We start from the raw sequence: 72089 nt of genomic DNA on the forward strand, positions 1-72089 counted from the left end.
CTTTTAAAGTATTTCCAGATTTTATTCATCATCCCTTTAATCACTCAGTAAGTTAAAGGGATTTAACTTGCTGGAATCTAAGTTAATTCGATTGCCACCTGCCAACCATGGCAGGTTGCAGTCACCTGTAATGGTAGACACATATTAGAAAGGGCGAGAAAAAGAAGTGCCCAGCCTGCACCGCCGGTTGGCACAACGGGATTGGTTGACACTAGTTTGGCCAGAAAAAATAAAGTGCCTTGCCTGTACTGCCAGAAGGCACAACAGGTGGATAAGTGGAAAGAAAGAAGTCCCCCTTCATATTTACAGGAGAGAGCAGGTGCAAGAGAGAAGAGAGGGGTGAGGGGTGGCTGGGCCAGATTTCACCGATTTGCAAGAGCATGCCTAGGCGCCATCCTAAGGGTGCCGACGTAGATTCCATGGCCGAATGCAGGCCTAAATGATGGCTAAACCAAAAGCTAGAACAGCTTTCTCTGATTAATGCACCAAGCCTGTAAGCTTACCTCAACACACTTTTATATTTCTTACCGTCCTGCTTGGATTTAATACCTGCAGTAAGAAAACTAGAATCAGTCGTGAAGCAACACCAGACCTGCTTCTAATTCAGTCCCAATCGGGATCAGGATCATATATACCCATTTGATCGCACTGTTGTAAGCAAAAGTTACTATGAATACTTAAGAAGTCTTCACAGCGAAGTCATTAAAGAACATTTTATTTATATTGCGCCCATGTTCAGGCAGAACAAACGAGAATAATATACATGAAAGAACTGTGGCAATGGCTGAAAAAAATAATGGTAACAAATGATAAATGCAGCCCTTGTGGCTGAAAAAAAAATGCAGCCCCTGCTAGCATATTCTGCGGGCGAAAACTTGCAGAATGAAGCACTGAAGTTGTGCCTCTGCTCAAGGGCCCTACCCCCAGGATATGTGTGGCACGGCTCTATCCCCACAGTCTTCATTAACTGCCATGTTCTCGTTAGAGCCCTCTCACTGGGATGTGCCTGGTGTTGTTTCGTCACCAGTGCCTTCATCAACAGCCATGTTACCGTCAGAACCCTCGCCTTGGGATGTGCTTGGCATGGCTTCATCATCTTCACCATCATTATCTTCAGCAACGGCCTCTTCGCCACTGGCGTCCCCCTGCCCTCCTTGAGACTCTGCGGCAGCTGCTGCTTGTGCGGCTTGTCGCCTGCGCTGTGCCCATGCCTCCTTTACCCACGGCTTCTTCTGTTTATGCCGGACACGGCGAACCTTGCGACCTTTTGAACGAGTCTCAGGTGGCAGCATCACAGTTTCAGCTACATTCTGCTCGTCCAAGAGCAGCGGCCAAAAAAAGTATGAGAGGAAGCGACTGCGCAGTACATCATAGTTGCGTCGGGTTTCTCGCAGCAGTACACACCGACGGCATGCCAGCTGATCCAAGTACAGTGCTAACTCCCTGCTGGCCACAGAAGGAAGCTCATCCTCTAAAAGAGCCCTGGAAGTGCAATCAGTGCACCGAATGCTTTCAACGTTCACAGCATCAAGAGCCGCAGAAAGTTCTGGAAACGACTCGAAGTCTAGCAGGAACGACCAGCATTTTTCAACGTCTCCGTCCGCAAAACGGTCTACAAGTCGTCCAAAAGTTGCCATGGTTGTCTGCAATAAACCAGGATACTCATCTGAGGTCAGTAATAAACAAGTGAAAATAAAACAAGAAAGCATCAGCGTAAAGAAACGGTTAGCATGTAAGCACACAAGATTCCAGCACCATCTGCTCACTTCTGCACCAGTAAAAACAGAGCTTGTAAAAATGGAAAGGATTTTTTTTTTCATTTTTTTTCCAGAAGGCCAGCATTATCTATATCCTCCCAAGACCTGGAGTGCAAATTGTGTCACCACTTCTTTCAAAATGTTTAGAATATGTTTAGAAACGCTTTCCAAACATGAAAAAAGATGATGCGACTGTCACAATGTACTATATTACTCCGTTTCATACATAGCAGGTAACGCTGCCAAAGCTAGCGTGCCTGTTCGCACAGGCCAGGTCCGCGCCAAAGAAGTAGTTCGGCCTAGAACCAAGGTAGATACAAACATACTCATTGCGACAGATGTCAGTATGTGCGTAAACAGCAATATCGTTGACTTCACTTTACCTCTTGCCACATTTGCATCCTCTAACTCATTAAGACTTTGAGAAGTAAGAATGTCCTTGGTGGTCTGATACACAGCTGGTAGGGTGATTCGCCCTTACTCCATCAGCGCCTAAAAATTCAGTCACACTCAATGAAAATTATAGCCAGAGGTTCGGGGTACTGAGCTTCTCACAGCTCTGAACATAATTTTCAGTGATGCCACTTCGTTTATACCGCTCTTTGTTGTCGTCAAAAAACTCACCTAGGTTTCAAGAAGGACAAATGATACAGGGCAGAGCAATATGGCTTCACAGACGCATTACTTCCACAGCCTCCGCAGCGCTGCCTGCTATGTATGAAACAGAGTATAGGGCTATGACACCAAATCTCAGATGAAACAAACATCCGCTGATATGAACTTCAGCTACAGTGAAGACGAACACCAGCAATTTGCAAGCCTCGGCATGCTGCAGCAGGGTCTTCAATGCAGTCCTGCACGAGTAGATACCGCTATCATTTTTCGCACAAAGATTGTGAAAAGGGCATGGGTTATACAAAGAAGGCACAAAAAAAAAAGAACGTCCATTACTGGTATGCAATGCCACTTTGAACGCCTGCGGCGGGAAATGACATCATGTTCGGAGGAAGGACACACTCACGGGATATCGACTAATACCGCCCTTCTCCTCTAATCATGGGACCGTGTGAGTCTTCTCATGGCAGGTCATAAAAAGAGAAACCTTAACGTGCTTGAACAGAACTATGGAAAGAGATTCAATGTAATACTATACACTGGAGTGTGCTTGTCAGCCGGGCGAGCCATTGCCTGAACCACATCCACTGATCACGGATTTCTTGGAAGCCAGATTAAATGTTACAAGCTGAAAAAACTGAAGCGCCTACTTCATGAAATCTGTGTGAATCCATGGCTCCTGGACAAAAGCAGACAGGCGGCTTTGCCTCAAGGAGAAAGGTAAAGGTAAAGGACATGCCAAGGACATGCAAGGAAATACCAAGGACATGCACTGCTTACGAGGTTTCCAGAAAGGCCCTTTCACTTGCACTGCGGCCATCCGTGTTAACCTCACCATGGGCCCCTGCACCTTATCTGGCCCAAAGATTTACTCTAGCTAAAATTAAAGAAGGGTGGATGGCTGGGCAAGTTGGCTCACTGTGGGTGGTGCAGCACAAAACACACAAAAGACGAAAGTAGAAGATGACAGGGGCAAGCACTGACTCAGAAATACCGTATTTTTTATTTTATTGAGTTATTGAAAAGAACACTAATTTTATACATCAGAGTCATGTGCCACTGAAGAACCTAGAGCACTTGCACAAAGCACTTTCAAGAAGTATATCTTTAACAATTCATCTGCCACGCAATGAGTCCCTGTCAAAAACGAGCTCTTTCTCCCTCATTTTACCCCCCCACCCCAAAGTCATAATCATGAATCATCAAGAAATGAAACCTCTTTATCATCAAGCAATAAAGAAAGCTACACACTGTAGTTGTCTCTTCCAGATGAAAAATTCTTCCATAAGTGTTCTTGTTTAATCCTGGTGGCAAAACGAAATATTTTTGTTGGTAACAAAAAGCGGCACTTTTTCTTGTCCCCTTGCCAGAAACCATGGCAGTGACCTTTTGAACGTGAATAGCTTGAATCCGAGTGGGAAATCAGGTACGCACAGAAAAATGTTAATGTATCCCTATACATACTTTCTTGCATGACAGTGAGAGCTCATAAACTGCTGTGTACGCACAATCCACAAGCCTTGACCTATGCGAAATTGGACCTTTGAACGGGCTCAAGTTAATCACCCTCTCATTACGTTTCCTAACTGCACAGCAGAGCCCACTCAACTTATAAAGCGCAGAGAAAACATCACCAACCTCAAATCATCTCACCATATTTTTAAAATCTGTGCTATTCTTTCAGCTACTTTCTTATCTCTTATCTATTAACAGCTACTTTCTTATCTACCTTACCTATTTTTGGATTCACAAAACCTGTCTTTAAAAACCATGAAAGGTTCTTGCCAGTTGTCAAGATAACACAATCTGGAAATCCTGTGGTTTTGAGCCTGCAACCTGTAACTGCACACTATCAGGAAAATGATAGTTACAGGAACTCTGTAGGCTGGAGCGAAAGCTCTTGAAGAGACTGCAATTTCGTTTTTCATCATTTTGGGTTGTCCAGACGAGTGCAGTTGAAGCCCTCTATAGTAAAGTAGCTCAGACTAGCAAAAATCTTTTACTATACCAGGATCTTTACTAAAGTCGACGACCGAAAATTCAGGCGCCTGATTTTTCGGACATGCTTGATTATTTCGACTTTTTCGCGGCACCGCGACATAGCCCACAGAGCCAATGTATAAGAGCACCTGAAATTTCAGACACACCGGAACTGACTGCTCGATATTTTGGACCTTGTTCGCACTCGCCGCCAATACCCAAACCGCCATATAATGCATACAGTGGAACTTCATTAATTCAAACTGCAGGAGAGATCAAAAACTTGATCAAGCAAAACTAAGTTCAAGCTTAAAGGGAGCCTCTTAACTTGAGATGCTGAAATTCTGTGCGAGTCAGTACATTGCGCCCGCGTGGTTTTGAATTCTTACTGTTCTTAAATGTCTTCTGGTGCAGGAACTTGAACAGTAGACAGAGTTTGCGGAACTCATCTGTGCCGAGTCTTTCCTCCCGAATACGGAAAGAGGTAGCAGCGAAGCTCATGGGAGGCGTACGGCTTCACGGAGACGGCGAGCGCTGGAGGAAATGATGGTGCATTTCAAAGTGAGGTCAGCGTACCCGCGGCAAAACGCACCGCAATCCTGACTTTTCTACCGTAAAACCGTAAACAACAGGCAAGATGACAGGCAAGACGCCTCCCATTAAACGCAAGCCACCTCAGAGCGCATATGGCTGGATACGATGCCGATTTTGGCTCTAGTCGCTAGACCTAATATCAAAGGCCAACGCTGGTGGAGCCCTAGCTTTGGCCGTTTTTCAGTTCTTACTGTTTCGCCATCTTCGCATTCTCGTTCTGGGCCAACTGTACTGCGGGCGCAGCTCAATTTCCGTAGCGGCATGTTCGCTTTCCCGTTTAGAATTTGTCCCAACCTGTGCGTTCATCAACAACATGCCACGGGCAGCACAGCCAGGCCGTGTTCATGAAAGCGGTCGCTGCCCGTGGTTCGTGCAAACTTTGTGCAGCGAAAGTTAGTCATGAGGAACTTTAGAATGTGTGCAATACAAACGACCCCTTCCTCCGGCATATTGGTAATAAGTTTGAGATTTTTTTTGGAGACATTTGATTTTCCGGACTGCCTGATTTTTCGGTCGTTTTCGCGCTCCCTAGAGAGTCTGAAAAATTGGTCGTGGACTGTATGTCAGTTGCTGGTCAGGGCATCGCTCTGACTATGCTCTATGGCTGCTTACTAAGCATGAAGTGCTGCTTTATAAAACAAAAACTCAAAAATACCTTACATCCTACTCTTATCATCCCTTTATGTGATAATTATTTATTATCAGTTATCACGTGTTATCACATTTTTGACATCATCTACATCTTGTGAAAGTACTGCATATACACGAATACGAAGTGGATACGAAAATAAAGACAGTTCGATTCCACGTGAAAACCAAAACTTTCCATGATAACAGCATCATCTTCAGTGGATTCAGTGTCACTAAAGAGACAATAGTGGAGAAACGCGTGCGACAAAACTGCTTATGCGGCCCCGTGCTTCATGCTATCGTGCTGCAAATGCACGCAATTTTCTTCCCTTTGGTACCCCTCACTGTGCTTTTACTGGCTTTCCTTTCTCAGCGACCCTCGCAGCCTTCTTTCTACATTCATAGCCAGCTTTAGTAATTCCGTGCGCGCTGCATGCTGTGCTGACGGCCTCAATGTCTTCGAAAATTCCTCCGGCACAGTGGTGAAGCCACCTCAAAGAGTGTATTCGGTATCTATTTACTTCTCGATTCTAGCCTTAGCGCGTGCCGTGAATTCATCATTCTGCGGGAAGTACATCGCCATGGCCAGATGCTCTTTTTTACTATAGCCATTTTCGAGCCATTTACTATAGCCATTTTACTATAGCCATTCGAAAAAAATCTTTTAAAAAATGTGCAGTCATCTATGGAAGGCGAAACGGGACCGCAGCTTCCCTTGACTATCTATAACAGAGTCTACTTAGTGGGGTTCTACTGTAGTAACACCGGTTTCTGGGACATTGCTCAATACATCCAACATAAGCGGTCATTTCTGAGAGACAGCTTAAGACCTAAAAACTGGAGCACTTCTAGAACATGCACTTTAACATGAAGGACAATCCCTTTCAACATTCCCAAAAGAGATTCAAGCTGTCAGCTATTCACTCGCTGAAGTTGTCTTTTTCAACCAACACGAAAAAAACTATCTACAAGATATGCATCGCCAGTCCATTGATATGCTTACTAATAGCTTTGTCCGATTGACCTGGGAAAATAATGCTTAGTACTGGCAATACAATACATACATTTCATAGTATACCCCTTTTTCGAAAATAAACTTTGCCACACCAGCCTACATATGTGGACTGTAAATAAAAGGACAGAAGTTCAAGGAGAGCACCAACAAATACTCCCCACTGACCCATAAACTTTACTTTTAGGGGTGTGCGAATATTAAAATTTTCGAATACGAATTAAATACAAATATTCGTTCAGTTAGAAAAAAACATTATGGGGGCACCTAAGCAATTCTTGTGATGTGCAAATGCAAGAGCATTTATATTTGTCGCGGAGTTGTTGTCGGGGGCTTGAGGGGTGAACGTTGTTTCGCTGCAGCAGCTCGCTTCGAGAGTTTCGCTGCGTTGCGATGGCCACATACTTCGTGGGCAATGAACCGCCGCCTCTGGCCACGCTTTGCTGTCACACCTGACAATGTAGATGTGAGTGATTCAACTTGGACCATAAAGACTCCATTGCACCGCAACCTCACTCCCCGAAAGCTGAAGGCCAATTGACGGCAGTGGCAGGGACTTTCCCTTTTGAGTTATCTCTAGCCATGCTAACATGAATACGACAGTGGCGCATCGCATCGTATTTTCTAGCGTATCTTGCGGAGGCGACACACCACTGTTTACATGTACCACATCAAGTCAGATGGGACAGTGGCATCTCGCCCAGTGCATGCAGCGCAGGGGGCCAGCCACTCCCATCTTGAGCATCCAAGTGAGGGGGTATTGTACAGTGACCCCAGGAAGAAGAAGAGGTGCCCCCAAACCTGTTTCCATTAATCACGGAAGTGGACTAGCCATTCTCGCTACAGCGGGGTTTGAATGTCCTATGTGCAAGTGCGCTCAGCTCTTTAGTGTCACATGACTGATGTACAAAATGTGCGCTGTTCTCAATAAAAACATCTCTTGCGAATCAGTGCTCACCTGTGCCATCTTCTACTTTTGTCCATCTGTTCCACGCTGCACCACTCACAATGAACCATAAGTCCAGCTTGGACCGTGTGGAGCATTTTCCGAGCACGAAAGTTGGTCACCACCATTGCCACTGCACCCGCATGCAGTGTCTGTGTGATCTCCCGGCTGTCACTCGTTAGCACTCAGCAAAGACAGCACCCTGACAAAACCTAAGCATCGCAGATGCAGTTATTGCATCTGGCTCATATATGTATGCCCCGCAGTTAAAAGTGGCCTTCCATTGTGTGACAATGCAAGCACTGCAATGTTTGCAAAGCATTGCAGTGCTTGCATTGCAGTGCAGTGTGAAGCATGCCAACCGGCATCGAAACTTGGCCAGGAATACTGCACAGACAGCGAACCACGCAGTTTGCCATCTATACTGTAACCAGCCCACTTACTGCAAACATCGAGCTACAATAAACGAAGTGCACAACACAGCGGTGTTCATCATAAGCACGCTCGAGTGTACAGATGCAAGCACTGCCTGTACTGCATTACTTCCTTTGTCTCCTCAGTGTTGCCACAACAAGGAACTTTTTGAATGAATCACCAAATGGCCCACAGCGCAACTTTGCTATGCTTTTGAAATTCAGCTTTCACTATAAAACCTCCTAGCTGATACTTACTAGACTGTTTAATTGCGTCAAAGTCAAACGTTCATTACAACTGAAGTCAATACAATAAGTTTGTTACATTCGAGGTCCAGAAACATAGTTCGTAGTATCCGAGGTGGTACACACGATTCTTTACATCTGAGGTTCAGATACGAAAACTTGTTATATCCGAAGTAACATATGATAGCTCATTATATTAACGCACAAAAGATCATTATGTCCAATGAGGCATACTAAGGTTCGTTATATCCGAGGTATTTTACTGAGCTTATTCGTAGCCGGTGGGCAGGTAGCCACCTGCTATGGCTACTGACAGACGGTGGTCGCCCTTTCTGCTTGCACTGACCCCTCAAAGAACCGTTTCACATGCATGCGATTTTCGCCCGCGACACTGCAAATTTTGTCGGCCTTCGATTGAGGAGGGCCGTTGGTCTAGCCACAGACGGCTTGCGATCGAGTTCTCTCCAGCTGGTATTCAGTCGCTGCGTTGGTGTGTTCGCTCTGAACTGACCAATGGGGAGTGCCGAGACTGCGTGCGACGTGGGGTCACGTGGGAGCTGTTGCCGCGGTAGAAGCAAAACTGTTACTTCTAATCAAAACGTGCGAAATATTGAACTGCATCTGAAAGCACGTTGTTCATAACATCATCAACACATTTCGTGTAGCGTTTCTGTCACTTGGGCGAGTTGGTAAGTCGCGTTCAAATCATGGGTGACCTATGCGAACATAAAGCAACCTTGCGTATCCCTATTTTCGTTCTGGTTGTAGCATGTGAAATGCAGTAAAATGCCGTAAAATAAAAAAAGGCTGCAAAATGCAGATGACACACATGCGAGGTCTGCCAGACCAGCACGCACCTCACATGGTGCCAGCAGGGGGAGCTGGTGGCTTGTGCCGGGCTGAAAGTTCGCGGGCACTCCCAGCACACTCGTGCACAAGAACTCCTCGAAGAACGGCACGGTGTCCATTTGCTCGATCTTGGGGTCCCCTGGAGACCTCTCCAGGTTGTGCACGTCATGCAGAACTGCAAAGGAAAGAGGGTATTCAACTTAATGAAATGGCACCCAGTCAATCGTTCTCAACACATCCCTTGAATCGTGTAGTTGTCCATCAGTAGGCCATCAGGTGCCAAACAGTAGAATTAAAAATGTCTGTTGTAGTAACTGTAAGTTTTTAAGTTACAGTAAAAGCTCGTTAATTCGAACTTCACAGGACCAGGAAAAAAGTTTGAATTATCCGATGTTCGAATTATCGAATGGTCTCAAAAAAACTTACAAGAACTATGTAGCGTACTTACTCGCTTGACCAACCCACTCGCATAATGAACCCAACCCCAATTTTTGCCTAAGAATTTCAAAGAAAAAAGTTTAGCACCCCCATGGTCCACAACGCATTTCTTGGCAGTGTGCCAAGATGCTATGTGTGCCAAGATGTTAGCTCTATCATAGTGGGGGGGGAGCGAACTTGGCAGAGTGCCAGCGCTTGTCCGGTTGTGCCAGCTTCGTTTTCACTATGTTCTCCTCATCGTGCCATGGGCGATTGGGGCAGACGCAGTCTACTGCCACTCAGTCACTGGAATGTGCAATAGCAGCAACAGCCTTTTGCAGGGAACAATGCTAAAAGCCGGCATCATGATGGTAGCTGACCGCGTGGTTCCGTTGGTGACTGATGGGTGGAAGAATGAACCACACTCGCAAAGGAAAAAAAAGCTTTTCGCACGTAATTTGTAGGGCCGTCTGAAGTCATAGCCTTTCATGGGCGTTGGCTGGGGCCGCGCCGACAGTACTTATCCATATTTCTGAATTAACAGGGCTCAAATTAACTAGTATTTACCGTATTTACTCCTGTAATGGACCAACTTTTTTCCCAGAAAAGTTGACATCAGTTTGGGGGGAGGGCTCATTACGCGGGAAAAAAAAAAAAAGTTTCCAACAGATTTTTTTTGGAAGGGTCGCGATTTCATATATCTCTGTCAGTCCTTCCGTCATCAACAAACGCATGCAGTCAGACGCGTTCGTGCCGCTAGTGTTAAGCATCTTTCAGTTAGACAGTTTGACGAGATCCGTCAATTTTGTGCTAGCCAGCGGCGAGATAACGCGAACCTGCTGGACACCTGCCCTGAAGGTCAGGCGCGCGTTTATTACAGCTAGGTTAAAAACAGGACAGTGACGAGTGTCTAATGCGAATGTTTAAGCTTTAGCTTAGAGTGCGCAATGTCTTGGCACTCTGCCAAGTTCGCTGAGCGCCCCCCCTCCCTCTCCCTCCACCCCTCTGCAGGAGCTCTCCTCAAAATATATATATAAAAAAAAAACAAATGTTATAGGCGGTGGCAGCAGCTTGGCGCGCTGCCAAGGTCCGCGCAAATTATCGTTGAGAGCTCAACCGAGCGCACGGCTAACAGAAAACAAACTTTGTCATGGTTTATGCTACTTGGTGCATAAAAACGTAATGTCGCTTAATTTATCAAAGTTTGAATAAATATCAGAAGAGAAGCCAGATTTCACGAATTCTGCTCCGACACTACAAAGACATTTGCAGTGCATAGCACGACCATGCCAGCGACATGTCTTTCTGGTCGGACTTAATCTAAATCCGCTGTCATCTCGTGGGAGCTGTGCCTGTACTAGGAATTCATATCATAAAAGAAAAATGAGAAACGAAAACACGATGTTCGCCTGCAACGCGAATGCGCCAGTGGTGCACCTTCTGCAGCAAGAAGCGGTCCGCCTGGTGACAGCGTGACGCTCGCTCCTGACTTGCTCGGTGTTGTTGCACTCAATGTGCTCCTCACTGAAGCCGCAGTGGAAAGTGCTGTCAAACTAGCAGCCGAGGATTACAAAAATTTCTAATCTTGTAACCGCCTGCACATTAACTTCATGCTGGTATGTATGTACAACTGATTTTCCTAACGCCTTTGTCAGTGAAGCGGCAGAAAAATGGGCCAGGCGAACTAGCTGGCACCAACAGCTGCAGATAGCACGCACGGAGTCGGAGCCTAAACCACTGGCAGAACTGTCATTACAGGCTGTCATGCGCATGTCTCCATCTTGATTCCAGTCTGGAACCAACTGGGTTGGCGGGGCATCTGCCAATAAAGTGCTCCGCCATTGTCGCTCATTCTGGACTGTTCCCACCGGTTGTCATCCGAAGCAGGTCGGGCATGACTGTCATATAATCGAGGCTTTTAATACATTATTCCCGTGGGGAATTCTCCGAGCCTGCACCAATTTGTCGTAAAATGCAGGTTGTCACATAAACGGAGGATGCATAATCGGGGTTCCACTGTATAGAACTCAAAAGCAAACCCTGTGGCTCAAAGAGTTTTGACAAAGACTGTACAAAACATCGGGCACCATACATGCACCCGGCATTTGAACTACCAGACATTTTCCGTTATTGAAACTAATTTTGAAGGGATAAAAGAGCCACGTCAAGCAGATCGGGTGCTTGATAAAGCAAATCACAATCACCAAGAATCTAAAGTAGAAGGCAACAGACAGGTGCTGGGCAATTATGTGCCACAAGGTACAAGGACACACGAAGGGATGCACACATGAATATATAGTATAACGAGGCAAGTGGGCAAGCTGCCGGCACATAGACACACGCACCGTTAGTCACAGCCTGCCACTCCTCATGCTCGTAGGCAGCCATGTTGCGCCACACGGGACGATACAGAGGCTGGGCGTACTGGGCAATGGCCCTGTTTAGGGACCTGGCCAGGGTGGGCATATGGTGCGACCAGCGGCCGCTCTGGAACTTGTGCAGCAACCGCCGGTACAGCCGCAGGCACGTTTCCCGGTCCACAGTCTCGTTGTCACCCTGCACAGCACGTTTCCAGGGTTTGATACCTGGCAAGACTTCTGGCCACATGTTCCTCGCCTGTCAGGCACTCAGTGCAGTACCCACAGATGCATTGTTGCACTGCACACATGATGCGCCATCATTTTTCTTTCTTCTATCCCTGAATAAAGGTGCCTGCAAACAGCTCATGGATGCCCTCCACAAGATGGTATGGACATCACCGAACAGAGAGGCTCTATCCTTTGTTACAAATGCCCTCACCTCCAATCAACTGCTGTAGAGAGAATGGAATGCTACCCTGTGCATCAACTGCTCCCGGCCTTAGAAAAACATCCAGATATTTTCTTTGTTCCAGCGACCATAAAGTTATGAGATTAATCGCACTAACACACGTTTAACCACAAGGTCCTCGTTACAAAGAACTATGGGGACACTTTAGTTACGTTAAGAGTGGAATGCGATAGCATTATGTTGCACATTTGTCGCAGCAGCTTCTGTTGCAACTTCCAAGTGTATTTGCATCAGTTTCTCTGCAGCTGTTGTCTGTCAACCGCCATATTCACAAAAAAATTGCAAAATAATTCATACAGACGAAATGCAATGTAATAATTTGTCAGAAATGCACACAAGAGCAGCGCATTTAGTCAGTGAAGAGAAGGCAACTCAGGCCTGCACCACTTTCTGTTAAATCAAGCGACTGCTCGCTGCACATGGGACACAACAGCGCACCGATCATCGACAAAACGGTAGCCAGTCTGCACTTGGGGTTGACGTTGGGCGTCGCACGTTCAGTTGAGCCGTCGCGGTCGTCGCATTCTTGAAGGAGCTCGGCCTTCCTTTCAAATGCAGTCAGCATATCCTCGTCATCGGGGCTTGAGTAAGATGCTTCGGTCCCCGGCGATGGAATGGAGATAGGCGATATCGGTCATTCCAGCGCTCTCGGTCAGCCTTTGCTGGCTCGGCCTCTCGCTTTCGTGAAGCGGCTTTGTTTACCGAAGCTGTTCCGCGACGCGAACTTCATAGCTGGCATTCTTCCATCAAAAATATATGTTTGAAGAAACCAGAGGAGCAGAGAGACAAGATTCAGTGCGGGAGCGATCAAGTGTGGTCTGACAAAGAGAGGCCTCGCATAGCGCGAAACGAGATTTAAAGCGTCACGTGCTGCGTCTGCGCCAATCACAGCTCAAGTTTCAGTTTGCTAGCCAATCAGGGCTTGCCGTTTTCAGATTTTTGCGTTTGCTTTTTTTAACTTCGCTGACATTTTGCTCTACTCTCAATGGAAGCGCGCACGCTCGCTGGAAAGAGGAAGAAATGACGCTTCTCCCAAGGGTACTCGCTGCTCGCTATGCCTAATCGACGCTCCGCGCACGCACTTTGAAAATGGCGATTGTGGGCCATTTTGCTCGACCCGGAACAACGCGTGGGCGCCGCCGACCTTTCAATAAACGAGAATTTCTGCGTTTCTAGAGCACGCCCGTGAATAAAATTTTGCCGAGAGCTGCTTTATTAGTCCGGGAATCAAAAACGAGGATAATCCAAAAATCGACTTTTTGGCCCAAAATTGTCGTTTTTTGCACCGTGTCCCCCCCTTAAAGGGCAGCCAAGGTGAATTCCCCGCATTACAGCCATCTCACATGGAAAGCAGTAAGCCATAGTGAAGCTACCACCACTTTCACTAACTCCGTGACAACTGGCATAAGGGCAGGGTGGACACTGCAAGGCTTCAACAGTTCCTACCGCTGCTTCCAAAGGGGCTGTCACAGATGCGAGAGGCTTAATGCTTGTTGAAACACGCCTGGCTTAAAACCCTCCACGCTGCTCTATATTTCGTGGCACTGCTGGCGAGCACGAGATAAATGCGCGAGCCTAAACCGAATGCTTGCCACACCACCATCAGTCATTCTTGTAGTGCGACAAAGCCTGCAATCCAAGCAAGCACCGCCTGGCACAAGGGAGTTCGGTATATCCAACTTATGGTCAACCGTGCCCGACATATACGGTGGAAATTGCATGTGCTTACAAAAAATATTTAGGAGGAGTTCAATAAAGCCACTATTTTTGTAATATCCATGAGCTGCAGTAGCAGGTATCTGCTATGCTGAGCCCATAAACGGCCCCGGGTTGCTCCTGATGTGAACTTTAACGCTATCTAGAAAATAGGTTGCTCACAACCCGGTGGGCAGGCTGTTGTGACTTTACTAGGTCACGTGACCTCTCTCGACCAATCACTGGTTTAATCACCACCTTCCAGAGTGGGCAGATTGTGCTGACGTTGCAAGGTCACGTGACCATTCTTGATCAATCAGCGAATTTCATGACGCCAGACATCAGGGGAGTTTTGGTGCGACTACAACACTAATGCTATCGCATAAAAAAAAACACCCTTTCAGCTCTGCCCCAGTGCAAAGAAATAAAAAGGGTGGATGCACTACACCCCTCTAGACAGTCTGAATTATGCCTGCACCATCGTCCTCAAGGTTCATGCTCAGCTGTGCGGGTTTCTCAATGGACAGCAGTGCGTGGCATATTTTAGGTGCAAGGGCAACTTGCACCGCAAGTAATAAGGGCCCTTAAGAGCAAGTTGCCATATGGCAAGTTTCCCTTAAGTAAGGACCACCGGCAGCAAGGGCAGACTGTCTATTCATGCGTGTAGGTGAACACGAAAGTAGCCGCTTATTACATCAGACAGCTATGACATCATATGGTTATGCCATCATCAGGCAGCTTCGCCCTCCCGCCACCGCATTTTAACACGACAGCAGTAGAGAGCTCATGTTGCAGGAAATCCGGCGGCGGCAGCGTTGACTGTGAGCGAGAAGTCCAATGAAAATCCCCAGAGAAGCAACACAGAAGGTAGGTGGCGCAGTTAGGTCATGCGACCTTTTGGCGTCATCACAGCCTGATCACCAGATTGTGAGCAAACTGCCCACTGTGGCAGGTGGCCGTTAAATTAGTGATTGGTCGTGAGAGGTTGCTGGAAAGAGCAACCTAGATTACACAAGTACCACTAGTGGCAGCACCTGCCATCGCAGGGCAGTGGCACATCACTTAACCACTGCCCCACGAGTGGTGTGAGGACTCGCAGGGTTCTATGAACGTTAAGTATAAAATGCTAAATTCCACATATATGGGCATTAACCCATTAGCTACAGTTAAACCTGGATGTAACGAACATCCATATAGCGAATCCCTCGATATTACGAAGTTTCTCAATTCTCCAACGCAGTCCCCATTGAAGCGCATGTATTTAAGGGCTCCATGTAACGAAGGTGTTGCGGCAGTCGACCTTGATATAATGAACTGGCTACGCATCTATCTGTTAGCTAGTGTTGAGTTACTCACATTTGGCAGAACCACATGAAAGTCTTGTGACGATAAAGCATAAAATGACATGAGAGGTACGCCGATCACAATGAGCAACGCAGTGCTCCAGCGCCATCGGCTTATTTGCAGCACTCTTTTGGAACGTCATACCACGTAGCGTTACAACAGTTCATGCTCAGAAGCAGCGAAAAATATTAGGGCATAGCAAAAAGAAAAACGAAATGAACAGTGCGCGGCCATCGCCGCCGCGCAGTTGCTCGCGTGATTCTGGCGCCAGTAGCTCTCGCGCATTGGGAGCAGGAACAGTGAAGAGGGCTGGAAACGCAAGGTGAAGAGTCCATTTCCTGGGGCAACAGCGAGGGGAAGACGGAGAGGGAACATGTGGGTAGAAGCACATGCTTCCGTGGTTGGTCTACAACGGCGGCGTGGCCGCGTGCGTTCTCCTCAAGCTAGTCTGCGATGCCTGCACCTCCACCACCCTCCCCACCTCACTCGTAGTGGTGTTGGGCGAGCCGTGGCGGAGGTGGTGGCGGCTGCTGCTGCAGTGGCACTGTCAGCACGATCGTGAAGCGTTTCTCTGTGCTATTTTGTGTAAACATTTTCAAGGTGATTTCAGCAACATTTATTTCTTATTTGGTGTCCGTTCTGCAGTATCCTTTCGACTCTCATGGTAACTGCATGAAACGAAAACCTGGGTGTAACGAAAAATCTCGGACTTTGAAAATTTCGTTATAAAAAGGTTTAAGGGTATTTTGTCATACACATAAGGCGGAGCTTAAATGTCCACTCCAATTTTTGTTTTGTACTCGAGATGGCATCGCGGCACGCATCAACTCAAAGCATCAAACTCCCAATGATGCAATCACAATCACAAGGAAAGTAGCCTGAAGCCAGTGGAGATCAAAAGCAACAAAGTGGTGTTCCAACCTCTCTCCACACTCGCATGCAGCCCGACTGACCAGTGACAAAATGAACTGCAAACGGCCCTGTAGTTTCCGATTCCGGCATGACGCACGCCCTGGCAATTATTGGAATCAGAAGTTTGCCATGCGCTACCTACCGCTCGTCCGAGGAAGCGACTGCCAGTGCAAATGAGCAGTGTAAATGGTGTGTAATTCGAATTTTCTTTGGCAGACTTGACTTACATATGAATTACCGTAAAAACCGGAATATAAGCAGAACTTTTTTCAAAAAACCATGGTGAAAAGTCGACTCCCGTCTCATATAAGGTCACTGGCGGAAAAACTACGGAAGTCTTGCAACAATGGGCGACTTAAGTCGACAGCCTCCATCACCATCGCCATCAGCAGCAGTGCCGCCATTCTGCGTTTCCGTAGGTGCAAAGCGGAAGCCGACGGCAATTTACCGTCACCTTCAAGAAAAACGTGATTGAGTATGCGGAAGATCACGGGAGCTTGGCGGCACAGCGTGAATTTGGAGTATCCGAAAAGAGCATTTAGTACTGGCGGAGGCAGGAGCTGCGTATTACAACTTGCAGCAACCAGAAGGAAACATCATTTCGTGGGCGGACCGCAGCGTATCCAGAATTGGAAGGAAAGGCTGCGCTGCGTGCAAGATCACTGCCTGTGACTGATGAATGCATCCGCTTGAAAGCGGTAGAGATCGAGCGTGCATCCAGACTCACAAGGGCACAATTCAAAGGCTCGCCATCCTGGGTGCAGCGATTCATGAAGAGGAAGGGCTTTGCTCTACTGCGCCGTACTTGCATGTGCTAGAAACAAACACGTGGGTCGATGGGTGCGCGATGTTGTTAAAAAATCTGCCAGGTGTACATACGAGCAGCATTTAAATGAAAATAAATACTGTCACCATTGCGCAACCTGACGAGTCGCATTTGTTTCAAGGTAAGGGTGTCTTTCGGTACTTTTTAAATTGAAAAAGATTTTTTTTCATTTTTAGAATTAGTTAGGGGGTCGACCTATATCAAAACTACCTTAGACGTCGCAAATAGGTTGGCTCCGCATATAGGTCGACTGCGAATTTCAGGTTAAGAAGGTCGCCCTGACCCTCTAACCATGGCACACTACTCAAAGGAACGACGCAGGCGGCCCACCGACAGTCCTGTACACAACAATCACTGCAGAACCATAGGGGTGTTACGAGCTCAGGCCTGCCTCAGCGACATAATTAGGTGTGAAAAATGAAACCACACAAAGCGCAAACACACAATTCAGGGAAGCTGTGAGTTCACTTCGAACTAATCGAAAGAGAAGGGCTCGAAGAACCACTCTTGACCAAATCTTAACGTCCGACTCCCCTTCTGCAACGAACAACATCCATACATATCCCTCCCCAAGAAATGCACACCAAGCGATTCCATGCCTCACTGTTCTCCAGACAAACAAAGTGTGTCCCTCCATCTTGCACCCTCACCTAGCACGACGCATAAGACTCGGGGAAAAACCAACCACCTAGCCACTTAAGAGTTATGAATACACCAACACTTCCCAAACTATCCCACCCCCACCACAGATTGTCAGACTATACGAACTGAACGCAGAGAGTGTCCTGATATTACGGCTATCGCATAAGTCAATCACCACTCTTGTCTATTCACTTTTCATCACTTCCCCTTTACCAGCAAAGAGCCATCTCCCACTCCCTGGCTCAGCAGCCTGTACAAAAGAAAAAGCTGCCCAAAAACGCAAACAAACCTTGACCAGCTTCAAGGCAACCTCTCTCTGTGTTGATGTGTTGATCATGCGACAAATGCGCCGGAACACGTCCATCCGCCGGGCCATTGCCGGCGTTTGCATACGAGGACGCTCGGTCACCATAGAATCAGGTTTTGCATAGATTTTTTCCAAGTCAGCTGCTGTCACTTTGTCCTTGCCCACCATTCGTGACAACCGTCTGTAGCGTGTCAGCACAGAGTTCGGCGTCCGCCAGGGCATGCCCTTGGCCACCTGCACATGGAAGGATAGATATTAAATATCTGAGAATGACTTAATGATGATGTTGTCATTAGAACAATAACAGGTAACTTACAGCTGATTTCCCTTGGAGATGAGCCTGACAAATTAGATTGCTACCAAATTTGGTTGCTTTTCGCAAATAACTAGCTAAAAAATGCTTTGTCACGTTTAATGGCAAAAGGTTGGAACAGCAACAGCATACGACACCACAAGATCTCACCTTATGAATAAAGTTTAGAATCAAGCCAATTTTTAACAACCCAAATTAATCATACACCGACTTAGAACAATTCAAGCCAATGGGACCTACAGAATCCAGATTATGGCTAGGGAACCAAGTCTCCAAAAAGCATCTGTCAGCATGGGTGCTTTCTGTCATTACAGCAAGCAGACATTTCATTTTATTTATTTTTCCCTTAAAGGGGTTGAGACATCAAATGTTGAGGCTATAATAGGCTTCCTCTGTATGTAAGGTCACCACGGCAAAGTATTGGATTCAACAAATGTTTAAAACATCTTTTAATTCAGCTGCAAAAAGCCCCAAAATGCTCTTTCTCACAATCGAGACCCATTGCTAGCGCTATAGTTGGTGACGAACTGTGGAATGATATCAGTGAATAGTAGTGCTATCACAGCACAGTAACGTGACGTACTATGAACTGCGACACGGAGCATAAAGATACAATCGCTGACTGAATTTTCGGACTCGACAGGACCTGGAAAATGGTCCAAATGATCTAACAGCCCGAAAAATCCGTGAACTTCAAATAACCTAACCTTTCTGTGAAAAACCAGCTTTAAAAATCGCAACGTTCACCGCTCCTCACGTTCTGCTTGCGAGCGACAATATTAGACTGTCTCTGGACCAGTCATGCTTTCCACACCACCTCGTGTCATGATACCAGACAAAGCAACATGACCCCAGGTCATGCCGGAAATGAAAGCACGTGCCACGCGAAGCAAGAAGTCAGATTCCATGGGCAACGACGCTCACGATGACCGAGAGGGGTAACCCAGGGGACAACCCCTCTCCTATCTGTCCCACATCAGGAGTGGCATCATCCAAGCTATGCGCTCTTTGTAAGCCATAATTATGGCAACGACGAGCGTGCCACTATCTCAAGTGGTAATGATAAAGTACAAATCGCCAAGCCTATCCAAGCCAGTCTGTCCGAGTGACTCAGTTTCAATCCAAGCTGGCGCATTTCACGGCAGCGGAGAACCAGTTAGCTGTGACAGTGACACACACTCCTGTCTATATTAGGCCTAAAAAATGAGCTTAGGCTTTCATTTGAATAATGGTCCCCACAGCATTGCTGGCATTTATTTCAGTCTGAAAAATCGACCTATTGGACTCCACAGAGTCTCCACAGAGTTTCATATATTGGCCGTAAGAATGTACACTTTCCTATAAAGTGTGTGACGGCTCCTCAGCGAAGTCCAAAATATCGTGCAAGTCCAAATTATTGGAGTCCAAAAAATTGGCCGCCTACTGTACGTGTCAAAACTACAACTGCACCTTCTCCTGACAGCTAGTTAGGGTGGCAAGGAAGATGTCTGAAGTAAAATACAAAAAAAAGCTTTGTTCAAAGCTTCTGGAGTTTTTACAGCGACAAAAAATGTGGTTTACCGTGATCCCGTCTTTGCACGCTTCACATGGAAGCACAACCTTTGTCAAAAGCTTAGAGTCCAAGGAGATTTGCTTCGGACCCGTGCCGTGTGGCTTGTTAAGCATCCCCAGCATCCCAAACCACTCGACGGTAAAAGGACCCCTGGTCCTTTCCCTCCGAAGGTTACGAGTTCCACTAATGCTACAAAGACCCTACTACACTGCTTAGAAGCAAACGTCACTGGGCTCTAAACTTTTGAAAAAGGCTGTATGTGCTGTTTTGTGTGCATAAAACTGTGTGCAAGGCAAGCGCAAGTAGGAATTCACCACACGGTTATAGTAAGCCTCTCTTGCTCCAGCTGCACTGTTGCTGCCCCTACCTGAGCCCAGCATCCTAGGCCATGCTTGTCCACCAGCTCCACCAGGGCCTTGTCCTCTGTGGGGGTGTAGGGCCCTGAGATGATGTCACACGCAAAGCTGTTCATGTAGCGCTCCCGGCACTGATGTTTGGTTCGGCCCGGCAGGAGGGTGGCCACCTGGAAGAAGACAGCAGCAGTTGTGATGTCTTACCAGGACACCAACTCACAGCAATCAAAACCAAAACTTCTGTTTTCGTGCAGACACTGTGCCATATGTAGTACAGTTGCGAACCAATTATTCAATCTCAGCAGGAAACGAAAAATGGCCCGGATAATCGAACAATTGAAACAATGGCTTGAAAAAGCACGACTTTTGTCACTTCGTCATGTTACACCTGCAAGTGACAATATTCGCTTGCACCTGAATCGATGCCATGCTTTGGTTATGTCCATACTGCCGAAGTCCGCATTCCACCCTAAGTCACCAATGCTAAATTGAGCAACGCAGTCGCGAGTCAAGCCGCCAACTGTGCCACGAACCAATTCCACGCCAGCACACTACGCCGTATGCCCTTTGCCGCCCAAAGTGAGTGCAGAGTCTGCGAAATTTCAAATCGCGAAAATCGCCACTCCCCATGTTCTACAAACGATAATACAGTCGATCCCTGATATATCGAGCCCGGATATATTGAATTATTGCCTATATCGAACAGTTGAAAAAACCCCTAGGGAATCCCATGCAAAAGTATAGCACTATTGGCAGGCAAGTGCGCTTCTCCCACCATACCCCACACTTGCAACTGCGCTTCTCTCAACGTATCCCACCCCCGCAAGTGCGCTTCTCCTCACGAAGGTCTCACGATGTTCCCGCGATCTCACGCGCGCCGCCCCGCACTCTGAGAAAGGGGCGTGTGGGTAAAAGGCACGTGACGAGGAGCGCTTGATTGACAACCTTTGATTAGGAATCGAACTCAAGGTGGACCTCCTCGGAGCCATTCAAATGCTGGCTGGTGCTTGGAACGATGTGAAGAAAAGCACAATTGTGAACTGCTTCCGCAAACAAAGCAGGCTTTGTGGTAGCTGCGGACGACGGATGTCTTGACAGTGAAGGCGATGACGCTGGATGCCTGGACAGCAAATTTCGCGAGCTCTCGGCATTCCCAGGCGGCATTACAGCACGCGATTTCGTCAGCGCTGACGACGGCGTACAAGCTTGCAAGAAGCTGTAACGGATCACGCTGATGCGGAGATTGTGCCTGACATCATGGGTGACGAGGACGCAGACTCGAGCAGCGGCGAAGGTTCCAACGAAGAGGACCAACCACCATGCACTGCAGCTGAACTTGCCTCAGCTTTCAGCGTCATTCGCCGCTTTTGTGCCACAATGGAAGGAGCTGGCCTTTCTCATCTGGACACTGTCAACAAGCTTGAGGACAGCTTAATGAACTTGATGGTGCAGAAGAAAAAGCAAGCAAAGGTCACAGATTTTTTTCTTCCGAAATAAAGTGCTCTGGTCATCACGCTGTGTTTTTGTTTTTTTACGCGCTTTTGAGGCACAGATCGGTAAGTTCCCGTTAGTCACGACACGGGAAACTGCCTTGAGATGTGTGGAGTTGTTAAAAAAGCTTTTGACATGCATATTTTATATTTCGAATTATCGACATATCAAACTATTTCGCGATTGTTTTTTTACGCGCTTTTGAGGCACAGATCGGTAAGTTCCCGTTAGTCACGACACGGGAAACTGCCTTGAGATGTGTGGAGTTGTTAAAAAAGCTTTTGACATGCATATTTTATATTTCGAATTATCGACATATCAAACTATTTCGCGATCCCCATCGAGTTCGATATATCCGGGATTGACTGTATTAGATGACATGTGAGCCATAGTCACGTACTCGTCATCTCCATGCCCTCTCATGTCACGATACCAGACAGCGCAACGCAGCCACAAGTCATGCCCCGAACAAATGCACCTGCCGTGCGAAGCAAGAACAGTCAGTTTTGCATGGGGCAACGATGTTCACGAAGACCGAGAGGTAACCCGCAGGAACACGCGAGCAGAACCCAGCCCGGCACCTCAAAATGCACTCGACTCGACCCCCCCCCCCCCCCCCCCCAGAGCATTTGCTCCCCCACACCGCGGGTGGCCTCATCCAAGCCACGGCGGACACTGCAGCTGTCCCGTTGCGCCATTTTCAATGTGACTACGCACTCTATCTCAATGGCAACGGAAAGCGTCCCATTATCTTGAGTGGGAACGATGGAGAAGAAATAGCCAAACCTATCCAAGCCAGTCCATCCGATTCCCTCCAACAGCGCCCACCGCTTGCCGAGTCCATTTAAATCCAAGATGGCACCTTTCAGGGCGGCGGAGAACGAGTTGGTTGTGACAGCGATGCCCGTGCATCTATACTAGGTCAAAATAACGAACTTTCGGTTGAAAAACGACCTCCACAATATTGTTGGCATCTGTTTTAGACCAAGAAATCAAATTTTAGACCCCACAAGGTCCGAAATAGCGGTTGTTAAAATGCACACGTTCCTAGGAGGTGCACGACAGATCCTCAGTGTTCAATTATTGAAGTTTGAAAAATCTGTCGGCTACTGTAGTTCCTTTGAAGCTATAACGGCTCAAGGCAAGGCTCTGCCACTTGAGACAGAGAACTGCAGCACTAAAGCTAAACCATTCGCCACCCGGCACAACTAAAGCCCATGTTGATAAGGGACAACCTCTCCCTGCAGTCTAATTAAGCAACCACCATCAGAAAAATAAACTCGCTGAAAATTTACCGCTGCTCTAGTGCGAACACCAGCGAGAGCTGAGGTGCTGAGAAATGCCGATGCCGGACAGAGTTTAGCAACTCAGGGTAGGGATCTGGAATGTTGTGTTTATACTGCTACACTTGCGCTAGCACCGCTTGTAAGCTCTAGTGAATGCCTCGTGACGTCAACTGTTTTCCCATTAATCAGTTAACGAAATTCGTGCCAATCAGCATAGCGCTTATTCATGACATCATGCGTGACATCACTCCTTTACAGCCAATCAGCATGGTGAGTTGTCATAACGTCGTGTGTGTCGTCAATGACTAATCAGCATGATGAGTCATATGCCAATGACGCCAACACCACACAAATGGGAAACATGGCCTTAACAGCTGTCGTAGAAAATGTACAATGCCTGCCTTGCTCCAGCCCTCCGATCCATAGATGTTGATAGCAATAAGGAGCATCATGTCTTCTTCAGCTGCCCAACGGCCGCGCACTATGTGTGGGTCCATAGAACGGTAGTAGCGGTTCATCACCTGTTTCTTGGATCGGGTACCCATGAAGTGCGCCACCTGCAGCAAGCCAGCAACAACAATCGACTGAAGCACAAGAAAGGAAACTGTGTTTGAGTTTCACCAACTAAACACGGTGATTCAGGGTCAAATGTTAAATGTGGTGTATTAAAACACTACCAAAGCCACACTGAAAGCAGCCACAATCCACCAAAATCAAGAAAAGCCACCAAGACAGCAACACACTGACAGAACAAAACACAAAGGCTTCACAGGCACAGGGCTGACAGGCGAACAGAGCGAATTCGCGCTACACAGTGCCTTTGAACCATTCACAAGAACCTAGCCTTGTAACCTCTGAGAGCGCTTGAACATGCCCTGCCATCCTCCTGTAAGCACAAGTCATCTGGGAACCACTACGTTGTCTACGGATGCAGTAACAGTCAGGGGAAAAAAGGAGCTGAGTTTTGGAACACTGTGTGCGATGTGCACGACATGTGTCGAGAGCTCTGCCACTACACTGCGTTCAGCCTGTATAGTTTCCCACATGCATCAAATATGTATTTCCGTGGTGCACAGAACGAATTACGAAGCAAGTACGAAAGCACGAGTAAGTACTGTGTTTGAAACAAGCGACCTAACTGCATGGCCATCACAATACACTTAGCGTTCAGTGAGCATTCCGGACAATGTGATTGAGTGTGTGTGACTGCGTGTCACTGAATGTCTCCTTTGTGGACCTGGAAGCCTGTTTCCTTGCTGCGAGCTGCTCTGCCATTCTCCCTGCGGACATCTGCGTACGCCGCAGCAGTGCCCCACTGTACATGTGATGACGGCTGGTCACAGCCTTCGGCTCCCACAAAGCTCGAACCGACAGTAATTGATGGTAGGACCGGTCGTAGTAACCACAACACCAACCAAGTAAAACTCTATGCCAGTGCTGTTGCTCGACTACACAAGGACAACTGCAGCCCACCGCTACAGCATTGGTCTTCTGTGTTTACACATTGGTGGCATCAATCTGTGTGGTCGCACTGAAATAGCACAGGGGCTAGCCGTATGACCGATAAAAGCCAATGAATTTGGTCAAGTGGGGCAATCCACCATGAGCTCAATTTGGCCGTTGGAACCACCTCACTTTCCTTTGTAGCTCGAGCACTCAAGTGCTATATAAGAGGGTAACGTTTTGTCAGGGCTCCCAGAATTATCGTATACCCTGGATTTTCTTAACATCACGGCTAAGCACGTTCACAATTTGTGGCTTGTAACACATGCTAGCCTCAGAGGGTCCAGAGGAGTTAGTGGATTGAGAAAACCATATCAGACCTGCTATCTGTACAGGCATTCCCACATAATCGCACAAAGGCCAGGCATGCAGAAAGAGAGTTTATAGCAATGCTCACTGCATTATTGAATCCTGCCTCGTTTCGCAGAATTGTAACAACTTTAGTGATTTGAGAAAAGTGTGTGCAAAGTTCTTGCACTCACCGGAGGTACTTGCCCTTGTAGTGGACAAGGGGCCTGCAAAAGCTATCGCCTGTGAACACAAAAGCCTCGCTGAAAGTCGCAGGATAATAAACTTGATCACTGCAAATTACGTCTTTAATCACGGCGTCGTGCAGCATTAACAAAGAGCCATCTGGCTGCTGCTCCCAAATGCACCCTCTGTCGTGTGGTGAAGAATCCCCAGGCACTATAGCCCACAGGGCAGCTGCCTCAGTGCTACAACAAAAACAAATATATTTACCCCCGATCTTCGTTGGAACACTTCCATATATTTTGTATGCTCGAAAGCTTGAAAGGCCCTCTGGACCCTTAGGCAAAGCATATAAAATGTCTAGGATATAAAACATCAATCAGACCAATCATAAAATATGTGAAGCTTGTCTGGGACCCATACACGAAAAATAATTGCTCAAAGATTGACAAGGTCCAGCGTCTGGCTGCTGGGTTCATATTTAACAAATACCAACATCTTACCTCACCTTCCCGACTCTGTTCACAAGCTGGTCTTCATAAGTCGCTTACAAAGCTTGAGAGGCTAAAATATTTGTACGAAATTATCCATAATTTAATTTTATAGACGATAAGTAGTTTTTCTATGAAGTTTTTTCAGCATTGCGACGGATGTACCGAGCTTTTGATCTTGCCTTTTTAAAATTTATGAGGTTTTCGTGTGTAGGGTATCTTCGGAAAGTTCCCCAGGCTTTGTTTTGTTTCTTTTTTTGCTTCTCTGCATTCTGGTTATTTTTTGTACAACTCCTGACGATTGAGGAATGGCTAGACGTGCAGCCGCAATGATACATGTTGTAAAAATTTCATTTAGTTCGTCAACACTAAGATTATCTGAAAATATTTTCTCCAGACAGGCCTTTTCTTGAAATAGTGGCCGGTCCGCTAAGTGCAGCTTCCAACGGCGTGGTTTAGTTGGAATGATTGGTGGTGGTGATGAAAAGTTAATTACTACTGAAAAGTGATCACCTCCGTACGGGTTATCAAGAACATTCCAATTAAAATCAGTAAAAACGGATGGAGAGCTAAAAGACAAGTTATACAACCCATCTTACCTGAGGATGAAGAGCAATATGTGGGTTTGCCTGTATTGAGCAAGCAGACGTTGTTGCACAGAATAAAATCTTCTAAAACTCGAACTCTAGTGTCTGTCTGTTACTCCCCCAAAACGAGGAGTGCGCATTAAAATCACCGACTACCAGATACGGCTCTGGTAGCTGCCTAAAAAGTTCCTCTAGATCTTGTTGTGTTACAGTGAGATGTGGTGGGAGATATATAGAGCATACGGTAATTGTTTTAAAGGTAAGGACGGTGACTGCAATGGCTTCATAATTTGTCTGGAGCTTTATTTCGAGGGTTGCAACACTGCTCTCAACTACAACAGCAACGCCTCCAGAGAGCCTATTTGCCTGCTCATGGTCACGGCGAAAGACTTCGTACTTTTTAAAAATATTTTTATGAAAAGGTCCCAAGTTGGTCTCCTGAAGACACAGTGCTACAGGAGATAGAAAATTTACAATATCTGTTGCATCTCTGTAGTTATTTAGAATTCCACAGCAGTTCCAGTTGATACGGAACGCCATCAAGATTTTGGGGAGGACTGTATTGAAACCTTAGGGCCCTCGTTGTTGAGGGCCTGTTATTAAGGTTTTTTGTTTTTTCTGATCAATAGAGTTCCGTCTCCGCAGCGGCGGAGGCGAGATCTGACTTGTGTCCATTGCCTCATTGGAGGCATTGGAGTTCCGTGGGGAACCCGCGGGTAGGGAGGTTGTGGGCTTCTCCCGAACGGGGGAAGCCTTGCGGGCTGCCAACTTGGTGGCCGACGGGCCCTTTTTCGGGGGTGCATAGCAGCTTTAGCTGCATCTGCCAGGGGCGTGGATGGCCCTGCCTCAGCCTCACTAGGTGTGAGCTGGGCAGGTGCCAAAAGCCGCTGTGCTGTGCCGCGCCCACGCACCACATCGGCTTAGTCTGTACGTGCAGTGAAAGAGAATGTGCCCTGAGTCATAGCGTAACGCTGTCTTGCCTCTTTAAATGTTATATTCTCTTTGGTCTTTATGGTAATTATTTATTTTCTTTTTTCCATGTGGGGCACAACCTTGAATAAGCAGCATGGTCGCCTTCGCAGTTTGCGCGGCGCGGCGCAGCATTGCAGTCGTTTGATTGGTGATATTGGAGGCACATTTGGCACAGGTATCGCCATGGCCAAACCTCTGGCATTTGAAGCAGCGTTGAGGGTTAGGTATATATGGAAGGACGGAGATTTTTGTGTATCCTACCTCCATTGACTCGGGCAGGGTGCAGGAGGCGAAGGTCAGAACCGGGTGGTTTGTCGGAATTTCTTTGTGTTCTTTACGGATTTTGATTCTGTGCACATTAGTAACATTCTGATCTGACAATCCTTCGAGCATTTCTTCTTCATTTAGTTGCAAAAAGTCATTTCAGAAATGACACCGCGAACTGTGTTCAGAGATCTATGTGGGGTCACGGAGACAGGGATATCACCACAAGTTTCGATGCTTGCCAGCTTTGAAATCTGAATGATATCGAGCAGTTCGAGCAAAAGGTCACCACTAGCTAGTTTTGTCACTTTATATTTAGGGCCCAGGAAATCTGTGAGAACTTCGGATACTACAAACGGGGATATAAGTCTGGCTGGCTTTTCTTTTTGTTCGCTATGAACGATGTGATACTTTGGGAACGTAGTTTTCTTTTTGCTGAAAAACTGGGAGGTGACATCGGTCCGCCCTCTTTTCAAAGGGTGATCATTTGAAAGGAGAGAGGCAGCCATAAAAAAGTGTAGCCTTCGGCCATGGTGCCAGCCACCCACCATGGAGCCCAACAAGGGGACGGGACAGGAACTTGTAAATAAGTCCTGCCCACGCCAGCTGTACACCACTGCTATAACCAAATATGGGCAACTCAGGGTAGTTACGCCACACAAAGTTGACCCTTGCCGCCTATGAAATATGTAAGAAAAAAATGAGAAGAGGGGAGGAGATAGGAGAGTTGTAAGAAAGAAGATAGGAAAGTGACAGATGGAGGGGAGGACAGGAAAAGGCGACTGCCGATTTCCCCCGACCGGGTCAGGCCGGAGGCGCCATCTACAGGAAGCTGGGGCCAAAGTGGTATGTTGCCTCCGCTGCAGGGCTTTAAAGGTCCAAACGCTCGGCATCGGCACAACCAACAGGATCCCCTTTTCCCCGCACATGGCAATGCGACGCACGGTGAAGCGTGGGAGCTCGGGTCCGTGGTGATGCACTGTTCACCATCATCCCCCTGCGGGGATGTCTCTGCAGATGCTCGGGAACCCGTCGTGTCGCCATTCACCAACGCCTGCAAGCTGCAGATGCCCCCCTGCAGGGAGCATCTCCTCTTTTCAATAACCGACACACTGTTCTCATTGCAATGGGATCCCTTTGGTTCCCTCTGTTCATTTGCTCGTTGCAATGTGGCACCACTAATGGGAAGTGGCAGCTTGGGTCACAACATGAACTGCTTACATGGCTGGTGAACGGTTCCCGTTACGAAGCACCACTTCAGGAATGGAGAAGAAAAAAATTTGCAGGGACAGGTAATCCCATTATATGTTGGCCATGTGATGGCAATAGCAGCTGTCGATGCCTTTACCAGAAGTGGCATAACTTCCTGTCTGGTGATGTCACTGCCCTCCAGCCAATGGAAATGCTCTGGCCTGGTGGTATCACTTCCCTCCAGCCAATGGGCGAATTTTATGACCAATGACCATTTTGGCCCCATTGGTTTCAAGTTCTATCGCATTAAAAATTTGTTCAATCACCTCCCGTGGTATGTTGCTAGTCGCTGGGTGCCCAAGCCACCGTAGTGGCTCAGTGGTTACGGTGCTCAGCTGCTGACATGAAAGATGCCGGTTCGATCCTGGACACAGCGGCCGCATTTGAATGGAGGCGAAATGGTAGAGGCCCGTTAGCATGTTAAAGAACCCCAGGTGGCTGTATTTTTTTGAAGTCCTCCACTGCAGTCTGCACTATCAGTCTGAGTCACTTTGGGACGATAAACACCATAAAACCAAACCAAAACCAAACGATTGGGTGCCCTTTACCTCTCACTGCATGTGCGGAGCAGGCACAAAGGCTGGTGAATAATTAATTTGTCAAAGCTGGCTAGTCTGGCTGCCAACAGAATCTAGAAGCCTTGGCTAATACATTGACCCTGAGCTGCCAAGCACACAAGACCTGCTGGCTGCCCCACAACCAGAGTAATCGCAACACACAATAAGCAGAAATGAACCCATCGAGTACGTGCCTGAGACCAGGAAATGTTATCCCCCTCGGTGCAGAGGTTGATGAGCAACCTGAGCCGCTCATCCTCAGAAGGGGTGAAGGGACCAATGTTGAGGCGCGCTGCATGGTTCCTGCAGTAGTGCAGCGCACACTGGAATGCACTCCGGCCAGTCTTCAACTCAGCCGCCACCTGCCAGAGAAAAATATGGGTAAACACACAAGGCCTTTTGAAGCTCACTCATTTGTAAGCATGGAGAGGAAACTCATAACCACAGTTGAACATCAGAGGCCAATCTAGCGACAGCATGTCGGAGCAGAGCCGTGCCCTTGAAAGCACTTCACGCCAACATAGGTGACATTTCCTATACACAAAAGCTGCAACGGCACTCTGCCAAGCTCTCACTGAGGTCCTCATCACCGCTGTAAAGTGCAAGGTAAGATGTTGAGCACAGCTAGCCAGAAACCAGTTTCTCCAAACTGACCCGAACACAGGTCACATTTAAAAAGGCAGAGAGGGCACACAATTTTCCTTATGCAGCCTGAAATGCTGGCGCACATCTACTAGCGCAGTCATTACAAATCTATTACACCAAGGGAACATTAGTCTTGCAACCAAAAAGCCTCCATAGTACATGCATTGTGTGAAAAAAAAAAGGGAGAGCAAACTTCACTCAGCAGCGGTAACGCATTACAAGTAACGGCGTTACTGGTAACGCGTTACTTATTTCGGGAACCCAGTAACGTGCTCGTTACCATTTCGGAACTGTAACGGGTAATGTAATTACGTTAACATTTTTCGGTAACGTGAGGTGTCACGTTACTAGTTAATTTTTGTTCCAGTTGTCCCCCACTGCGCCCCCTTTTTTTACAAAAAAAAAAAAAAACGCAGAGCCCCTAGTCATGTTGCAAATAAACAAACAGGTGCTCTCGGCGACCTTTGTTGCGGCTCGCATGCACGCCAGAAAACACCTCCCCTTGAAAATGCACGCAACTAAAAAAAAGAAGACAGAATAGCCATAAACCACGAAACATGTGCACGAACACACATTCACACACTTGCCTTCACCTACCTCCCCTTCCCCAACCACTCACACACACAACTCCCTACAGAGTGGAAGCATGCGGAGCATTTTGGAACATCACATTTTTCAGAATTACTGTAAATTTATTGAGAGTTCAGCGATGTTTTCTTTGTGAAGTTCGAGGTGATGATCAAGTGTCATTTTGTGTTTAATTTCACATTCATAAAGTGGCTTCACCATGTACCACAAAGTTAGAATCCATCACATGTAACTCTACAGGAAAGTTTAGGCCACTATACTATTGCTAAGTTTCTGCACACTAGTGCTAAGTATTCTTGTTAAATCAGGATTTCGCGTAAAATGGTTGTTTGGGCTAGAAGTTTCATGTGAAATATGACCTTTATAAAATTGTTATCTTGAGTTCTTATAGCGAAGATGCACTAATTAAAATTTATGGCCATGAAGTAAAGGCAAAGTAACGTGCGCTACTTTTTTTCGGTAACGGTAACAGTAACGCGTTACTTTTTTTTTGTAGGTAACGTAGGGCGATAACGCGTTCCTTGTTTCTTAGCGTAATGAGTAGCGTATTTAGTTACTTTTTTTCGGTAACGCCTACAACACTGCTCAGCAGTAGGCTCCACATTAAAAAGCGATGAATATTGATATGCAAAGGCACTGCCTCAGCCACTAGGCATGTTGCATGAAGAGCTCGGGGCCAACTTCATCCACGTGCGAAGCTTTCTAGCAGGCGCCAAAATCTTGCCATAGCGGGATTTTAATCCCACATCACACCGGAGCCATCGTGGCCAGCCAGAAGTCAAGCCTGCAAACTCATGCTGAGCGGCCACAAACCACCGCCATTGAACCGGCCTAGTGGCAGATACCGGCTCCAATGTTTTCAGCTGCAATTACTGCCTCTGGACGAGTTTTAAAAGAGCGCAGACATCTAACTTTTGGCTGCATATTTTCTTATCTGTAATACAAAGTGAACAAGAGAGGGGAAAGACGGTGCTTGCCAATGTTTCAACAAGAGGACTTGTGTTCACACACAGACCAGGACAAAGTCATCTTGTTCAAACGTTGGCAAGCACCCTGAGGCTTTCCCCTCACTTATTCACTTTGTGAGTGTCAAGAAACCATCTGCCTACCCCCTCTCTACCATGGACTCATCTGTAATGATGCATAAGGCATAGTATGTAGAATCCCAATAAACGATAATAAGTTAAATGGAATCGCCGCTTAAAAAGGACACCAACCTCACAATTAGTTGAGTTTGCATGTAAAAAAGAAATCTCCTTAACTAGAACCATAATTTTCCTGCCATCGAAAGTGAACGGAACTACATAGAAAGAGAACTGAAACCCTGATTTTGTGTCCCCTGTTCATGCGACGACCAATATTTACGATGAACTAGCACGGTTCCAGAATTAAAAGCCTTGAACTCCAAGTGGGTCAGAGAACAAACGCAGATTTATGGAATAGTTATTGCAAAGCTGTTCTCATCTCAAAATCAGGCAATCAATGTCAGTCGTCCCCCACCGCAATACAAATGGTTCTCGACAGCTATTTCGGAATCATTCGATAATTTTAACTTTCAGATAATTCGAACATTTTTTTCTGGTCCCTTGAAGTTCGAATGAAAAAGCTTTTACTGCAATTTATTCTCACACAATGTTTCAGCTTCAGCAGCCAAACAATGGCTGTGATGACGCCAAAGTTCAGTACAGGTCACATGAAGCGCGTCAAAACTAATATTACCGTTGTTTTGTCAGTCTGATTCACTACAACACTCAAGCCGGCCTGCTTTAACAGCCAGGATGTCATTCAATGCAAAAGAAGAGATTATTCTGCAGTTTTTTTTCATGCATCACACGAAACTTTGACCTCACGGGCATCTTTCAGCGGTTTAAATTGAAACCAAATCAACAACAAGAGAGAAAAAATTCAATGGCAAGTTATTTACAAAATGCAGGCGAATACCATGCAGTGATTCACGTACACTCATGTCCTACATATCATTACAAAGAAGCAAACATGCAACCAAAATTTGCTGCCTGCATTCCGTGAAGAAAAGTGGCAACCTGACTAGATACTGCGCTCCCCCCCAAGCGTCGCCAGCGACGGCAGGTGCACACACCTGGTCCCAGCAGCGCTCGTCCCACTTGGTGACCAGGGTGCAAAGCCGCTCCTCCTCTTCGGGTGTCCAGGGGCCCTGGTTGAGACGCACGTCGAGCAGGTGGCACCAGTGCATCTCGCAGCCAAACGCCGTCCGGTCCGAGTTCATGTCCATGGCTGCAATGCGCAGCCAGTCGATGGGCCGCGTCGACTGTTCCAGTAGCTCCACCAGGGTCATTTCACGCACTCTGGACATCTGCGATCGTCGCACAAACGCCGCTCAGGTTCGGCTTGGAGGCAAGAAAGGGTTCGTGCAACTTGACTGATTCCTTCCCACGCTCCAAGGCTTAAGAAAAGTGAGTTTCCCCTTGTGGTAATGCAATTCCCAGTGACAGCTTGGGCAGTGTGAAATGCTGATGCTAGCTGGAGTGTGTAGCATAAATCAGGGTAAGATTGTGGGTAGTGTTTACAGGGTGTCTACCAAGTTCACGTTTCCAAATTCCCCGAGTTTTCCATGTTTTCCCTGAGTGCATCTGTAAAATTCCCTGAGTGACACAGTACTGTTTTATGCGAAAACAAGCTGACACAAAGCCGCCTGATGGTATCACTCACCAGTTAGCATGTTAAAAAATAAAAACGATTTAATCCTATTTGAATAGTAAGGAGTAGTGTTTATTTCATTTAAAGAAAAAGGGGGAGAGATTAGCAAAATGCATAACAAATTGAATATCTTCGAAAAAATGCTAAAACAAACTGCAAATCGAATTGAACATTTTCAACTATGAACTAAAAGGAAGATGCATGCAGAAAATTATTTTCAAATGTGAGCTATTTCTATCTACTGATGGTAATCGCAATGGCGTGGGACCTGAACTTTAGCGTCACAAGTGCGATTCTCTCTCAGCAAGTCTATTCAGACAAACAGCTGATTATAGAAACCTTAGTTTATAGAATTGAAAGAGCGACAAACCTCAAAGTAACACTGGAAAGTCAACCTCAAGGTCGTGCACAACGCTTCAGTGTTGTTTCACTGCTTTAGAGTTTATTTTCATTTGAGTAGCATATGCATGTCGGCGTCAGCCAACACTTTGTTTCTTCAGCTCAAGTTCTTTCACAGAAGCGGCGCCACGCTTCCTTTCCCGTTCCTTCCTCAGTGCATCGGCTCTTTCTGCTCTCGTCCTCTCTAGCTCCTCTTTCCACCGTGCTTTCGTCCCACGAACCATTTGGAGCATCCTCTTGGTCAGCTGAACGTTGGCAACTCCTCCTGCCGACATTACAGAGTCATATACGATTCGCTGGGCGACCAAAGATTGCTCCTTCTGGTTTCCAACAAGGCATTCCTTGTTAATAGAAAATCCCCGCTCGACAGACACATTTCCATGCAAAAGAGGCAGAATCACCTTCACAAATGTGTACAGTTCTTTGTTCGAACCACAGATGCCTGCCAAAAGGGCATCCAGCCGATGCGTACTCCTATTGAAATTTTTCAATGCCGCTTGCGTTGAAGCTGGGAGCGTACATGCTTGTAGGACCGCATCGCCCGGTCAGCTTCTGTTTCTGTCATCCATTGGTGCTCCGTTGGAACTTCAAGTGCATCATTTAGATGCCGTTCCCCGAGTTCGGGAATCAGCGCGCACGCGGGATCCAGAGATTACGATCCCCTCGCCAGCTTGAACCCCAACGCGACCTCTCCGCGATCTTTTTGGCGCAGTTCTTCACGAAAGTGCCGCAGTCCCTTCTGAACCCTAGTATAGCCGAATCTGAAAGTTTCGGGGCCTATCGGAGCGCGTTCTTCGTAGCAAACTCAAGGTCAACCTTGGGCGCCGCAACTACGTTCGCAGTAAGGTCCATGCCCAGCTTGATCACCTTCAACGGACTGTCCACTGCCATTATTACTTCTTTCTTTACTCTTCTACTCAATAGTGATCGTAGAAGGTTCTCCAAAGCTGCGCCAAGAAATGGAAGCATAGGTGAATCGGTCTGGAACTGAGCCAGGAACGGCTGCAGTTCCTCTGCGATGCCAAGCCTAAAGGTTAGCTTTGCAGACAGCAGAGGATCACGAATTGCTGTTTCGCTCAGGCAGTAACTGGAGCTGACCGGTCGGTTGTTCCCGTTTCGACACGACTCGACGTACACTTTTAGGTACGGCAGAATCTCAATAGCTCTTGAAATTACGCGAACATTTTCAAGCCACCGCACAGTGCATAACTTCATAGGGTAAATGTTGCTCCTGGGTATGCGTGCGTATTCAGCGCGTCGGGCAGGTACACATTTGAATAAGTTGTCCAAAGCAAGAAGAAATTCCACGAGTTTCCAACCTGTTGCCGCGCGTCCGGTTTTGAAAGCACCGTTCACAACATGAAGGCCACAGCTACCAACTTCAAGAATGCGACGGCCGTCGCTGGATTCACAAAGTTCTTGTTTGGTCTCACAGAGAAATTTTATATTTACATTTGGCCCATCCATTGAGATTTGAAGAATTTTTGATCGGGAGAGTCCATGTGTAGAAGTTTCAAAAGCAGACACCAATTCTTCTGACTGCGTGCACCCCAGAAAGCATGACGTCAAGCAGCGGGTTTTCACGGTCTGCTCTGCATCCGGCCAAAAGCGAACCAACACGTCCATTTGCTCTTTTTGTGCAACTTTGTTTAACGATTCGTCAAACGCCACAACGAGGTGGGAGGCTTGGCTTACTTCCGACATGAGGTTCTCCTTGAAGAAAGGTGCAAGGCCATAGACAATAGTATATCCTACCTTGTCTTTGCCAAGCTGCATTTTCTTGCCTGTAGCTGATGATACGAACATCAAAGGAAACAGAGAAGCCGATGCCGCAGCAGCACGGAGTGATGTGTGCGTCATAACAGCGTTGAGGCACCACATCACTTCAGCATTTATGACCTCCAAGACACGCTGAAAGATATCTCTTGCTGTACGATCAGGTTTGATGTCTGTTGCAGTAGTCGAAGCACTGGAAGGACGCACAGAAACTGACGGCACTGGCCCGACATTGGTCACAACTGTGGCCGGCCGTGTCAAAAATGGGGCTACAGAGTGTGTCCCGGCTCCGGTAATGGCCAGTCGGTGCTTCTTTCAGCGTGACTTGTCACCGCTCTTCTTCCCATGCTGCTGAGCGAAAACTGCTTTCTGCATAGTGCACAGTAAGCTGCGTTCGGGTTACTTTCGACGGGCCTAATCCAGGCTGCAAACTCGCAATGTTTCGCATTCGTCCAGTCCTGGACGAAAGTGCACTTGAAGGCCGTCATGCTTGACACAACGCACACAGCTTGCCTGCAGTCATTAAACCACCACAGCAGTCATTAAACGAAACAGTTCAAAACGGCGCAGCTGAGTACGGGCAGAATTCGTTGCTTTGCGAGCGTCGGCAGATCACAAAAAGGTGCAAAACTATTCCCCTTTCTCCCAAAACTGCGCCGCCTGCATCCGGCAAGTGCACACCTTGTGGCAGCAATGGACTCTTCCGTCAAGGAGATGCGCAAGGAGGAAGAGTTCATTTGGGACCAACGGAAGTTCTCACAATGTTTTTCTGCCACCTTGTTGGAGCTGTCGGCTCGAAAACACAGCAAAACAAGGGGAAGCTGCTGGCCGTCGAACAGCGCACGTGCGAACCGTAGGAAGCGCGTGCTCTGGTGTTGGCCGCAGCGCCGGGGAAGCGCGGGAAAGTGTCCGCTTTCAGCGTAGCACGCTTCGAAATTGGAAGCGCCGCTGCCGCTGCAAAGCTTTTTGCCGCCTTGCTGGGATGCTCCACTTGACAGCACAACGTTTGAGGCAAGCGGTCGCTGAGGAGAGGACGCGTAACGCTAACTGGACAATCCGTGCAATGCCAGTCCACATTGTTTACACGAGGCAGCATTATCGCGACTTTAGTTCCTTTTACGTAGAACTGCAGGTAATTTTTCCTGATATAAGCACAAATCCCCTGAGATTTCCCTGAGTTTTTCGAGATTATCCACATTCTCTGAGAATTCCCAGTTTTCATGGTTTTCCCGATTGGTAGACACCCTGTGTTTAGTAACTCCAGGTATATAACTGTGGCATTTATGCTCCAATATTTTCAATGGCACCACAGGTTAGCTTTGGTGAGCACCCATTGCTGAGAGAGCCAGGACACTAATCAGTCAAGGGGTGCAAGGGTACAGGTGTACATGCATTTCACATGGTGTGGCACACAGTCACTCATCCATCCGTATACAGTAAAAGGGAGGGAGGGGTGTGCGCACCAACTTGTATTTGGAGTCTTTTTTTTTGCCAACAGGGGCTACAAGTTGGGGGGTAGATTTTTGCACGGCAGTATATGGTAATCACAAAATTTGTTTAACAAGGTTTTACTGTGTACGCCCCATGCATCGCCTGTAGAGGCGCTACTGAAACACTGAAAGCCTCCCAGTGGCGATCACCGAAAACAAGGTCAGAGCACTTCCCCCAGCTTCCCAATCGCCACATTGCTGCAACAAAAATGGAAGAAGTTTGAGCACAATATTTGCTATTTGTGAGGGTGTGTAATTATTTCTATGCTAATTGTGCCCAAAAATAAACTGTAAAAGCGGACATGTATGTATGACTATGCAGCTACGTGAAAACCCAATCTCCACATGTGCTAAATGCTTGCTGGAGACAAATATCGCAATGCCCGGCTATGACGTGAAGCTGATCGAGAGTAAATCGCCTGTTTTCATTGTTTGAAATTAGTGCCAACATTCACGTGTTGTACAGTCGCCAAACAATTTTTCGGACTTGGCGGGACCCGGCAAAAGCCCAAGTAATCAAACATTCCGAAAAATCCGTGAACTTTAAAAAAATAACTTTTCTACCAGAAACTGGCTTTAGAAATCAAGAAATTTGCCACTCCCCATGTTTCAATTGAAAGCGATAATACTAGACAGCATCTGAGCCATAGCCATACTTTCCTCATGTCCACCTCACGTAACGTCACGTCACGATACCAGTGAAACACGGTCGCAGGTCTTGCCACGAACAAATGCAAGCGTCACACGAAGCAAGATCAATCAGTTTCTATGAACAACAATGATCGCAAACACCGATAGAAGTAACCCGCGGAAAAGAGCACCTCCGAATGCAAGTCCCCCCCCACCCCCCCCCCCCCCCGCATCTGCAGCCATCCCATTTTCGAAGCGATCGCACACTCTTTTTGTATGCCATCTTGATGTCAACGGAGAGCATGCTATTATTTCGAGTGGCAACAATGAAGAACAAATAGCCAAATCTATACAAAGCAATCTGACTGACGACTCAGTCAGCCCCCGCCGTGGCTCGCGTCGCTCGCGCTGACTTCGTTTAAATCCAAGATGTAGCTTTTCACGGTGGCAAACAACTGATTGGCTGTGACAGCAATGCCTGCTCGTATCTATACCATAAAAAAAAACAAATTTTCAGTTGAAAAACGATCCCCACAGTACTGCTGACGTCTATTTTAGTCCAAAAAATGAGTCTGAAATATTGGTCGCGAAAACGTACGTTTTCCTATGGGGTGCGTGATGGTTACTAAGCGAAGTCTGAAATATCATGAGTCCGAATTGTTGCAGTCCAAAAAATTGGTCAGCTACTGTATATGAAGGAAAATTTGACAGGTCCAATTTGTTTTCCTCAAGTGCGCTTGGTGTGTAGCTCACGTGCCTGATCATGCAGATGGTGCCCAAGGCAAGCACGAGAAGCACTTGGAGGCTAGGATAAAAGCGAATCCGCTGGATGAGTACCAACAGTGATTTCCACTGCAAATGCTGAATTTGACAAGCTAGTGGCACACTGCAGAACTAGAGAGGAATACCCTTTCTTGCTGTGTGCATGAGTAACGTTAGAAGCAGCACTACTGCATGCGATTGCCTTCCCTCATACCATCTCTCATATCACAGACTTTTTTTAAAGCTAATCTTTTGAGCCTGTGGCCTATTCTGAGCATGTGCCCGATTGGAACAAAATTTCATTCACTTTATTCACTCCTTTAGAATGGAAACCGTAGTTACTTCAGGAAGCAACAGTGCTGTTGTGACATCCACAGTCTTGGGTAAAGTTGCAAAAAGATTGCAAAATAAAAAACAGCCGTAAGTTCTGCAATGTCCCCAGGTGGTCAAATTAATCCTGAACCCTCCAATACGCCGTCCGTTAGATCCTTTATCTCACTTTGGGACACTGATTGAACCCCACAATTTACGATTCTCTTTTCGCAATCACCATGTCACACCCCTTCCCCATTCTGCCCAAGAGTGGGATGGGCCAAGTGGCCAGGGGACTTCTCTCCCTGGGGGGCACACAGTACACCATGTGGCAAGTCAGGACTAGACACACCTGCTCATCCAGCTGGTTTATACGCTCCTTGAGCTCGGCATTCTGCGAGGGGTCCTCGGTCGTCAGCAGTCGCTCGGAGAGCGTCTTTTTGCGGTCCAGCAGTGCCTCCAGGTTTTGCTGCAGTAGGTTGTCTTGGACTGCGTTCACCTGAACATGGACACACGCAAGCAAACTAGCTGGGATTAGAAACCTGCCAGGTGCTGGTCATTATTTCAATGCACAGCAAAACTTTTCTGCCTAAGATAGAATCCAGGCCTCACAAAAACCAATTTGTTAATCAGAAAACACCAACGGTTAATTATTTACAGGCAAGCACAAAATTGTTACAATGAATGTTAACAAGGTTGTTACACTGGATTATAAATACCACCTAACAACTAGGATTTGTCAAATAAGTGCCCGAGAGATCATAGAGCCATTTCCTGCTTCGAATATGCGCACGAAGGTAGAAATTCAGGCAAAAAAAATGGCGAATGATTTAGCCTCGTTAGGCCAATTGCGAATTAGGTGCACTAAATCTTCAACTTCGGTTCGAAGCTCAGCTTTCAAGGTGAAGCAGGCTTCAGATGAAAATCGGTGAAACTAGAGTTAAGCTCCACCTTAAGGGCATGACACCATTGCGTTAATGGTTTAATACCCATATATATGGAATCGGTCATTCTCTACTTTACATTAACTGATCCCAGGGAGTCCTCGTACCACTCCTGCCACAGTGGTGCAGTGATAAAGCGATGTGCCAGTGCCCTGCAATGGCAGGTGCTGCCTCCGGTGGGGCATGCAAGACCCAGGATGTTCTTCCCGAGCAACCTCTTGTAACCAGTCAAACCGAATCACCACCTGCCACGGTGGGCACGGCGGGACTATACAGACTCACTACAGCGAAATGAGCAAGTGGAGGCTCTAGAGCTAGCGCACTAAAAAAAAACGGTACTGCTGGTAGCACGATCTGTCAGCATTGAAACTGCAGAGGATGTGCTGCCAAGATCAATGTTTTGTGAACTATTAGTCATGAACTTCTTTTTCATGCTTTATCATGGGTCTTAATATCAATAAAGATCAGTACCTGCAGCTATCACACAGCCACACTAATCGAAGAAATCATGATAAGCGCCTCAGGCCATACGTCAAACATTGCAAGATATGCAAGTTTTCTTTTTTTCATCGCCCATCAAGATTTGGAATTCTTTGCCGCGAGATGTTGCTGACTGTGATCCTGTGGCTAGCTTTACATTGTAACTAAAGTAGAATATTCCATTCTGTTCCGTAACGCAGAAGATCGTGTTTGTTCTTTTCAAACCTGGGTGGAATGATGAGTTTGAGTATTATATAGATGTGCTAATACGATGCACAAAGTGATACACATTATGAATACCCCTGTAACCCACTGCCTGTATGGGCCTGTCAAGGCTCACTGTTATATAAGCTAATAAATTATTTACTACGTTCATTAGTTTGAACGAAAGGCCTGTCAAATTCACCTGAAACAAACAAGTATCTGTTAAGTGTAGCACACTCTCAGAAAAAGCTGCAAGTTCCTGCTGCACACAATTGTGCACATGGCATAACACCTTAAAAGTAAAAATAGTGATGCAATTGGCTGAGGCAACTTTGGAGCAGCCAAATGTGCCTTTTGGCACAGAAAAGTGAGCATTTGGTACACATAGATATGGTATTTTCTGCTGTATAAGTTGCGATTTTTTTTACCGTTGGTGCAACTCAACAACAACAAAAAATGGCATGCCACCATGCGCCATCTTTTGCAATTCCTAGTAGCAATGCTTGAAAAGAAAACTGCAGAGCAAAAAATAAGGATCGAGTTATTACACAGTTTTAGCACAGCATGATCCACCACCATGATCCCTTCACTCTGCTCTCAGTTCAAGAACAACCAACACGAGGAATGCCTTTCAGCCAGTCGCTTAGCGGCTTGTTCCTCTGCCATCGGCGGAGTAATACGTAGCAATAAGCAGAGTGATCTTCAAAAATGAGTGGTTTGCTCGCAAACCGAACAACACCTGCAACAAAATGCGATGGCGTCCCACAGATCATACAAAAGTGTAAATCCATGGATGTCATGGGACTGCAAAACTGGGGAGTGGGGCTGACATGTGACCTTCGAGAATGGGGAACTGCGGATCACAAACGCACCACAAGGAAAGAAGCTAAACGTGTGCTTCAGTCGAAACAGGCGGTAAGACGCGTCACCCTGCGGCAGCAGTCTCGTGAAATCAAAGAGTCCTCGGGTATTTTTATTTCCGTGGGATTAATTTGCGGCTACGTTGTTGGCGACTGAAGCTATTTAGACATGGAAACCCAAAAAACAAAAGCGAAACCAAAGTTTTCCAGAACACTCTTTAGTGCACCTTTAAGGCCCATGTTAACGTTAGTGAAGGGGAACCCTCAAACCCAATCCAACCCACTCACCCTAAAGCTAAAGGCTGCATTGAGGCAAAAAATTCGGGCTAGAGCGAACAGGTCATTTTTAAGGACAGTGGCATACATACAGCCAGACAGCATGATCTGGCACAGTGCTTTTATTTGTTACTTTTTTCACACTCATATGCGCGAGTGGAGGTGCGTGTGAGCACCTTTGGCGAGTCAGCCTTCCCCACACACTGAAATAACAGAGTCCCTCCCCCCTGCCCTTCCCTCGCCAGCAAGGCACCAATCCCACAGCACCTTCTAATCTGCTCCTTTCTTTTCACAAGTGCCGGGCAAGGAGAGCAAGGTCAGAAGCAGCGACCTTCCCTGGTCAGTAAAGGAAAATGACGTCAGCTTTAAAGTTGCGATGTCACTTTGGACCAACAACATCCAACAAAAGTGACATCATAGAAGTATTTGCTATTTTTGTTATTTGACTCCTTACCGGATGACAAAAAATACCTAAGCTACGACACACCTCCAGGGGTGCTCCTTTTTGCAGTTACATGGTCTGTCGGACAGGCTGAGCGTGGTTATCAGCCTTGAGAGCTGCTGTAGGACGCATCATGCTCCAGGTTAGGCTGACAAAGGTTGACTCCAACCACTGCGGCTGTATATTATTGTAAACAGTTGTACGTAAAGCCGTCTCTTCATCAGGGTCCACCGTCTTCATTGAAGCAGCACGCCAAATCGCCAAAAACCCACAACTTTACCGGTCACTTGAATCACAAGAACAATACACGCATTACTTACTTGAATCTAAGACTGCTCTGACCGTAAGCCGACCCTAAAGAGCCGCACGAAAAAAAGATGTCCTCGACCGCAGGCCATCAGAAAAACCACCAGCCAAAACCGGAACGATCCGCTGATTACCTAGGTTATGTGACAACTCATTGCAAGCCCGGATGAATGCCAATTCGCTGTTGTCACTGAATATTTCTCAACAGCTTCCCAAGGTGCCAGCTCAACACTTCTCAAACATAACGATGGCCTTCCCATAGGCTGTTACATTTACAGCAAGGCAGAACATGTGCTCTTTTCTTCAACATTATGCATTTGTTCTGTCAATGCCATACTCTCACTAGCTTTAGAATTCATCAATTTCCTGCAGCTCATAAGACTAACCATAAAAGTGGCAGTGCAGTGACACCACTTAACGGGAGCGATCGCTTCCTGAAACAAAGCATGCTGCATATCGCGCCAGCTGTGCACTAAATGATGGCTGACGAATGGTGTTGGGGGAGCCTCATCCTCAAATATACAAGATTTTAGTTTCGATGCCTACCATCTTACTTTGCTGGTGGTGTCTCATAAGAACCAAACCTAAGAGCCCGCACCGGCGGCTATTGGCACCATTTTGGGCTGTGCATATGGTGTTGCAGCAGCTGCTGCGCTTGTGAATGCTACCCGGCAACGTGATGTTTTCCGGTGTTCCTTAACTGAGAATACAACTGGTTTTGTGTAAGTGAGCCAACAAACCATATCATGCGAGTAAAATGTCATCTGTGCTGCATGGCAGGAACGGCTGCAAACAGCAGTAGTGGCCATCGTAACGGCGAATGGCAGTGCTCCCCTTAATACCAAGATGTGTATATTTTATCTTCTGTGGAGCACATTTTCCAAGCTTCGAAATGTAATAGTAATTATAATTGCAACTGTGGGTACAACCGCACAGGGAAGGAACCGCATGCTAAGCTACCTATCACGCAATGCAGGTGCAGGTGCAATGCAGGTTCACTGCAGTACATCTGCATCACGCACTGTTTATCACACAGCAAAGCCTATTTCATGTATATATCTCCCGATGATTCCTGCTACCACTTACCTTCACATCACATGAAAAAATTTGAAGTTAAGCAGGTTTCATCATATGCATATTGTTTACCATTGTTTATTAGGCTTGTCATCCCATCCTGGTGGACGTAAAACCATGCGTCGTGCCTTCTACCTCCTGTGTTATGCCATAGCATTGGGCTGCTGATTTGCCTCATCCATCATGAGGTATTGAATGAGGGCTGATGGACATTTTTGTATCTCGTCCTGATGAAAGTTGGTAATCGCACTTAGCGGTAGCTGCAGAGAGTCTCGCATTAAAAAGACATTGGCGAGAAATGACCTTTGGGCCTAGGTACCGAAGTCAGTTTATGAACATTTGAGTGCATTGCGGGAACAGTCACCGGTGCCAGGATGTTGCGTTTGGTGTCCTGTCAATAAAGTTACTGTTACATTCCCTGCATGATCCTCCTTATTTAATTCCATTTTAGAGCACAGATCATAGGTGCCCGTTCCTGTGTCTTAGGCGGCGTTGTCGGCGGGGATGCGGTGCTGCAGAAGCATGTCCAACCACACTGGGGCTATCGTGTCATACTTCCCGCACACTATCTTGGCGAACCACTTCCGATTTTTTATTATTTGGGCAGTCCACGATCAAGCAGTGCTGTCCCAACGACCTATCCACCGAGACCGGCATTGATAATGGCATACAAATCTTTTAAACAGTGAAAGACGGAAGAAAAAGGATGCTCTGCAATGCTTAAAGCATGTGTCTGCACAGCCCACCCACTACTGGCAACAATCAACCGGCGGAAACAGTAATACCTGCCGACGCACAATGCACGGGGTAGAGAGTACTTTCCTCCTTCCCAGATTGCCCCGACCTGCGAGTTTTCGACTGCGAGTTTTCGAACTAGGCTTTTTGTAAAAAAACAAAAGGCTTAAATTCGAGTAAATACAGCACATATCAGGCCCAGCGCTATGTGTTCATTTCGTCCCATGTCTTCTCTTAAAAGCTAGAAATTATGAATTCAAATGCACACCTCCTCGCTACCAGAGTGCACCAAATATTTGGACAGTCACTGACATTGAACCTGACTTGCCCCTGCACTGCAATGACGAGCATTCAAGCTGCAAGGGGGCGTCGTCATACCACATACCAGAGTGCTGAATTCCTTGGCAGACCATGCACGTGCCGGAGTTATGTACGGGTCCAGCTCCTTGTTGGCCCGCTTGGTGAGTTCGTCCTCGTTTGGGGGCGCCGGCATGCCGTTCACGTCACGAAAGTACGGGTGGTGGAAGATCAGTGCTTGGTACCAGTTCTTCCGCACCTTCGGCTTGCTACGGCGCTGCGTTCGCTCCGCCAGCCGTGCAGGCAGCTCCCTCTGCAGTTGCCTGCACAAAGTAGCAGCACGTTTCACCACACATGTTCCACCAGCAGTGCCAACAAAACTGGCCACTATTCCAGCACATACACTGCCCAGCAAAAAAAAAAAAAAAAAACAAAGGAGCACAAGTTCCCAAACTGGGTTCCATGGAACCCCTGGGTTCACTGGAGTGCTTTCTGGAATTGCCTAAGCACCTAAATCCATGTGTCCCAAACCTCACCTTTGTGATAAGGGGGTAATTACTCACTGGCATCCACCCAAGGGCAGCCATACGGCTATTAAAAAGAAAGCTACACAGCTTTTGTGGTCGCAGCAGGTAGGAGACTTCACGAGTTACATCGAGGATGTCATCGATCTGTGCAAGAGGGTGAACGCACAGATGTCCGAAGCCGACAAGATCAGGCATATATTCAAGAGCGTTGATGACGATGCCTTTCAGATGTTGTTGGTGCAAGACCTGCGCACCGTCACGGAAGTCGTCACCCTATGTTAAAGCTTTGACGAACTACGCAAAACAGGTCTCTGACACGCGAACAAACCACGGATGCTGACTCGCTTGCCGGCCTGAACGATGCAAAAGACCAGTCATCACTCCTGCTGCACATCAAAAGCATCATCCGTGAAGAAGTTGCTCGGCAGCTCTCGCTTATTCATCCAAGAACAGGTCACTGAAGCTCTCCCACAAGCCCCTCCCCTCACAGCCCAGACCTCTTGCGCGCCCGCTGACATTGCGGACGTTGTTGCACGACCTCGCCCACCTACCTATGTTACGCCTCCTGGTCCTGTTCGAGAGTCCGCTGCTTTTATTCCACCGCCTGCTCAACTGCGAACCTCCTGGAGCTCGCCTGATAATATTCAACCACCTGCTCAAGTGCAATAATTTATAGGCCTTGAGCAACAAGGTGACAATGCTTCACACTACACTGAGGACAAGTGAGGGACACTTTATCAAACTCTGTCAAATTGAATTTGTTAACAAAACCTGACAGCCCGCATTTCATGACTTTGTCATCATTTGTCCGACGGCAAAAGATGCATCTACTCCTAAGAGATTTGGATTAAAAGTTGAAAAACTTTTTCCCGTCGCTCTGATTCAAACTCGGGTCTCTGATGAAAAAATAGCCGAAAAGTGACTTAAACTGGCAAACGTGAATTCTGCGATTGCTGGCAGTGAGTGGTGCAGCCTGGCAGCAGCTGAAATGAAAACTACCACTGGCCGGACATTGAAGGTCTTTATGAGCCGCTGGCTGCTACAGTCACTTTGGTTACGTTTGCACCAGCGTTACAATGGATCTCATTCCCGATAACGAAGTTCTTGCAAAGAACAACAGCCTCAACCCCACACAAGGTGCAGTGCTTTTGAAGGGTCAGCAGCAAGCCAAGCTACTGGTGCGGCAGCTGTCACCGCCGAGCCACCGTCACGACAGATGAGTAAAGACTGCACACTACGTATGGACATATTTAAATTCTGTTCGAATAGTCCTCGTAGCACTTGTTATGCAGCCCAGTGTCTAGGTATGTTGACAAAACAAACACGCTGAGCAGTGCGTTTGATAACATGGAGGCTCAAAGCTAGCCACAAGTGTTTTCCTCATCGCAAGTGTTTGCCGTGGCATGAACTTCATCCGAGGAGCACTTAGAAGGGCACTTGGAGTTCCTCTGCTGCACCACACTTGTAAATCGAGGCGCAAGAGAAAGCTCACAGGACTGTTACGACTGTAATGAGAGATTAAGCAATAGCTGTTTAGGTGTTCAGTCACGTTACCACTGGTGTAGTGGTCATGTGAATAAACACCTAAACAACTATTGCTGAATTTCGCGTTACACAGTCATAACCGTCCTGTGAGCTTTTGCTTGTGAGCTTTTTTACGTGACCACTGGTGTAGTGGTCACGTGATGCATTGATATAATGTTAGCGTTATTCCAAGCTTCTGGTATGGTCGAGGTCATAAAGCATTTCGCATACAGGGTGGCCAATTTTTCCAGCACAATCTCCCCTCCGTTCTTCAACAGATCTGCTGTTAAAAGGATCGCCACCAGCTGCTTTCCCCCTTTTCACTGCTCCCAAGGCTTTTTTTACTTCCTCTTATGTTAATGACGAGATTGTCCCATTGCTGTGCACTACTGCCTAACATTCCGTTTACACTGTCTACTGTAGAGATTTGTGTAGAGCTCTTTGGCTTCTTTAACCATCTTATGCATATTGCTATGACATTGCCCTCTTTATCTCTTAGCACATACATCTGGTTTCTACCTGTACCTAGTTTCCTCTTCACTGATTTTAGGCTAGCCCTGTTCTTTAGAGCATGCTCAATTCTCTCCATATTGAACTTCCTTATGCCGGCTACCTTGCGCTTATTTATTACTTTGATCTCTCTGCCAGTTCTATTCTGTCTGTAGAACTAAACGCTACTGCATTGGTCACGACTGTTTTTTTTCACTCAGCCAGTGTCATACATTTTTCGCTTGCCACCTAGAAAAGAGAAAATTCTGCATGTTGACTGAATTACAGTAGAATCTCGTTACAACGAACTTCACGGGACCGCCGAATTTCAATCGTTATTTTGAAATATCGTAGTACTGAAAAACCATTATTTTCATGTCAGTAATGCATCACAAGAACTAAAATTAGGTACCTTTGCAGCAGATTTATGTGTTGGTAAGTAAATAATAAACGATAACGCTGGGCACAGTTTAACTACAATTTATTGCTTGAAAAAGTCTTATCTTCTTCTGGCGAGTAGACGACAAACGCTGCAGGACGAACGTCTCCACATCCTCGACCTTCCTGTGCACGTCATCGGGGACATCTTTGCAGCGCCCGAGGAATGATCGGGTCTTCTCTAGAAAGACTAGGACATCCGAGCTGGAAACAATCTCTTCCTCTTCGTGCGCTGATCCAGTGTTGGCATCGTCTTGCTCACGCACTTGATTCACGATGTCTTCGGTGGTGAGCTCCGCGGATGTAGCCGCCGCGCTGTCGCTATCCACATAATTCGAAAGTCGCTGTCCACGGTAGTTGCCCAGCCGCAGACGTTTTCTTGAGGGAGCCAGCTGCGACACTCGATGCAGTTTTACGATCTTGTCCCGATCTTGGAACATCGTTGCTATTGTTGACGGTGTAATGCCAAGCTCCCTGCACAAGTCCGCTTGCTTTTTTCCAGCAGCTGCGACAGAATGTCCGCTTTTTCTTTAAGCGAAAACTGGCGTCGCTTCTTTTTAACGCGGGGGCCAGGAGAACTCATTGTCAGCAAAGCTAATGCCCAACACAATCACAGCGCCGATAACTTCGCAGATCCTAACGTTCGCTGTCGACGTGGTGACACTGCGCTGAATAGGCTTAAGACTGCTGCGCAGTGCGTATGTGACCACACGCTGGGTGGATAATGGCCTTACCCTTTGTATCAGGCGGCAGCTCGCGCCGCCTCGCGTGATGGCGATACCGCTGGGGCTGTATCCGTTGCAACGAGTTCCCCAGCGCATAGCTGATGCTTCGGATGATGATGACAGGCGTCAGCTTCAGGGATTTGGTACGGAACTTCGTAATAACGAAGCGTTTTGCGACGAATGCGAGATTAAATTACATACGTTATTCTGAAATATTCGGTAATTTGAAATTCGTAGTACTGAAAGTTTTTTACATTGAAAGTATAGGCATTTTGGCGGGGATTTTAAAAAAATTCGTAAATCTGAAAATTTCGTTAATCTGATGTTCGTAGTAACGAGATTTTACTGTACTTAACCAGGCCTGGGATGCAGCCTGATCTCGGTTACCTGGACCAACAACGCACTCCCTCATCAGAGCAGGATTTGGCCACCCTGGGTTTGTACTTGGCCAGGAGGAGATGAAAAAACTTCAATAAAAAGAAGGAAAGTTGTTTGAGCTTATGGGTGGGGCCCTCATTCCAGGGCTCCACTGGCTTGAGCTGCCCTGCGGACCTGCTGTATGAGGGCCCGTTGATCTTCCAGGTTATCGCTCAAGTCAGCAGCACCTCCCATCACTCAAAAGACATGTTTTCCATCTGCAGAGTGTTTGGTTTGGCCCCGCATCCCCACGATATGTCGAAAAGTGTAGGGTGGGCCTGGCACCAGGGACATGTGTCTGTGTATAACGTTGGGTGTACGAGATGTAGTCTATAGAGGTTTCGAAATGTGTTCATCTGCATCTGCCGCCAAGAGAAAGCATCTGGGGTGTCTAATAACCTATGAGGTGTGGGGAAGCGTCTCTTTTGAAGACGCTGAAACTCAAACTTCATTATACATGGAAGGTAGAGGAGTAAACGCGGGCACGGTGCGTGGCCCCTCTCAGCTGACGATACCTCAAGCTAGAGCATGTGCCCTCTCGTTTCCCTCGTCAATGGCTTGGGGTCCAGGTAATGTGGTGGTGCTTGGCGAAGGTTGTAGTGCCCGTGAGCCGGGTGACATGCTTGAGAACTCAGCCTCTCAGGAAGTTTCGACACGCATGTTCTGAGTCTTACCACATGAGCGCTTTAACCTTGGGACTCATAATGCCTGATGGTAACCTTCTATGAGCAAACCAATTTACTCTCGGCCCTCAATCCCCGGCGGCTGCGGAGCAACTGACCAAGGCGGCAGTCAGACCTGTGACGCAGCGGAGGGTGCCAAGAATCTCTTGCTCCGGACAGGCCACCACTGGAAACTGAGCCTAACAACGTTTGCATCTTGCGCCAGAACCTTATCCAATGAGGCTAGCCTAGCAGTGATTTTCTAAGGAACTAGAGAGTATTAAATAGGATGTAGTATGGTTTAGTGAGGTTAGGTACAAGCTGAAGGTGGTGTAGGCCTACGCACCAAATCCAGCCATGATGACCAGATCGCTGAAAGCTTCTATGAAGCCAACGAATTTTTTCTCGGTGTCCTTACCTCAAAATGCTGCAAAATCAAGCTGCACTCAGATTTCACATTTGAGAGTATGGTAGACGTCAGTTAATTTTTCTTCAACTTTCAAGTTTCTGTGAAAGGTGCCGAGCTTTCATGTATAGCCCAATGGCTGCACTCACTAATGAGTAATTGCTGATCTAAATGGAAATTTACTGCCCCCTGCTTGGAAGAAACAACTCCACAAAGATACCGGCACTAACATTTTCATGCAAGACAGAACCACAAGCATCTTAAAACCAAGACCCTAAAAGGGTCAGGACTCACAGCAGCAATTTCACTTTGAGACCTGATAATTCCTACACGACAATACGAACATAGATGTGATGTAGTCTATTCGTCAGCATACTAGTGTCCACCCCAATAAACACTGTCAACAACAACAAGTGGAAAGAACCCAATCCCTATCAATCGAAAGGCTTTGCAAAGTATCACCACTGTTTGCCAGACAGCTCCCATTTATCTAAAAGGCAAAGTTTCATAGCACAAGACTTGAAGACTGAACACTTGGAATTTAACCAGATCAGCGCTCAAAAAGTTCCAGAAATCATGGCCTTGGCATGGAACTGACCAGCACCAAAAACATTCCCAATCCCACAAGCAGAGCAATGCTGAGCAAAAAACTGCACACTTTTGCTGCAAAGCACAGCTACAGTCGGGATAATAAGGTTCACATCAAGAAGTTGGACTGCTGAGCACAGCGGATGCTGTCAATGGAGAGGCTTCAAGAACAGTGTCCAACTTCCTATGGATTCCTTCTACGCGTGCCAATACTTCAACGCACAATTCTTTTTGGAACAAAGCATATACAATGACCTGCACACAGTGTCCATATACATCCATATGCATATACATCCACTCACAGACCAGCCAGCGCACAGACACATGCAGCTTTAACGTGTGCCTGAGAGACGGGCATTTCACACATGTGGTATGCAAAGCACAGTGCACGTGTACACTTCACACACACGTGCTTCACAGATTGACGGCCTGGGCAGTTTTGCATAGATACTGGAAGTAAAGCACTAACCACTTTTCATACCAATTTCACGCCATGCAACTGATGTAGATGCAAAATGGTGGTACAGTTCTGCATGCCAAGTTGGGTGCTAGTGCACTCAACAAATTGCTTGCATTTTAGAACCACAAGTGGCAATGGCCAGAGTGGACCCATACAGTGCAATTGGAATTTTCTGTCCCACAGGGCAGCATTCTGGCAAAATATTCTTGGCAACAAAAACTGTCATTCTGAAAATGCACAGCCTATGTCAGAAATGCACCACCTTAGTGGTTTGCTTCTAAACTGTGCACTGGGGCTCTCCAGCCCTCCCAGAAGTGTTGAGCCTCAAAGCCCTAATGCAAGCCAGGAGGGTTGTATATCTTCGACAAAGGGTGTACCGCCAACAGCACACTTGACACAAATGCTCGAATGCGCGTCCTGCACGGACACTTGAGCCGCTAAGCGGTGGGCACTGGGTCCAAGAGTATGCTGCACAGTGTGTATGTGGCGGTTGGCGACAGCTGATGTCCTGTCTCAACCTTTATGTTGTCTCAGACCCAGCGGCCAACGCCCAGCGGTTCTAATGTCAGTGGAAGACATGCGCTCGAGCAATCATGTTAAGTTAATGCCAACAGCCCTTCACCTGAGATGAGATGGCAGCATGCACCATACTCCTCTATGCAACCAAGTGAAAAAAAGCCTTACCTGTTCTTTTCAAGAGATTCTGTAAGGTCCTGAATTGCATTCTCGAGAAATTCTTGGTAAACAAGGTTCGCATACAGGCACTGCTGCAAGTCAGATGGTGCTTCCGTACTGCTTGAGCCTGAGCAAAGGTGAGAAAGTACAAGCACTTGTTTTCCCAAGTTTAAAAAACGAATATAAATTCAGCGCGCAAACCAGCACCCGGTGTGTGCGGACACATTCAAGGCAACCAAAACCCTATCCTCCAGTGGCAAGACGCGCTCTCCTTCGGACGCCAAGTGATGCGGTACGGATCACCGCCAGCTCATCACTGTTCATTACAAATCGCAAAGTGTAGTGAAGTTATTGAATAAGCAGCCGCGTATCACAACGCGTGCAACGCAGTGGAATAAAATACACGTAATAAATGTCTGTCGCCATCTCGTCTATCCACGGTGCTGGTGCTAAAACCATTTTTTAGCGCATGACGAGGTTTCTTTAAGCTCCCGCAAATGGCACCGTCGTGCTGCATTCCATGCACGTGTATTAAAAGGGCTATCCGCAAGCTTCGTTCACTGCAGCTCGCTTCACACTTCTTACAACTACTGCTTATAATTTTTGTTTTTTTTTTCTGACGACACGTCAATGTAAATTGTTGAGTAAAGGTACTGCGCAAAATAATACAAACAAGGACGGGAAGTACCTTTACTCAACGATGTACGACCGACTCGCCCAACAACATGCACTCCTGTCAATGTAAATACTGACCAAAAAGTTAGTTTATGGGGCTTTAACGTCCCAAAGCGACTCAGGCTATGAGGGACGCCGTAGAGAAGGGCTCCGCATAATTTCGACCACCTGGGGTTATTTAACGTGCACCGACACCACAGTACACTTACCAAGAAGAGATACGTCTTCGGCGTCGTTGTCGGCGTCGTTGTCGGCGTCGTTTTCCTCTGACATAACGGGTGTGCCAAGGTCGACATACTCTGTGTAGGCATCGTAAACTTGCTCGTCGCACTCGTCGCTGTCGAACTCCTCGGCGTCAGAATCCCCGGGACAGAACGCTAGCTGCGGACGCAAGTCAAGAAGCGTGGCGTTACTTAGCCCCGGCTCGGCGTTACTTGGCCCCGGCTCGCTATAGTCCATGTCAAATTCGTCCATTGCGTCTGGGTCTGAGCAGAGCGGTACACTTCAGCCGCGCGCTGAGGTGTGTGCGAACAACAAGCACCTAAAAGGCGCTTCGCACGTTCACACACGTTTGCATCTTGCGCATAGACCGCGCTTTCGAGTCCAATGTGCCTCAGCACTACAAAGTGTAGGTAGTACTTCTAGCACTGCTGCCGCAAACGACAGCACAACGTTTGGTCGCCGCCAGGCGCCGCCACTTGAGAGTCCATGTCGGGAAGCTCGGGAACCTGAGAGTAAAGTACTATACGAAGAAAGCCTGAGGAAATTGGACGATAACAGGTGGGCAGCTAAGGTATTTAAATACCTGTACAGAAAGAGCGTTGACACACAGTGGCGGAAACTAACTAGAAAGCTGGCCAGTAAGTTTGCCAGAGGCGAGGAAGGAGAGAGAGAGAGAGAGAGAGAAAACTTTATTGTTGGAGAGGAAGTCGGGGCACGCCCCTGGGTCTCCGCACGACCCCACTGCACTCAAGTGTTTATGCCCCTAAGGTCCATAACACTGGCAGCCCGGCCGGTGGCGATTGTCTGCACGGCCGAGTCCTCCGAGCGCAGCAGGGTCTCCCAGTCCTCCCAGGTCTTGAGGTCCTCTAGGCCGCGCGGGGGAGGGTCCGACGGGCAGAGGGAGAGGATGTGGAGGGAAGAGGCGAATGGTTCTGGGCACAAAGTGCAGGCAGGAGTGGGGAAGGAGGGGTGATAGTGGGCTAGGGTCAGGGGTGAGGGGAGTGTGTGTGTCTGTAGCACGGTGTAAGAATACCATACTGAGGTGTTGACACTCTTCCCCCGCCGCGCGCGAGAGCGCCGCCCGCTCGCGGCCACAATATGTTCGGGTGGGGGGGCCTTGGAAACCGGTCCGACCGGTCACCAACTTAGAGGGCGCTGCGAAATGGGGTCCCACGCTAGGCGGCTCGGTCCGGCGTGGCGCGGTAGTGCGCACGTGTTTTTGCCTCGTTTCGGAGCATGCGGCTGCTTGCTGTGCTGTTTTAAACAAGTTCCTTTATTTTAGACCAAGACCTTGTGTTTGGCTATCGTCGGCAGAGTAGCCCACAGCTGGTGAGTGCTGCGCAATGGGACGAAAGTGCTTCGTGCCGAACTGCAATTCGGGCTACCGGACTTGTGCGGAGCGTGTGACATTGTTCAAAGCTCCGTCCGACAATGTTCGTTTGGATAAGTGGCGGCGCGCGATTCCTAGGGCAGACCGGACATTAATGCCCACTGACCATGTCTGCGCCAAGCATTTCGCAGAGGACGCAATTTCCCGGGCATATTACGCGGAGCTCGATGGGAGAGTGCTGCTTGACGCGGAAAAGAGGCCCGTGCTTTCCAAAGAGGCAGTCCCTACGTTATTTCCAAACTGTCCGAAGTATCTAACGCGGCCAGAGAGACACAGAAAGCCACCTCGGAAGAGGAAACCTCCTGCGCAAGCATGTCGGCCGAAAGTCGACGACAGCGGTGCGATACAGCCTCTCCAAGCTTCCTTGCCTGCTGTGATGATGCCTGCAGATCCGGAAACAGCCTTGGAGCCAGAGGTTAAGCGACAACATCTTGAATCTGACTCTGCCACTCTGATGCCATGTCTGGCACTTGATGGTGCAACAAATACACCGCCTCGTGATGCTCAACCAAGTGAAATGCTGGTAAGCTACTCGCTGTATGTGCGCTCGGTTGCTTTCTTTAAATAGCTGCAAACATTCTATACACAATTTTGTTTCATGCAGATTGACAGCACTATTCAGGACTGCGCTGCAGACGGCACCGTCGCTTCTAGTTCGTCTCACTCTCAAAGTTCTATGAACCCAGAAGAATACCTTAAAGAACGGAACCCGATTGAACTGCATCACTTTACCGTTTGCTCCGCTCAGGACAGAGAAGAATGCCAGGTAAACTAGCTTTGGCTACTGCGATGACTTCGTGCTGATTCGGCCGACAGGAAACTGTACTCAGCGTTTTATTTCTTGCCATCCTGTCATATCTCAGTTTATGCATTACCTGCATCATTGTGAAAAGAGCTCTTCCAGCAAACTGCATTATTAGTGTTGCAACTGAAATTTTTTTCCAGTGCAGTTGTTAGGGCTATTGAGCATGGATTGTTGCTGCAAGTTGCTTGCTTATCTAGATATTCTAGCTTTGCTTGTTATATCATCATCTTTAACCTTCCTGCACACTTTTATCGTCCAGATTGGCAGCCCAGAAGGCGACGGCATAGCAGCCAGTTCCTCTCAACGCAGCAGCATGAGCAGGATTCCTGTTGAACACAAAGGAAACTCAGAACATACCAAAGACAAGAAACAGCGCAACGCCGCACCCTCGTACAGCCTGGGCAGAGAAGAACCGGTGTCATTTTCACTGCTTTGCGAACATGCATCAAGTATTCAGCTCCCCAACAAAGCATGGGCAGTGCAAGTAGTCGAGAGCTTTGGAATGCATGCTGTGATTTTTTCTGAAGCAGCTTTGCCAAACACTCTAGACTGTAACCACCCAGCTTTTCTCCTCAAAACAGTACAGGTAACATCTTCCACTGACGGCTCTCTTTCGGTGAGGGCATTTGTTCATGGCCGCTCTATAAATGTCGAGAGTGTGAGCAGTGACAGAATGAATTCTGTAAGTACAGTAGAAAGTGCTCTTCAATGTTTCCATGACATGCATGTGTGCACCGGTGGCCCTTCTAAAGAAAAGTTTAAAAACATCCATCCAGAGTGTGCATATGTTGATACCTGTGGAATGTGGCGGCACAAGAAATGTACTCTGCTTACTGGTGGAAACATCTGCAAAGCTTGTGAACGACTGAAAGATGTGCTCCGTATCCATCATGCCAGGCAAATGAAAAAAGGCAAAATGAGGCATGTTCGGTTCATAGCAAGTCCATCAAAAAAGGCCAGAGTTGAGACTATACGCAAAGCGAGAAATGCCTGTTATAAATCTAAGGTACGGCTTCTAAGCGGGAAAAAGAAAGTTGGAGCAGAACTTGCTAAGTGCCAAGAAAAGCTAGAACATCTAAATGAGGAAACTATTGAACGTCTCTTTAAGGAGGCAAACCTTCCCGAGGCTCAGCAGCTCGTTTTTAAAGAGTGTGTGGCAGCCGGAAAGGTTGATTCAAAGAAGGGTCGAAGGTATTCTGACAGCTGGGTACTGCTCTGTCTGCTCCTACATATTCGGTCACCTGCAGGATACAAATTTCTAATGGAAAATGAAATTGTAGCATTACCATCAATCAGAACAATACGTCGTTACATGGCGACGGTCGGCTTCAAGTCTGGCTTTGACAGCAAGTTTTTTGCTGCTCTAAAGAACAAGTTGGCGAAGAAGGACTGTTTTCAACAACACGGTATGATAATGTTTGACGAAATGCAAGTCCGCAAGAGTAAACGTGTCAATTCAAGCACAATGACATACGTAGGATTGACTTCCGAGACAGCAGACTCAGGCGAGCTTGCTGACCATGCTCTGGTTTTTATGTTTTGCCCTTTTGGTGACAGCTATGCACAACCAATTGGAGTCTTCGCTGCCAAAGGTGCTACAAAAGGCACCGTTCTTGCGCAGTTGCTCCTACAAGCACTTGCGCTTATGGAAGAAGCTGGTGCCAAAATTCATGGCTTCGTTTGTGATGGGGCATCGACGAACAGAAGTATGTGGAGCACACTGGGTATAAGCGGGAACCTTCGAGACTGCTGCAACTCTTTCACCCACCCAAGTGACCCTACAAGAAAGGTGTTCGCCTTTTCGGATGTGCCACACTTATTTAAATGCATTAGGAATCGCCTCAAGCAGCAGAGGTACCTGAAGATGGAGGGCAAATGGATTAGATGGGAAGATTATAGTGGAGTTTATAAGGAGGACCAGAACAAAGCTGGAGGCCTACGCGTGTGTCCAAAGATAACACATAGCCACATTTATCCAACTACTTGTGAAAAAATGCGTGTGAAATTGGCAACGCAAGTGTTCAGCCGCTCTATGGCATCGGGCATTAAATTCTACAGAGAACAAGGTGTGCGCCGTCTTAGCGACAGTGAAGCAACTGAGGAATTTACTTTATTTTTGAATGACCTTTTCGATGCGCTAAACCGACGTTTTCCGGCTGAAGGCATTACAATGCAGAATTCAGACATCGGGGTTATTAGCCGCGGCATTCAATGGCTTGACAGCTGGGAAAAGGAACTTGAGTGCGGCTTTATAACAAAAGATATGTTTCTCACTAAGAGTACCTCTGAGGGCCTTCGGGTCACGCTAAAATCAACAAGAGACCTTTGTAATGTTCTCTTGCAGGATTTGAATTTCAAATATGTTTTAACAAGCAAGATGAACCAAGATCCAATTGAACGCTTCTTTGGAAAGATAAGACTGGCTGGAAGACAAAATGACCACCCCTCAATGCCTACTTTTTTGCAGCTGTATCAAACATTGTCTATTTACACCCTTCTAAAGCCTCCTAAATTTGGCAACTGCAGAGTAGTTGAAGGAGAAAAGCCACTCCTAGATGTATCAGATTTCAGGGCACTGATAAGCCCAAACAATGTCAAAGCGTCATCAGCTGACTTTGTAGATGATGTGAAGCAGAAACTAGAGAACGTTATCTGCGTAGACGACTGGGAATGTGATGACATCATCAGCCAAATGAAAGGAGGAGCAGAAACTGGAGTTGAAGACTGCATTGTATTTTATTTAGCAGGATTCATGTGCAGAAAGATGAAAAAATTCACCAACTGTCCTACATGCAAATCAGCGTTCAGTTCTGAAAAGAGCTGTACAGCTGAGGCAGCACTGACAAATGCAAAGGACAGAGGAGGACTTATGCATTCAAATATGCATCTTTATAAATTACTGAAACAAACTGAACGTTTGTTTGCAGCATATGCAGACACCCAGACTGTCTACTGGGACACAATTGATGGTGTTCTTGACACCTACACCATTACTTTTCCATGTGATGAGCACAAGGAAGAAACAGTGGCTCAGTTGCTGCACTGCTATGTTAGCATGCGGATGAGGCAGCACTGCAGGCACGTTAACATGAGCATGAAAAAGGAGACTCAAGAAAAAAAGAAACTGGCAAAGCTTTGTTCCTCTTAGCCGCAATTTTCATCATATATTCCTCTATGCCAAAGTTTTTGCGACTTTTTCTGCTTACGTTAGACGGAAAACTGCTGTTACCGCGCAGTGACACTGTGTATATCTTCAATATTTCACCCAGTTACTGCATTTTTTGTTTGCACTGTGCATATGGTGTGCAATAAAGTTCTGAAATTTTTCATTTCGTTTTTTTATTGTGGGAGTACATGACAGTGTGACCTTCTGAGATGGTGATTTCCTTATATTTTTTCACCTCGTGAGTTTCGAAAGCGTACTTGGCTGAACGTTGACCCCTGCATACTTGAGTCCTTCAAGAGCCATTTAGCCTCCAGTGGAAAGGAGCTTATTGAAAATTATGTCCGTTCTATGATAATATGCATCGGAATAAAAATGCCGTTTTCTCAAGCTTTCGTGTTGGGTTATGGTCCATGATCCGACGCGCCCTTGCATCCCGTCTGGTACATTTCCGGCGTGAGAAAGTTTTTACCTTATACGCAGCCTCTTCACTACTTCAGTCGTAAATAGCCCCGCTATACTAGTGCGCTGCATCTTGAAAATTAGCGCACTCAGCGAAACAACGTTTGAACGATCTTCATACAGAGTGAAAAAGCAACGATAAGCGTGAAGCAAAAACTTTCTGGTGCCATAATAATCTTACCTTGTGAACGGAAAAGGGCACGATCACCCCCAGTTATATTTATTATGCTTAGATCTATGATTAGATCGAATGATTTATGAATTGAACGAGAAAGCGAAACGTGAATGAGCCTTCGCGCAAGATAATCGAGTGCTGCTCGACCGAGTTCATATCATTAACTGCTTTGCACGAAATAATTTCACGCAAACAAACTTTTAAGACTGGCACACTACTAATTTTAATTCCAAGCTACGAACTTCTTTAGCGTTCTCAATTCAATTCACGCCCACAAAGCGAAAGTCGAGCTTTGGCAGCGGAATCTCAAGGCGCCAGCACCGCTCAACTGGATGGATGGATGGATGGATGGATACGGCTGAACCCTTTACATCGGGCGGTGGCTCAAGCCACCTAGCCATGTCTTGTGAAATTTTACTCCTGTCTTGCTTTTAGCCACCAATCAGATAACCTTCGCTTGGTTACTTCTAACCTCTTAAAATCCACTTTCCCTTCACTATCCCTAAACCCCAATGCCTTGGGTAAGTCAGCCCCGCTGCCTTCCACTGTAGGGTGAAGCCCTTTACAGAAAAGTATCAAGTGTTCAGCCGTTTCCTCCTCCTCTCCGCACGCAACGCACAAAGTGCCAATCTCCTGGTACCTGACTCTATACTTCTTAGTCCGCAAAACTCCAGTCCTGGCCTCAAACAACAAAGAACTTCCCCTACAATTATCATAGATATTTTCTTTGACAATTTCCTGTTTAAAGGTCCGGTATGTTTCTAGTGCCGATTTCTTCAGCATCCCTGTTTTCCACAAAGCTCTCTCTGTTCCTTTAACCTTTTTCTTAACCGATAATTGCTGATTTGCCCCCTTACTGCTGTCCAGATATTTGCTTGTCAATTTTCTAGTTCGCTTTCTCCATTTCGTGTCAACATTCTTTATATACAGGTATCTGAAAACTTTCCTAGCCCACCGCTTTTCCTCCATCCTTCTCAATCGTTCCTCAAATGCTATCTTACTGCTAGCCTCTCTGCTCTCGAAAGACGCCCATCCCATATCACCCTGTACCCCCTGATTTGGTGTATTGCCATGTGCTCCCAAAGCTAACCTCCCTACTCCCCGTTGCCTAATTTCCAGCCTTGCTTGAACATCTGGCCTCATACACAGGACCGCATTCCCGAAGGTCAGGCTAGGGACCATCACCCCTTTCCAGATCCCTCTTACCACCTCATACCTATTGTAATTCCACAGTGCCCTATTTTTCATGACAGCTGCATTCCTACTAGCTTTATTCATTACATATTTTTCATGCTCTGTCAGATACTCAACACTGTTATTTATCCACACCCCAAGATACTTGTACTCATTCACTACCTTTAGCACGAACTCCTGTATTCTATGCTCGCCGCCCTCTTCATTAAATGTCATGACTGCAGATTTTTCCTTACTATACTTGAAGCCTAATCTATCTCCCTCTGTACTGCATATGTCTAACAACTTCTGCAGGTCTTCCTTGTTGTCAGCCATTATCACTATATCGTCCGCATATATTAGTCCCGGTAATGTCTGTTTAATCAATTCCCCTTGCTTGAAAAAAGATAGGTTGAAACCTAGTCCGCTCCCCTCTAGCTTGGCCTCCAAACCTTGCATCGGCGCCATCTGTCGGCTTGCAGCCGAACTGCAAGGCGCGCTCCGCCGCGGCCGAGCATAATCGGGACGCTCCAGCGGGCGCAGTGTCAACACCTGAGTATTCTTGCACCGTGGTCTGTAGTTTGCGCCAGAGTGTTGCGTGTTTGTTATCTAGGGAGGGGTGGGGCGGGGGGTAGAGCTGGCGCGAGGCTCTGTAGGCCTGCGTCATCTCGCTGAACGAGTGCATTCGCTCCCTCGCGAATCCCCGATCCGAAGCCACCTGAACCCGGTTTAAAGAACCTCGGGCTAAAAGGTTGGCGGCCTCGTTTCCGGGATTCCCGGAGTGCGCAGGCACCCATATAAGCTCTACATGGCGGGGTGGGGGTGCATCGGGCGAGCCCATGGAGTATGCCAAAAGCAGGGACGTGGACTCGACCTCGCGCAAAATTTAGAATTGCAGTTTTAGAGTCTTAAAATGTACTGGGCTTCCGTGCGGGTGATGGCAATTGCGATGGCGGCTTCCTCTGCAGCCTCTGGGGTGGTGTCAGGGGGGAGAGGTAGTGTGAGGAGGGCGAATGAAGCGCAGTTCACCACGGCAGCGGTTGCTTCGTCACCCGTGCAGGCGGCGTGCACCCATACGGCGTCCGGCTCGGAGCCGTACACTCGGTGGAGTGCCTTCGCACGGGCTCTGCGGTGCTGCTCATGGTGGGAGAGGTGTATATTTTTTGGCAGTGGCTTGATGACCAGCTCTCGGTGAAGGGATCGAGGAATGGGGAGGAGGGTTGGGTCGTTGGCCGGTATTCTGATTCCGAGGGAGTCCAGGATATACCGGCCTGTGGAGGTTTGTGTAAGCCTTATGTATTGGGCCTGTCGATGGGTCTCCACGAGTTCCCCGATCGTGTTGTGGAGGCCCAGGCCTAGTAATCTGTCTGTGGGGGTGTTGAGTGGAAGATGAAGTGCGACTTTGAATGCCTTGCGGATCAAGGCATCCAAAGTATTTATGTCGTGTTTGGATAGTTCTAGGTATGGGGTAGTGTAGAGCACACGGCTGAGGACAAAGGCATGAATGAGGCGACAGAGGTCGCGCTCCTTCATGCCTCTATGATGGTCCGAAACTTTGCGGATGAGATGCGATATCGCGCCTGCAACCTGCTTGAGTTTCTTGAGGGTGGTGGTGTTTTTGCCATCGTTCTGGATATGCAGGCCCAATACGCGGAGGGTGTCAACCTCCGGTACCGGGTCCCCATTCAGTTCGATGGCAATGGGGGAGCGGGGCGAGGAAGGAGAGTTATAAACTTCGAAGGTAAAAATTGGATAGAGTCAATGAAAAAGAAGCATAGTGTAGAACTATACCGATGCTGGAAAAGGCAGATCAGGAAGGAAACGTTTTATGATAACTCAAGAGGCAGTGCCCTCCTCTTTGAAGCTAGGTCAGGGTGTCTTAGAACGCGCAGCCACAAAAAGAAATTTAACGAAGATGACACATGTGCTGTGTGTGGAAAACCGGTAGAAACAATAGAACACCTCATTCTAAAATGTGATGGTATCCATTCCGATGTCGATGCAGGCACAGTCACTCTTCCTGAGGCCTTAGGGTTTAGAGATAACAATAGTCATGTAAATAAATCTGCGGTGGAAATTAGCAAAAAGCGAGTGGAGGATTGGTGGATCAAAAGCAAAGAATTGACATAAGTTTTAAAGTGTAGGAAGGCGTATTTTAAAGAAAATGGCGAATTTTATTAAAAACTTACAGCAGAGTTCAACAAAAATAAAAGAAAAAATTGAGCATGGTGTAACTATAGTTGCCACTAGAGTCACTAAATAAGTGACTTTTGTTTCCACCATGCTCGGGGCAGTGGTACCTAGCAGTGGGTGGTAGTAGTAGCTCTATGACCACTGCTACAGTGAACTAGACCACACTCAGTGGCGCGACCGCCTCCGCCGGAGCGTGCCTTGAGCGGTAGAAAGTTGCGACGGCGCTGCAGTCGACCGCACTTGAGAGCGCGTCAGCCTTCGGGCCGCTGTTCTGCTAGGTTAAGCGCTTCGCGTGGCGTTTGATGTGGCTTCAGTTTACTACCACGGGGTGTTGTAAGAGTAGCCAGGGCCAGACGTTCTTGCATTTGCTTTTTGTTTCTTGCAGCTTCGTTTTACTCATGTCAAGGCTCCGATACTGTCGTAGGAACAAGTTGTAGTGCTGTCAGGCCGGAAACAAGCACTGCATCGCATATCGGTTTTCCCGCGCTTGGTTGAGCTGGATACTTGGGCGTCGTACATATGGCTAACTTCTATCTGTGACTGATGGCGCACTCCGCATAAAATACGTGCCTAATTGCGAATGTGTCCTCACTTTTGAACGTCTTCAATGACAAAATTAAAAAAGTCTACTATCTAGGTTCAGCAATAATCATATTCCCCAAAACGAAAACGCATAAAAAAGGAAGATTGTCGCAGGTGTAAGGCAATGGTGGTATACTTAATTGTTTCCTTAATAGGACCATATTTGGCAAAAACTTTCAAATTCACTGCGTTATTTGCGCCGAGACGGCTTTTTACGAATGCGACGCGCTCGAATGCCCTAGATTCAATGCATGCATTCCTGGCTTAATTGCTGGTGTAATTTGTTCCTTACTTCTTTTTAGATCTTTGCTATCGGTATACACAAGTTTTTTGAAGAAACATATCTACAATAATGAACAGAAAAGTTCTCATATCCACCAGTGCACTTTTATTTACGCAGCATATGCTCACTCCATGTCATAGTTAATCATTGTTCAACAGATTCAATGCACTTTCATAGTCGACTTAGTTTTAAATGTTAGTGAGACTTCCTGCGTGCTGCATCCCGGGCCTTATTTAAGCCTTTGATATAAAAGTGCATTCGCGTAATTACATAAAATCCAACCATACTTGCTGTTCATTCATCGCATCCGATAGCTGCCATCTCTTTGGTATTGTTGCATTCCGGCGCCCGCCCGTCTGTGCTGGCAGCGTGGTCAGCAAGGCTCACCTACTGGAAACCAGCACTAAGCTTCTCCTGTATGGTTCTGAACCCACGTTCGAGACCCGAGTACCGAGAGCGTCGCCCAGGTCGATTCCGGGAACCAGGCAAGGGAAGCGAGGGCCCGCGGAACGCCGCCGCAGCGAGCGTCGAACACCTGACAGCACCGAGTGCTGCTACACTGGAGAGACTCTTGGCGAAGCGGAGAGGCCGCCGCAGGGATCGAGCGGCAGCGAATCCCCTATGGCCGTGATAAAGCTGAGGGAACTAATGTGGCATCATTCCCGGAATACGGCAGCGAGCTGGCGGTCGTCGTCCGCTAATATTCGCAGGCATGGCAAATGGCGAAGCGACTCCTTTCGGCTACTAGACCCGCCGTGCATTCTTGTCCGGGGCGTCGACTGGCATTTAAAGAACAGGTGTCGGCGGTGCGTGGAATCTTTCGGCTGGCTACGAGATCATCTCCCTCAGCCGTCGACATGGACCCAAGAGCATCCTCCTCTCTCCCTGGCTCGACACGTGACGAGGGCGTGTCCCCGTGTGCGGTGGTGCGTGTTTGTACGTGCTAATTATAATTGTTTTTTTTTTTTGGGAAAGGAAATGGAGCAGTATGTCTCATATATCGTTGGACACCTGAACCGCGCCGTAAGGGACGGATAAAGGAAGGAATGAAAGAAGAAAGGAAGAATAGGTGCCGTAGTGGAGGGCTCCCCGAATAATTTCGACCACCTGGGGATCTTTAACGTGCACTGACATCGCACAGCACACGGGCGCCTTAACGTTTTTCCTCCATAAAAACGCAACCGCCGCGGTCGGGTTCGAACCCGGGAACTCCGGATCAGTAGTCGAGCGCCCTAACCACTGAGCCACCACGGCGGGGCAGTTTGTGCGTGCTAATACAAGATAGGCCACTCCTACCCTGGCGGAGACGTCCTCAACCTGGGGAATCTGGGGAACAAGAACTATAAAACTGGACAGCGAGTGCAGTGAAGAGGGTGCTCCTCTTCTGTGCTCCCATGAAACGCTCAGTCGTGTTCCCTTTTGAATGCTACCATTGTGTGCTCCATTTAGGGATCATGCTCCCTTTTAAAGCTCCTTAAGCCTCCTTTTAAGATCCTCTCTTCGGAGAGAAGTTCCTTTTGACCTCTATGTAAATAATGTAAATAAACCCCAAGTTTTATTCCTCCCATCAACCAACTCCTTTAGATCGTCGGCAGTCCTGTCCTGGCTTGGTGGTGGTGGCGGTCGGAGCAAGCGTCGTTCTTGATCCGTGGTCTCGTCGGGAGCGACTCCGAACCCCCAGCCATTAGTATGTATGACAACCAGTATATCCCTGATGCTGTCTTGGTGGAGCTTGTTAGAGCTAAAACACCCTGTAAATATGTCCTCAAGATCATTAATAAACTTGAAAAGTTTCACGGAGGGATACAACAGGCCACCGAAGTCACAGGCACTTGTGAAGTGTGCTGCATCCAAGTTCCTTCTGAAGCAGGGAGTAGAAGCTCGTTCGTGCAGTCAAGGCACTTCGACTTTAAAACGCACTTCCTTGCCACATAACCAGCCACATAATAGATGAGTCTTGAGTCACTTTTTTGTAGGTTATAATCGTGTCTTTGTACAGGCATATCATTGATTTCAGATTACACTCCGGTAAATCCAGGGAACTTATGCAGCGCCCAAGATTTCGAAGGAGGTGTGAGTCCACGCAGGTCGGCGACATTAACAACTTTGTCCGTTGCGGCAACACCTTCGCATTCTTCGTTGCCCACTGCAACGTCCGCACCATGACCTCTCAATCGCGGTCCGAGCGGCGAACTTTACATCTGGTATCGCATGGCTCCTCTTGCTGCCGTCTTTTTCTTTGGAGCCTTGGAGTCGGAGTTGCCTTGCTCAAATAGGCGGGCAAGTTCGGGAGAAGGGTTGGAACTGCATTAGAGGCGAGCTTTGCAGTCCCCGTCGGGTATCTGACTTCCTTTCCATCTATAACGTGGACATAATCCCTCAAAATGAGGTGCGGTTCAAAGTGGAGTTCGCAAACTGCACAATCGGGGCCAAGCGGCCTGTCAAGCCTGCGCAGATTTCGCTGCTAAACAAGCCTTTGGGTTTCATCTTCGGGAGCCTTGAAAAGAGATAACTTCCGCTCTTGGGCTGTTCTTGCGTACCCAGTTGTGCAGCCTGGCGCGTAACAGTGGTTTAACCGCCGCTTGGGCGGCATCATCAAGACACTGACGCAGAATAAGGCATGAAAGAGGCGAGGTGCCGCGACGAAAACAATGCGAAGCGAAGCGCAGTAGCAGACGACGAGCGCGCTCGCTTCAAGTGCGGGCGACGACAGCGCCGCCGCTACTTTCTCCCGAAGGAGGCACGCGGCGAACGGTGAGCCGGACCTCCGCTCGAGCCACTGTATGTGTTCTAGTTCACTCTACCACTGCCCCGTTTCAAAGGGGACGCTCCTACCTTCCATCCATGTGCCTCTGAAGCAAGAAGTTTATTGAAATCAATGTACAAGGAGAATAACGTAGCTGTGAACTGCTAGGAAATCAGCGGGCCGCTGTGGGGCTCGGACTCTAGACCGTCCGGACTAAAGTAGCGGTGAGTAGTGCCGGGCCCGTTCTTGACACTAGGGTGCCTCGATGCCAGCGCCGCCGGGGTGGAGATGCAGTGCCTCAAGTATTTGTTTAATGCGCTTTGTAGAAGCTGAGTTATCTGTAGTCAAAATTCAAATTTCAGCATGTTCGCGCCTTTCCCTCTCCTCTCGTAACTTTTTGCACGCTGGAAGGATATTCTAGGCACTGTAGTGGAGACAACTCCTGCGGCGCCGCCGTATTGAATCACACGGGATCAGTGGCGCTAGCGTTTGTAACGGCGCCGTTCATGCTCTCGGCGCGCTTGAAAGTGTTTCAACTTGAACGGCCTTTTGCAGAGAGAGCTACACTGGGCTACCAGTCGAGCATTTAGCGGTACATGGGAGAGGCCAGTTGTGATTCAATATGGCGGCGTCGCTTAAGTTGTTCCACCCGGCTCTGATATCGAGGCACCCTACTTGACACCAGCCCGTGCAGACCTCTAGCGCCAAGTTGCGTCAGGCTACAGTGCCTAGAATATACTGGGATATTCTTAGCACTGTAGTCAGGCCCAAGGAGGATCACGGCCGGTCAAGAAGGAAGCGCGCGCTTCTCTTCTTGCCATAGAGTTTCTTACTATTAACTAGAGGGAAAGCTGGCGCCCCGCCTATGGCAGTTTGCATGCAGCTTCCTCGAGACCACCTGTACCACCATGGCCGTTCTAAGCATCATGGAGCGGAGAGCTACCTACTGCAGAACTACAACCTTTGTCCAAAAAACAATGAAAAAACAAACATTGTTCGATAATCAAGAATGTCCTATCATTCAATATCCTGTCTATAAATTGCAAAAAAAACGACCAGAAAGGCATGTAAATACAAAGTTTGCTCAAAATTGCGATGGCTTGCTCTCCTATTAGCCAAGCATTGCAGACCACAAAAGCCAATATTTCGTGCTTAACAGGCGCAGTTTTAAAAAGAGATATGTTTTTGAAAAAAATGTCACTTCAACTTTTTAAAAGGTTTTTCCACGGCATTTTGGAAAACAATAACCTTTTATTGGGTCGTGTGCTGTTGCGTTTTCTCTACTATGGCTTTTGCGCACTACTTTTACGCCGGTCATCTGCGCGCCGTGGATACGGAATGGGATATCTCATTAACTCCACTCTGTGTTCCTGAAAAAAAGAAACCTACTGTCCCACACCAAGTAGCTCATCGCCCCATGATGCTTTGCGCGACCATGGAGGTTCAGGTGCAGTCATAGAGTTTCATACTATTAACTAGAGGGAAAGCTGACGGCGCTGCAACTGCACCTCCAAGGGCGCGCAAAGCATCATGGGGCGATGAGCTACTTAGTGCGAGACAGTAGGTTTTTTTCAGGAACACAGAGTGACGTTCCAGTCCGTATCCATGGGGCGCTCCGCGCGCAGCCTTCGGCGTAAAAGTAGTGTGCAAAGGTCATAGTAGCGAAAACGCAACAGCACACGACGCCAATAAAATGTTTTGTTTTCCGAAATGCTGAGGAAAAACTTTTTCAAATGTAAAAGCGACAGCATTTTTAAAGAACATATTTCTTTTTAAAAATGCACCTGTTAAGCACGAAATATTGAGCAAGCCATTGCTTTTTTATCAAAATTTGCATTTACATGCTTTTCTGCTCGTTCGTTAAAATATATAGCCAGGAAAGTGAACGATAGCACATTCTTTATTATCGAACAACGTTTACCTTTGCCTATTTTTTGGCCAAAAGTTGTAGTTCTGCAGTCGGTAGCTCTCCACCCCATGATGATAAGACCGTTCATGATGGTACAGGTTGTCTCGAGGAAGCTCCAGGCAAACTCCCATAGACGGGGCGCCAGCTTTTCCTCTAGTTAATAGCAAGAAACTCTGCTTCTTACGGCCTTCGCAATGGGGTCTGTTTCCGCCTCCCGCCGCACCTCGGTGGTGTCGCCACTGCCCCACCGCTCCGCCGCTGCAACCGCCGTTCACGCGAAAGGAGAACGCGCGCTCGCTCCCAGAATTCGGTCGATATACCGTTCGGCCCGCGTCAGTGGTAACCGTCAAGCCTTTATATTTTACTTCTTATGCTTTACACAAAGACCGCGTAGTTAGCCCCTAGCCATGGGAGAAATCTGAAACAATGGATTAACGATTGCGCGCTCTCTCCTTTAGCCCGACTGTGTATAGTCGAACGAATTGCTTCGAGCACGGACGCACGTTCTACCCTTATATCTGGCTAAAAAGCAAGGCTGTCAGCTTACATAGTTCGTCTTCCGGCAGGTTCTTTACGAGTGCGTAGAACGATATGCGACCTGTAACACTTAGATGGCAAGTTTCAGAGTAGTAAAAGATTCTGCAGCGTACATATAAAGCTCCTGAAATTTCAAGCGCAGCTGCTTTAATTTTGCACAACAGCGGCGTTAGCAAGAATTCATGGTGCTCCCCAGGAAAACGCATCATGTCATTCGCGAAAGGAACGGGTATAGACGGAGCGCAACCCTGGCCGCAGGAGCAGAGCACGTTAAACACACGCACGCGACCTCCAAGATTCTTGGAAGAGCATTTTGAAGCTTGGCCCAAAATCAGTTGTTGACAGTAACTGCAATCGCGAACTGCCACCAAAGCAAAATTAGTTCTGTCAATAAAATCGGGCTTTATGAGCGAACAGGCTTATCTGAGAGGCGACGACTATGAAAGCTTTGCATTATTCTCCTGCATTTCCTGATGGCACGAACTTCCCTCACGTCATTCAGGAAACAAAGTAGCACCAAAAAAAGTTTTCCGAAACTTAATGGAGCTCCACTAAACCTCACAGCAATGCGCGTTAGTGTAAGGAACTAAAAATGAACATTTGCAATGCTTACATGTTAATAAAAGTCTTTGAATTTAAGAGAATAGAGGGCATTGGGCATTCAAGTGCATAATCTGGGGTCTTTTACAATGATATTTAAACCAAATATTTTAGGCAGTTTCAGGACACGCCGCAGGTTGAATATACATAGACAACAAAAAATGGCGCTCTTTATATTGTCACAAATGGGTTGCAAAATCAAAAGGCTAGGCATAGGCAGCAAGGAATCAAGCAGTGTCCCAGCTGCAAAGGGCACGCGCGACTTACTTCTTTGTCCTCAAGGCGCCCCACGGGGACACCTGGCGGCATTATTCTCCCTCCCCATCCAAAAAAAGGAAGCAAATACGTGGGCGCACTTGGAGCGAACGAGGTGCCCGTTACTGAGTAAAGTACGGCTTCATACGCAGTACATGCACGACTTCAGGCTGCGGTCGACGGCGCGAACTGGGCAGAGTGCCATCGGGGAGGACTTCATGCGTCACATCCGTGATGCGGCGCTGCACTGTGTAGGGTTCAAAGTAGCGGCTCAGGAGCTTCTCCGACAGGCCGAGGCGACGTACCGGGGTCCATACCCACACTTTGTCGTCGGGGTGGTACTGGACGTGGCGATGTCGTTGGTTGTAGCGTTCTGCATCCGTTGCCTGCTGCCGGCGGATGTGCATACGGGCCAGTTGGCGGGCTTCCTCTGCGTGTCGGGTAAATTCCTCGACGTCTGGCGTGAGCGCCTGGTCGTCAGGGGGGCACGGAAGCATGGCGTCGAGCATCGTTTGGACATCACGACCGTATACGAGGCGAAACGGCGTAAATCGAGTCGTTTCCTGAATCGCCGTGTTGTATTCAAACGTCACATATATATGGGAGGATCTCGTCCCAAGTCTTGCGCTGTACGTCGACGTACATTGCGAGCATATGTCTGCTAAGGTTTTGTTGAGGCGCTCCGTGAGCCCGTTTGGCTGCGAGTGGTATGCAGAGTCTTGCGGTGGTTCGTGTGACTCAGCTGGAACACCTCGTGCATGAGCTGCGCTGTAAACGCGGTGCCCCTATCGGTGATGACGGAGGACGGGGCGCCATGTCGTAAAACAATGTGGTGTATGAAGAAGCGCGCGATTTCAGAGGATGTACTGCGCGGCACCGCCTGGGTTTCCGCATAGCGCGTCAAATAATCAGTCGCAACTATAATCCACTTATTGCCAGGAGACGACACAGAGAATGGGCCCAGAAGATCTATGCCGACATGGTCAAAAAGTGTGCGAGGTGGCGCAATTGGTTGGAGCAAACCTGCGGGCTTGAGCGGTGGTGACTTACGACGCTGGCACTCACGGCAACTTCTGACGTAGCGGTGAATGGTATTTGCAAGTTTAGACCAATAATAGCCCTGACGCACTCGAGCCAGCGTGCGTGAAAATCCGAAATGGCCAGAGGTGGGCTTATCATGACACGCCGAAAGGATGTCATCGCGGAGGTCTGATGGCACGACTAGGAGTTAGGGCCGGTCACCGTTGCTGGAGTTTTTCTTAAAAGTACGCCATTGCGAATGCAAAAAGAGTACAAGTGGCGGGAAAAGTGTCGAGGTACGTTGGAGGCATGGCCCTCCAGGTGATCCATGACAGACCGCAGGTCAGCGTCAGCACGCTGCTTTTCCACTAAGTCCGAACTGCTGATCACACCTAGGAAACGATTGTCATCCTCTGCGCTGTCATCAGCTTGCTCGACAGGTGCGCGTGAGATCATGTCGGCGTCTTCGTGTTTACGTCCGGACTTATAGGCAATTGTGCAACCGAATTCTTATAGGCGAAGGCGCCAGCGTGCTAGGCGGTCTGATGGGTCCCGGAGATTGGTAAGCCAGCACAAGGAATGGTGGTCGGTGACCACTATAAAATGACGGCCATAGATATAAGGCAGAAATTTCATCGTGGCCCAGACGACAGCGAGGCACTCCTTTTACGAGGTGGAGTAGTTGATTTCGGTGCGCGAGAGTGCGCGACTCGCATACGTGATCACACGTTCTATGCCTTCTTGATGTTGAACTAGGACGGCACCAAGCCCGATGTTGCTAGCGTCGGTGTGTATCTAGGTAGCAGCCTCCTTATCGAAGTGAGCCAGCACAGGGGTAGTGTGCAGCCGTTGGCGCAGCTCTGTGAAAGCAGCCTGTTGCTCGGCAGTCCAGACGAACGGTGTATCGTCACGTGTTAAACGGGTGAGGGGTTCAGCGATCTTGGAGAAGTCGGCGATAAAACGACGGTAGTAGGCGCACAAACCCAAGAAGCGCTTGAACGTTTTCTTTGTAGTAGGACGGGGAAACTTGGCTACGGCGGCAGTTTTCTCGGGATCGGGTCGTATGCCATCGGCGCTCACAACATGGCCGAGATACTTACGCTCTTTGTAGCCAAAGTGGAATTTCTCGGGTTTAAGTGTCAAGTCGCGGCCAACCGCAGGGCCTCCAACACGGTCCGCAGGCGTTCAAGGTGTTGGTAGAAGTTTCTGAGAACACCATCACGCCATCTAGGTAAACTAAACAGGTTTGCTATTTGATGCCAGCCAGGACAGTATCCATCATGCGCTGAAACGTCGCTGGCGCAGAGCAAAGGCCGAAGGGCAACACCTTAAATTCATATAGGCCGTCGGGTGTGATGAAGGCCGTTTTTTTGCGGTCACGTTTAACAACCTCAATCTGCCAATATCCGATCTTTAGGTCGATCGACGAAAATACTTGGCGCGGCGAAGTCTGTCGAGCGAGTCGTCGATGCGGGGCAGCGGGTAGCCGTCCTTTTTTTTTCGTTATGGTGTTCAGCTTACGGTAATCCACGCAAAAGCGCAGTGTCCCATCCTTCTTAACTAGCACGACGGGCGACGACCACGGGCTCTTAGAGGGCTGAATAATGCCTTCTGTAAGCATCTCCTTCACCTGCGTTTGGATAGCGTCGCGTTCCTTCGGGGAAATGCGGCACGGCTGCTGTCGTATGGGGCAAGCGTCATCGGAAGTGATGATCCGACGCTTCGTGATCGTCGTTTGCCGCACTTTCGAGGAGGATGCGAAGCAGGTTTTGTACTTGAGCAGTAGGGCGCGGAGGTCGCGGGGTTGAGTCGCTGAGAGCCCGGAGCTAATATCGATGCGATCCAGGGACGTGTCCGGACGGTCCATGGCCTCGGACGCAAAGCACTCGGTAACATCGGCCAATTGGTCGGCCCACGCGACGGCAGTAGCTCGGAAAAGGTGACGAGGTTCGCTCGTAAAATTAGTAATCAGGAGTTCCGACCGACCGTAACGGAGGTGGACGACACTTCGGGCCGCGCAAATGCCACGTGTCAGCAGCAAGGAAAGGTTGCCCTCAGCGACTGTAGGTCCATCACGTAGCCCATCATCGCATTCGACGCTTGCAAAAACACTGGAGCGCGGCGGGATCAAGACACTTTCAGTGGAAATACGAAGGGCGGAGCTGCGTTGCCGAACGTCGGAGGTGTCGTCGGCTTCCGCTGTCGAAAACGTAACGGTTCTGTGCCGCAGGTCAGTAACAGCACCATTCTCACGGAGAAAATCTACGCCCAAAATCAGGTCACGAGAACAGTCGCGGAGCACCAGGCAGCTAACTATGAACGTCGAGTCGCTGATCCGGACCCTAGCCGTGCACTGTCCAAGCGGAGTAATGATATGGCCCCCCGCCGTCCGGATCTGCACGCCAGAGCAAGGGGTTGTAACTTTCTTTAGAAGCGCTGCCAATTTGCCACTGATAATTGAAAACTCCCCTCCTGTGTCCACCAACGCGCTAATGCTGTGACCATCGAGAAGCACGGGTATGCCGAGGGAGAAGCGGTCCTTTAGTTCAGCTGCTGTCGTCGACGTCGTCAAAGCTCTATCATCGGGTGTCAGCGTCGTCTGCATCGTCAGGGGGTCTTTACAGCGTCGATATCCAGCGACCACGCCCCCGGAGGTCGCTGCCCTCAGTTTTCCCGGCGAGGGCTGGGCAAGCGGTCCGCCGTCGCTCGCGAGGAGTTCTGCACATTCGGTGAAAACGATGGACGGCGAGGTGACGGTGATCGGGACTGACGGCGCGCTATGGACCACTGAAGTTGCTGGGTCAGGTACTGTTCAATCTCACCGGGCCGTTGGCCAAACCGGGGCCTTGGCGCATCGGAGGGAAAACCCTGCAGGCCAAGTTCTCGATATGGGCATCGGCGGAACAGGTGACCGGGCTCCCCACAGTGGAAGCACAAGCGCCGGCGGTCAGGGCCATGCCAGACGTCCGCTCTGCGCAGGGATTCTC

At 47.8% G+C, this 72089-nt stretch overlaps 1 protein-coding gene across 2 annotated transcripts; it reads right to left on the reverse strand.

The window, feature by feature from the left end:
- Window positions 1-695: 695 nt before the first annotated feature.
- On the reverse strand, window positions 696-52256 carry LOC144111028 (uncharacterized). Of its 2 annotated transcripts, none has more exons than XM_077644116.1 (12): window positions 51797-52256; window positions 50922-51039; window positions 44090-44324; window positions 38736-38882; window positions 32437-32670; window positions 29300-29467; window positions 23411-23566; window positions 20247-20402; window positions 17997-18248; window positions 11805-12015; window positions 9051-9217; window positions 696-1643 (listed from the first exon to the last, which is right to left on the reverse strand). In XM_077644116.1, the coding sequence occupies exons 1-12, from the start codon at window positions 52059-52061 to the stop codon at window positions 993-995; spliced, it is 2760 nt and encodes a 919-aa protein (XP_077500242.1). In that variant the 5' UTR covers window positions 52062-52256; the 3' UTR covers window positions 696-992. The 2 variants fall into 2 exon arrangements, 1 of the variants encoding a protein (XP_077500242.1); XR_013309970.1 differs by lacking the exon at window positions 696-1643 and adding an exon at window positions 5423-6457 and having other exon boundaries at window positions 6501-9217.
- Window positions 52257-72089: the final 19833 nt, after the last annotated feature.

This window comes from Amblyomma americanum, chromosome 11, assembly GCF_052857255.1.
Source record: "Amblyomma americanum isolate KBUSLIRL-KWMA chromosome 11, ASM5285725v1, whole genome shotgun sequence".
NCBI lineage: Eukaryota > Metazoa > Arthropoda > Arachnida > Ixodida > Ixodidae > Amblyomma > Amblyomma americanum.

Bases quoted from the DNA above. Each gene is read 5' to 3' on its own strand.
- LOC144111028 (XM_077644116.1), bottom strand. From the start codon at position 52,061: ATGGACGAATTTGACATGGACTATAGCGAGCCGGGGCCAAGTAACGCC. The intron at 20,403-23,410 runs GCAGGCATTGTA...GTCTTCTTCCAG, and splicing joins GATCGGAGGGCTGGAGCAAG to GTGGCCACCCTCCTGCCGGG. The intron at 9,218-11,804 runs GTGCGTGTGTCT...TTTCCTTTGCAG, and splicing joins GTGGCAGGCTGTGACTAACG to TTCTGCATGACGTGCACAAC.